Consider the following 72,089-nt stretch of genomic DNA (forward strand, 5'->3'; position numbering starts at 1 on the left):
ACTCAGTGTGTGTTAATTTTGAATTCAATGTGTGTTCAACATAATGTCAGTTCAACTCTATGTTAGTTCAGCTTCTAGAATCAAAGATGGATCATCATATCACTTTCATTTGACTAACAATTTCCCTTGACTCTTTTTCAAAATTTTTTCAATTTCATAAACATCGCTGATATATTTTGCTAATTCTTCTCCGTAAAAACTCCCTATTACTTTCTCCCCATTCTTCTCTTTCAACCTATAAGTTATAGGTTTCGTTTCTAATAGTTTAGAGATGATAAATAACTCACGTGTGAAATTAGGGAAATATCCTTTATTAAAATCCTTACGTTTTCTACTAATTCTGACACGATCTCCAATCTTGAATTTAGGCTTTCTCACAACAGTCTTTATCTCGGGGAATAGATTTGATTTACATAGACTATTTTACTGTTCTGCTCCATTGAAGCTTCACGGGGAGTCATTTTTGAAAAAATTTCTACCCACTTTTTTGTCTTGGCGTACGTGAAATATTTCGACATTTTTGTCTTGAGAGTCCGATTAAATCTCTCAACAACTTGAGCTTTTGTTTCATTTTCAGTTGCAAACCATTGAATTTCAAACTTTTTCAATAACTCTTGTGTTGGCTTGTTAATGAACTCTAGACCTCTGTCTGTTTGAATTTTTGAGGGTATTCATTCAGTAAAAAGCTTTTGGAAAGAGGTTTTAATCTCTTCACCAGTTTTTCTACGTATAGGAATTGCCCATGTATGTTTGCTAAAGATGTTAGTCACAACTAGGATGTAGTTTTTACCTTTATCTGTATAATTTTGCATGTCAACTAAATCTGCCTGCCATTGATCATCAATCTTTGTTACTTTAACTCTTCTTGTGGTAAAATTATATATTATTGGTTTATGTAGAGTGTAAGTTTCCTGTGACTACAACCAATTTGTGATTTGCTTTCAAGATAAATCACTCCTACGAACGAGTTCGTTTGTCCCCACATAGCCGGTTTTAGGATCGTAATATACTTGATTTAGAATTCTACCTGTCACTTCTGTGAGTGGACTTTACGTTTTTTGATACTCCAAGACCTGAGTGACTTTTTTCCAGCCATTATAGCATTAACTAACTTAGCATCAGTCATAACATATTCAGGCTCATTAGGTCTATCGCAATTTCAGCCGCTTTCTTCGCTAGGATATCATCGGACTTGTTTCTGTCTTTAGTTTTTGAATGCGCGCTGTAAAATTTCTCATGCTCTTTACAAGCTCTATCCAATTAATTAACTCCATTATAACCTTCATTCAGTCTTTTTTGCACCTTACTGCCAGGGCCAGAGAAGGAGTAGGTATGCTTTTCATTGAAAGAACCGTTGGGAATTTGCTCAGATTGAATGTCGAAGGGCAATTTTAAATGCATTTCTGGCAGTGGTAATTTCCTCAACATCGTGTTAAAAATGCCGCTCCCAGTTTTTTCATTACGAAGAAATGATTTCAGCTGGTTTAAGTATTCACTATTATCGGTTGATAGTAGCTCAGGATAGTTTATTAATGTTCTTTTATTGTAGACTATCATTTTTATTAGATTATTTTATAGAGACTACTATCAGCCTGCATTACAGTGGTTTAAAGCTAGTGTATTAATACCATCTGCTAATATATGTCTTTTGTCATCATCACCATTCAGAGCAATTTTATTAATTTCTTTCGTATACAATTCATGATTATCACTTTGGATATTATACATTATTATATATAGTCTCATTATTCGGTGCTCTCTTATATTCATCCATGGTTGTATTTCTTTCAATTACATTTTTCTTCATACCTTTAGTTTTTTTAGCTACAGAACAATTTATAAATAAATAAATAAATAGTGGTTTCAGCGTTTAGTGGGCCGTAGGCCTGTCGCCGATTCTTACATTGCAGAACATCCACAGCATTTTGCAGTCTCGAACTCGCAACTCACTGATACAATTCTGCTGTGCTTAACCGCCCGGCCTCCTTGCCGATTCTGACCAGAAACTGGCGCACAGAGCTGGGATCGAACCCGCGCCTCTCTGCGCCAATCTTGGTACTCTGCGCAGGTACTTTCAAAACATTGCTAAGTGCTCGTAGCGGCTTAAGTGCAGCGTAAGTCCGCTAAGTGCTCGTAACTTCAAATAATGGTACCTTCAAAACATTTTGCGGTACGTTACGAGCACGTAACTTTGCGCCGATTCAAAGGTCGCGCAAGTGGAGTGACGATCAACTTTTGAGTGAGTGAAGCGATTGGTAATCATTTAATTACTAGTATCTAGTCTCTAATAGTGTCTGGACTAGTGTATCATACTAGTGTCTAGACTTTAGTATCATTTTAAGGTAAATCCTCTAATTTTGATTTAGAAAAATATCCTTATTCGATATTAAGAAAATTTTATTAGTCATGCATTAAATGAATTTTTTCTTAGTATATGTCAACAGAAAACAAATCTGACGGGTGAAGCTAAAAAATGAACTTACTAAAATTCTATTCTCGTTGTTCATTCTATCATATTAATCACTAAATAACAGTTTGCTATCTTAAAACGGCATTTGTCATCAAAATATCAGATTAAAAGAGTCTAGAATTCTTTAAAAAGGGACAAAATGTTTAATTAACTGAACACAGAAGCATGGCGTCATGTGACTCATCACGTAAACAAAGGATGTAAGCGAGCGTGTGATTGGCTGACATGCAAACGTGGTTTGAAGGTACGGTCTTAGCTAAGTCGGTCGTACGAAAGTTTTTAGGTGTCAAAAAACGCTGATCGTACACTAGACGTATCTTTTTGAGCTTGAGTTCAAGAAGTTACGTCCACTTGGCAATGTTTGAAAGTACTTGCCCTGAACTGTAACCACTGGGCCACCCTGCACCTGCACTTTGTTCGAAAACAATACAGCTTTGCTCGAAGACCTACAAATTCTTTTATAGGAATGCTGCTAGTTTAATATTTCATTTTACCGATTACTTTTTTTCTGATTTGAATATAAGAAATGATCTTTAGGATAATTTGATGTATCAAATAAGTCTTGATTATCCTTCATATCTTCATATAAGTCATCGGTTTGAAATTGATAACAAAGTGAATCAGTATCGGTGAACAATAGCTTTGCTCTATCACCATATTTTCCCTGATGAAGTTGTAATGAAAGTCATACATCAATGTCCGGCTTATATCTAGTATGCTCATCCCTACATAAATAGGTTTATCAAACTTTAGCTTTTGTTTTTGCATATGACAGGCTATCAGGTTTTCCGAGAATATTTTGAATCCTTTCAAATAAGGTTTATTAACTAATCTTCTCAATTCTTGTTTAGTCTTAACCGAATTAACTTCGACTCGGTTTCTAATGTTCTCCATCGTTTTACCGAATACTGAATTATTAACTTTAAGAAATCTTGGTCAAAATCAGATGTCGCTTGCTGCTGCTTTTTCGTGTTCAGATCTATGTACGGCTTCATTCATGGACTCTCATAGTATTCTAATATTCTATGGATTTTATCTAGTTTCAATCCAAGTTTCTCATATAGCTTCAAATTACTGTTATGGATTACATATTTTTCGCGCTTACAAAGATGAGGTACTAACTTATGAGGTACTAACTATTCAGGAGCTAGAGGTAAATCATTATGATTGTCATGTAAGTCTTCTGGATAACTAAAGTCAACTTCGAGAATGTAGCCTTTATTATCTCTGAATGGTTCATTTTCTTTCAACCGTCTAAAGTTTTTTGTTGGTAGGTTCTGTGACATAGCCCAACCATATAAATTAATTGCGTCTATGTATGAAATATAATTACTCGGTTTTTGAGGATCATAACTTTCCGGAATATATTTATTATTTGCCTTAGCATATCTTTTAGAAATCATTGAAACACTACCTCTAATGCCTTTCTGACTGAATAGTATCATATCAGGACGTTCAGCAAGTCTAATTCTATCTCACTAATCTTTAAGACCGCGATTGATAACCGCTATGCCCTCAGGCAGGCTTGGCTGGATCCTTATGAGAATCTATCACTACGTATAGTCATTATAACTCCGCTCGTAAATGAAATATCAATCTGAATTTTGTCATGCTTATTCAGCTATTTATTTAAAATTTCTCTACAGTAACAAAAATTATGTAAATTTTGTCTAGCATTAGTTATGATAGAGGCAAAGGTTGTACATCGATCAATCAATGTTCATTATACTATGCGATTTACCTAATTTTGTGAGACACAAGGATGTATTATTTATTCTCTATTGATCGGTATTAAAGACATATCTGAATCAACCTCTATTGTGTAGATATTTTGTAACAAAATATTTTTTCATTACTGCTAAATCGGAGATTTCACATTTTCTTTGGAAGCCGCAGTTCTCATGAAGGAGTTGGGGAAAAAATGAGGGGAAACACACCTCGTAAATTACCCGCCTGTCACTCTTGTGAAGGGGAGCACAATGAGGGGCGAGTAATAATAGATGGCCAGTGGTCGGCCGAGACCAGTTAGTTCTAGCCGACCGCAAGCCATTCCTCGGCCACCTAGGAGACGGCCGCAGCCCTAAGATGGGTGCTGGCTCAGGTATCATATAACAAAGGCAACAAGCTCGAGCGTAGCAACTGGCCGATCTGAACACAGAACAAGGGTTCCACATCCTTGTCGCGAATTTCTCGCTCACGGACTTCGCCGCACTGTGACTACTGGCCTTAATAAAGCATCAAAAGATAGACCCGGAGCTGTGAAATAGTGGGCTGGATCTAATTTGTATGTTTTCAAACAGGTATTTCTAAAGTTCTCAGACATCTCACATAATAACAAGGTATCAACTTTGAGATAGAGATTATTATAATCTTCGAATGTTTTGCATTTGAATACATCCCAAACCTCTTTAGCATGTTCATATTCTTTATCAGATATATGTTTATTATTTAATTTGTTATAGAATTCATCCCTCGATGGTAAACTAATTGAATTCATTTTATCACAGGTATCCATGTAATCGTATGGATATATATGTCTTTGTCTTGTATTAATTTAAACTGCTCATTATTAGGGAAATGTTTTTTTTCAAATTTACATGCTCTGATAAATTTTTTGCATCCAACGATGAAGACATGAATCTGAAAGTGTCTAAGAATCTTATGTCACTTGTCATATCTCACACTCTCCCAGTTTTTTTATCTATATACATCTCGACTTTGATGGTCTGTGTGAAACTTATGTATTTTTGCTCCGTCTCTGGTATAGCATTAATTTTACTGGACACTTTACCTAGTCCTTTAATAAACAAATGTGAACCATAATTGGATAAGTTATGCATAAACACTGGGATAAAATTAAGATTTATAATTTTAAAATTGCACTTCAGATGCGCTGCACCTCTATAGTCTCCCGTTAGGTGGTTGTGGTCTCTAAGTCTAACCTTATAGTTTTCTTTAGTAAACTCTTCATGACAGACATAGCAAACTGTAGCATTTATTTGTTCATGACATTTTTCATTTGATAGGAACATCTTTTATGGATATAGATTTAATAATTCATATACTTGTTTTGTTTCTGCTTCTAGATATTCTACAAATTTTTCCGATGCATCTTCACCATTATATAACTCCAACTTTGAGTACCTATCATCCTCGCATTTAGTAAAGCAACAGAAATTATTAGGCTCATGCTTTTGAATATTCCGAGTATAATTCGACTTGGGGTCTGGCTGACATGAATCAATACCTACCAAGGTCGATTTAAAATTAGCGTAAATTACAAAGGGATTCTTGATAGTCTTTTGAAAGGCCTTGAATTTTAGTTTCTCATCACTAAAAACATTTGACGGGTGTGGGAACAGAACAATCAGTTTTATGTTTTTCATTTAGGCCTTCACGTGTAAATGCATGCAGGCAGTTTGGACATACATATTTAGTTTTATGACTCGCCCTATGAATTAATGGGCTTAAAGACTTCATCAGAACATAATGACTTCCATTCTTATTTGTTATTAGCAATAATGAAACCTTATCTCTATTTTTAGTTATTCGAAGTGGGCATAGCTCCAAACAATAATTCAAGCTAAATACATATATGGAAATATTATTCATCTTTTCAAATTTATCGATGTCGTTAATTTTCATAGGGAATTTGATATCTGCGAATTCCAACTCTTCAGCTTTCTTTTTTAATATTTTCGTTATTCTGCTACCATTTTTTCATTCCTGCAGAAATGGCGCGTGACCGTCCACTTAAAGCACATGTTATCTTGGTTTTTAATATTTATTAACTTATATTTCGGATGTCTCAATTTGTCAGGCAATTCAATATAGCTAGAATTTCTTAAAGGTTTGTATTCAACAATTTTAATTGTGAAGTTTAGCAACTTGTTAATATCCATCCAGAAGAGTTATTCGTAAATTCTTCGATTCTGTGTATCAGGTTATCACAAAGTTTTTTAATTGTATTTAAATTTATGTGAATCCTTGAAAGTTCTATAAACCTATTTGAATTGAACCACCCGGTATTATAGATTTTCTCACTACCTAATTTGAATTTGTAAAACTCAACTTGTAAATTCAACTGTAATTTAATGTTATCGAATTTTGACTGTCTAATTACTTGAATAACTTCAGATGTAATATTCTTGAGAAACAACTTTGGATCGATAGTTCTTATATCATGATAAATATGTTCTGCACATGTTTCATTCCCAGCCTTCTTAATTTCCCCTCGCATGTATTCAAATTTATTTTTAAAATGTACATTTGAGTTTTCATGTACTCCAATATCGTCCACTTCCAAATTGCAAAAATTACAATGAAAGATAGAACTGGCTATTATGACATCATTTAAACGTTTTCTATGAGCGTTTATTTGTTCATGCCTTTTCAAGTTTTGAACTTCGCGATTACATTTTACGCATTTTGTCTTTGTATGGAAGTATGCATTTGATATGATCGAATTGTTAATTATTTTACGATGCTTATGAGTTTCTATATGTTTGTTTAGATTTTTAACCACTGTGTTACTGACTTCACAGTGATTCATGCCGACAATATTTGGTTTCATTTTACTTAAAAAATGTATCCAAAGAGATTTCACATTAAATGTAAGTTTTTTTCGTATGATTAACATCAGATGATTTATCAACTCTCATTTTACTTGAAAAATAAAGATAAAAAAGGTTTTAGTACTTAAGGTGTGTTTTTTCGCATGTCATAAATTAGATGATTCGTTAGCTCTCATTTTATATAGAAAAATTATAAACACATTAGAAAAATTCTTTTATTCTAATACATTTATTTGTTCACAATGTATTACATTGAATTAATCAGAATTATTTTATTGATTCAACGAGGTAATGCATGCTCCGGCTTTGCGGAAGTTAAGGAGAGCATCTGTTCAGAATCGAAGATTTTGGCTTTTCCGGTTTTTGTGCTCATATTAAAGCTGACAGTGACGAATCCAACGGTGCCAAAATCATTTTATTACCCCAAAATCATCAGATAAGGGGGGGGGGTCAATTTGCAATTTTTGGTCTACGGAAAATTTACGAAAAATGCCCACCCTACCCACGAAAAATAAGAATTCCGAAAAAAGCTATGGCCAATCGATATATACAGCCTTTACGCATCGAATGATATGCGTCTCGATGTTGTAGCTTGAAAATCCTAGGAGGAGATAGATTTCTATAGTACCCTCTTTTTTGGCCATTTTCTAAGAATTTCACGTTTTTTTTATTTTTTCTTTCATGCTATGCACGCACCGCGCGCATAGTTAATCACCGACAGCATTGTTGTCGGTGGCGCACGGCGTGCGCCTCGTTAATCACCACCCCCCAGCTCCTCTCATGTCTCCGCCCACTGACGTAAGACCTGCAAAAACCTCATGAGGTGCTTGGGATCGAAACCTGGGGTAGCGACTACCAAGACGCGTCGCTAGCCACTCTGCTGTCGAGATCTTATGCACTAGATGTAAAATTTTACTTATGAATTCCCGAAATTCTTTGGTAATGAATTTTTTATATTACTCACGAAAGGAAACGCTCCATACGAAGACTTGCTATGATGGGAATGATTTTTCATCTTGTAAAAGATGGAATTTAAATCATTATGAATTAGTCAATATTATTCAGATAGATCCAATTCGATCTCTTTTTTATGATATCTCTAAGTAAATTACCCGGTGATGATAATTTTTGTTTCAAATATCATATGTATTTCATATCCATATTTTCACAAGATTTTCCCCACTTGTATGAAACTCATTTAACTGAGTGGACGTAATCGAGTTAGTAAGATCTCCTGAACAGGACTCACACTTTGCTTTCATGGTAAATGAAACGCGGTAATGAATCAGTGAGTTTCTGAAATGATTTTTGACAGTTGATGTAGAGCCAGCTGCCTGATTCTTCATCGAGAAGGCAGCAGCAGGTGTATAGTGACGGTGCAGCAGTCAGCGATGCATCACTGACTGGATTGGAAATCCCGTTAGTGATTGACCTTGACGTGCTCCGCACATCACTTGCTTACATAACACTGTTGACGGTCTCACTCCCACTGTTCGGCTAAATCAGGATTATTTTTTAATATGTTAGTTATCTGCTTTTGCTTCATGAATAGTTGATGCAGAGATATTGATACGAACAAGAGTTTCCGACATTTATAGTCTACCTTTCCTAACCATCGGAGGTGATTGCTGTGTGATTTATTTATATCAAACAGCTCGGATAAAACAGTTTTAAGGGATGTTTCAGTCCTTCTAAATATATGCTCATTCACAGTTTTTCACAGAATCGACCCAGAAAATATCCAAACACAATTTTAGTTCTCAAGAAGCCATTTTTTCTGATTTTACTGTACTCTTTGCTTTATATAAAAATTTGTATAGTTCACCATAATCATTGCACATATCATGAGGTTATTCAGGAGGGGGTATTTTATTCTCAATCTTGTTTTTCATTAACCATGAGTTCGTTTTTTCCGGCGTTTCTATACCTCTTCTTCTCACTCTTTTCCCTACATTGAAAAGATTTTCCCTGTACGGTTTAGCGGTTTGGCAATTGCATCTTTGATGATCAAATCTCGAATTTCTTCATATTTTTCTTTATTCGATAGAGCTTCATCTTTCACACACTCAATGAGCTTCAGTTCTTCCTTAGCTTTTTTCAACGTATTAATTTGTTGCGCTGATAGCGTGCTCATTATGTGCTTATTTGCTCTGCAGATTCTTCCGTACGCGATCAATAGGTAGGTATTGCCTTCTGAAATATCCTCACTCGACGGGAGTTCAGAGCTTAATGCATTACAGATCAACTACAGCGGTCGAGGACAAATATGTTCTAGAACACTCTCGATATTAGCAATGCATTTACCTCTGCTAGACCGGCCCTGGATCTGGAGCGAGTTTTTGTGGAGGTTAATTTGAGAGCGCCTTCAGCTACAAGCTGGTGAGCACAATGAAAAAAAAATGACTCAAGGTTTCCACGACGAAACGAATTCAAGGTTAGCTAGCTATCTTGGTGGGTTAAGTTAAATGACGAGCTGATTTAAATGATAAATGATTTGAGTGTTAATAACGAGTAAATTAATAGATTGGATACTAAATAGGTGGGTATTGAATATATTGAACATGCTGAGCAGACCGATGATTCATGTTGAGGGATCAGCTCAAGTCAGATTAGCCCATTTACCCAAAACGATTTTCCTCACTGTACATCAAGTCCTGCGTCATTAGTAAAGAATAGTTTCCAAACTTTACGGAGTTTTCGGTTGAAGAGTGCTCAATCGGGGTAAATGGTCGTTAACTCAAGATCCGGGGTTTAAATGGTCGTAAGACAGTGCTCAAATTTTTGAAGTCTAATTAAAATTGTGGGTAAATGACCAGGTTTTATTCGGGGGTAATTGGTTAATTTTGTTGGACAAGATTCGGGGTAAATGATCGGTAGACTGTTAAGCTGTTTATGTAAATTCCGGGGTAATTGGACAATTTTTGTGGTCGTAATAATATTGAAGGAGGTTTTATTCAGAGGTAATTGGTTAATTTTGTTGGGTAAGATTCTAAATAAGATTGTGGTAACCTATGATTTAAGCTGTTTTTGCCAAGTGTTACCATGAGCTCGGTTCAGTAACTACTATGATTGTGTATAATGACTACAATGAATTTATAGTATACCATAATCAATACCGATGATTTATCTTTCTTAAGCTGTGTTTCATAGCCGAACATACAGACACTTTGGCTAATTCGCAAATGTGTCTTAGTGTTTACTTCCCATTAATCATGGTGCACTTTATTTACTACGCTCGTACGTCATTCTAACTGCTGCCATTTATTTCTCATACAGAGCACGAACGTTTTGTCCGTGATGCTTTGAATATAATATAAAATGGAATCATCAAAAATTCATTGCACTTGAGTACAGGCCGAAAGTTTTGAATTTTTTTATTGCTGATTTGAATGAACTGTTTCTTCACGGCATTAACTGCGATGAAAAGGAAATATAGACACATTAGTCACGTACAAACTTGATCATTCTTTGTGCATAGAAGTCGCTTGATTTCTAGATGCATAAATTTATCGGCCGTGTCATAGACTCATTATTTGCTACAGTACATGCGAAATTACTTGATATAAATATTGTGAATACCTAATAGGGTTAGTATTTTGCATTAAAGGGTTAGTATTGTGTGTTATCGAGGCGCATTTGGGCTTACATCAAACGGCAACAAGATTTGATGTTGTTCGTTGCGACCGTCACGCTCGCCGGGGGGAGGCTCTGTTGGTGGGCGAGGGGCAGGAACCGTAAGAGGGGGGAGATGGGCAAAGGCAGGGAGGGTGGCCAGGAAAGCCGCTGCCTCCACATGGCTGTCCCACAGTGAGGAGACGCTGAGAGACGTGGGGAAGGCGGGGCAGGCGAAGAGGTGCTGAACGGACTGGAGGGGATACCCGCATTCCGGGCAAGCGGAGCTAGGGGAGCGCCCGAACCTGGCGGAATAGGACGTCAGGGAGCTGCAGTATCCCGAGCGGAGCTGGGATAGCGCCGAGCGGTAGAGGCGAGGGAGTGAGGCCTCCACTGATGCAATCGGCGGTGGCGGGGCTGCGAGGACGGCGTTTATGGCGTCAGTCGCCGTAACGCGGGAGGCGATCTCCCTGCGGAGGGACCGCTTGGCCTCTCCGTAGGCAACGGCAGGCATCATGCCATTACCCAAGAATGGTGTGACCATGTGACCGAACCTCGACTGGTTGGAGGCTTTCATGGGGCGGTCCCCCGGGGGGGGGGGGAAGAAACGATGCGGAATGAGGTATGGGAGGGCTGGAGGGCGCTGGCGAGGAACTGGGCAACTGCTGAACGTGAGGCAACAGGGTGCTGTAAGCGCGACGGTGACGTCCGAACGCTCTTACTTCAGCGCCAGCCAGACAACCGAACGTTAACCGTGCAGGGAAGTGAACTTGAGATTATAAGCACTTTATTGATACGAAGGCACTGATGAGAACACAAATAAGCTCAAAATAAGCACAATATAAACCTAAAGTGAACTCGGAACAAACCCAGCGGATGGCTCGTACCTAAGCTAACTAATCGTGATAATTGAGTTCGGTTCTGTAAACAAAGAATAACAAATAAACTTAAGATATGGCTATGATACTTAACTTGAATTATTCCTAACAAAATAATTACAATTCACAAATATTACAGCACAAATTTAGATCTCACAATATAACTATTCACAAATATCACGCACAAATTTACATGTCGCAAACAAAAATTCACCAACAGTGAAGCGCAAAGTGCTTCACGACTAACAGAATGAAAGTGACGCGTATCGAATGATCAGGGTGAACAGACTTTTTCTCTAAATAAAAATGCTAGTAAAGATCGAAATGCAAAAACATTATTGGAAAAAAACGGATACAAATTTAGCACCAAAAATATAATAAATAACTGTTTGAATGATCGCAAGAAAAATTATAAAAAAAATCGCGGTACAAAAATTAGAGACGCATGAGGCGCGGCTACAGTACCAGATGGGGGCCGCGTAGTTGAGGATTGGTGGCGCGTGATGGTTCGGTAGGTGGCAATAATGTCCTCCTTGGAGAAGCCCCAGTTGGTACTAGCTAGGGCTTTTAGGATGCGAAGAGAACCCGTCGCTTTCGTGGCGATGGTTCTTGCATGAGGGGAGAATGTGAAGTGCGTATCCCAGGTGACGCCCAGGATTTTAGGGCGTTTTATCCAGGGGGATGACGCCGTTGCAGATACTGGCAGCAGGGTGGGAGCGAGATTGGTGGGTGTCTGGGGCGAAGAGCGTGACCGAGGATTTACCAGTAGCCACGCCCAAGAGTGAGAGATCCCAAGATGTTGGGAGCACCAGGCGCTCAAGGATCTTGGCTGCAGGGCAGAGGAGGGAGATAGGGCGGTATGAGGAGCCCTGGTTTCCGGGTTTGCCCGATTTGAGAATTGGAACAACTATAGAATTTTTCCAAATGGATGGGATAGAGGCTGTGGAGACGGAGATGTTGAAAATATGGGCGAGGAACTGGAGGCCACGCGGGCCGAGGTGCTTGAGATGAAGAACCGTGAGGCCATCAGGACCTCGAGCGGATGAGTTGTTGGTGGCTGCGATGGCAAGCTTCACCATGTCGGGGTGAAAGGGGAGAAGTCCCTGTCGAGGGGATGTTGGGTTCGGATTCAACGATGAGGCGGCGGGTGGAGGGACTCTGAGAGTGAGAAGCGGCCGAAGTGAAAAGCTTGCAGAAGGCGGAGGAGATCTTGCGTTGGGAGGAGAGGGAAATCCGAACAAATTGGATTGGCTGATTGGGGGGAGGGCAGTTCCGCTTTCCGGCTAGGGAGCGGAGGAGATTCCAATGTTTGGATTGGTTGGTACGCCTGCTGCAAGACGCAAGATGTGTTTGCCAGGTGTTCCTGGCGTGGGCCTGTATGGAGATGCCGATTTCCAGGTTGAGTTCTGGGAGCCGGGATCGATTTGGTTGCTCGCCCTAATGTCATCCCGTTGCTCTATGAGCAACCGGGTGCTAGGGTTGACTGATGGGGAGAAGTCCTTCCTGAATCCGGCAGGGATATGCTGTCTGGCAGCGGTCGTCAAGACTTCCCTTAAGGTCGACTCTCCGCCACACGAGGTGGGGGGAGGAACCGTCTCGAGCGCCGCTTCGATGGCTGCCGTATATGCGGGCCAGTCAGCTTTTTTAAAGTTGACATAGGAGCGGGCGGCCCGGGGAGTCGGGGAATCAGCTGAGGAAGGAAGATGGATCAGGATGGGCAGGTGGTCCGAGTTTAGAGCGGCTTGAGGAGTCCAGGAGATACTGAGGAGTAGGTGACCGCTGATGATGGCGAGGTCCGGAGAGGAGAGCGGGCCATGGGAGGGGAGGCGGGTATGGGAGTCCTCATTGAGGTAGGCGAGGAAGGAACCAGCGATGAGGTCGTCGACTGCGGTTCCTCGCGCTACGGCTCTCTGGTCTTCCGTGTGGGAGAACCAAGAGGGATGGTGGGCGTTAAAATCGCCCATTATCGGGCAGTGACCCGGAATGGAGATAATGTCTGCGAGCTCCCGGGAGTATCCCGGGGGGCAGGAGGAGGCCGGTGGGATGTATACATTGATGATACAGAGAGGTGAGCCATAAGAGGAGTGGAGATTGCTATAGCCTCCATAGTGGTGTCGCCGCGTAGGAGGGGAGAGATGTCTCGTCCGATGTAGGGGACATCATGGCGGATCAAGATGAGGAGACCTCCGCCGTGACTTCCGGGGCGGTCCTTGCGCTCCAGCGCGTATCCGAGGTGGAGGACGCAAAGGTGGGAGGGGGCCAGCAAGGGGGGAGGCCGGGGGGGGGGGGGGGGATGGGGGAGGCCGGGGGTAGGGGTGTCTGACTGGGATGGGGTCAGACCGTCTGCACGTAGGGCAGATCAACAAGATTTAACCAGTACCACGCGCCCATAGTCAGTTGCTTGCATACTTCCGAGAAGTGGTAATACCTCACGCCAGTCAATGTGCTGAATCCTTCCCGTCCATTCGTGCAGCTTGTGACCTTGTGATGAGTTTAGGACGTCGTAGTCCACGGTCAAGCTGATGCTCCGCCTTCGTCGTCCTCCTTCTCCGAGTCGTCGCTAGGCAGGTCACCCCGCCCTGTATTCCCGGATGTAACGTTTGAGCAGCAAGATTGAAACGAACCAATATTTTCCGTGTCCACGTAAGTGGAACGTAGAGGTTCTGTGAGAACATTACTCTATGTCACCAATTTCATTGAATTCAAAAGGAGTTTGAGCGATGAATTTTTTACCCATTTTTGTTCACTAATTAGGGCGGATGTTGTGAGCAGCGCCACGCTGGCAATGAACGAGCAAAATCGCGGTGAATAAAACAGTTGCGTGCAGCAAACATGAGTGCAAATATGGTTTAAATAGAAAACTAACTTCATAATTGACCCACCGAAGACACAAAAAATATTTTCTCATTTACACAACCGAACTGAGGCAGGATCAAATATTAGATCTTAATCCCAACATTTGGAATTCGGAAAAATATTACTTCAATCGAAATTATCATGACCTTCAGGAGCAGAATGCGCCCTTTAAAAGCATACGGTATCATTTAACAATTTTTTGTAAGAGTCAAACATTTACAGGAAAGACATTCTATTCAGGCGCAGATAATTTGCCAATCTTTATTAATCTACCAACCCAGAGGCATTTAAGAAACTCGATCTATCTTTAAGTGCATGTGTTTCGATTGTTGCTGCTCTACTCACCATCTTAGAAGTTAGTGCCAGCAAATCTAACTTAATCTTTGAAGCGAGTGCAAGTGTAGTATTTCGCAATGAAGTCAAGATCGATTTCTGATGACAACTCAAGTTACCTCATGGTTTCCTGTGGTGGTAACAGGTTACCATGACCTGCCATGGTAACCTGTTAATTGAATTGCCACGCATTATTTATTAGTAAATTAATTTGAATTGCCACGTCTATAATTTACTCATATCTACTCCTCTTTAATTGCAACTTCATCATCAATTGAACGAAACACCTACTCGTTCACTCAAACAGAACTTTGTGAGCCTTTAAATCATTAGTTAGCTTAAATCACAAGTTACCAAAAATGCAAATGCAACGAAAACTCCAGGTAAAGATTTTTTCATTTTCTTCGCCTTCAAATACATAGTTCGTTATGAAAGTGAAGTGCAGGTACCGAAACAGGAAAGACCATGCTTGAGAAGCCATTAATACTATGTAAGTACTTTGTGAGATGAAAAACAAAAGTTTAGTTTTCACTCATAGAACACAGAGCTTTCTTCAATATTCCACAAGTATTGTCACAGAGTCCCCAGCTGCTCCCTTCCCCGTAGCCACAATAAGCTTCCCGTTCATTCGGTTGTCCTGAGTTCCAGTCTGCAGCCACGACCAAGCCGCGTCCGTTGCTGAGCCACATCCACGAGTTGTCCAGCATCCGAACAGCCCCCACCCAAAAATAACCTATGGAGAGGTTAAAGAAAGGTTTCATTAGTTACACATATAAGGGTTTTCAGATAAAACAAGTTCGTATGTTTTTCGGTGGAGTATTTCTGAATGTGCATACTTATACTAAAAATATCGTTTTACTATTACTATTATTTCGGACCATATCCCAAATACGAGGGCAGCCATGATTCTATAGAACGTGATGCCAAAGTTAACTGCTGCTTGAACGGAACGAAATGGACGCAAATATTTTTTTGTCTTCAGAAGCTGAAAACCGCCTTTTCCTATTTTAGAATTAATTTCACTACTCTTCATTGAGCAGTGGTTCTCAATGCTGAGTAACTAACGCTTTAGTTACCTTCTGAAAATACTCATAATTTAAGGATAACTTGGTGAGTGTTTTTGCGAATTTCAAGACCACTTTGGGCTCCGCTAGTTGATTGGTTATCAGGTCACTGACCAGAGACGAAGCCAGTGAAGTTCATGTATTTCTGGGGGTCGGTGGGCGTGTAGAGTTTCCCGCCAACATCAAGGCAATATTGGTGCGCGGCGCACCACGTCATCGTTCGGCTGCTTGCTAGGAGGCAACCCTCAGTGGTGCACTGCACCTCTTGAGGTCGGGACGCACTTTTGTTGGGCGAGTTGCCTGGCGGTGGGTACGAGAGGAAGGGAAGATACGTTCGGTCCTTAGTGAATTTTTTATAAACAAATAACTGAATCCACTAGTGATCTGAGGAGGCAGAGACTAGTAGATTTGCACTATGAAATTGAACTCAGGTTGCAGGACTCGCATAGGATAGAAGAACAAGCTGCCGAGTGCCGAGGAACGAGTAGTGGAGGTAATCAGAGAAAACCCGAAGTACGTTTTCAAATACGCCCACTCTAAGGCTAAAATAAAGACGCCAGTGGGCCCGCTGAAGGATAACGATGTCCTTGTCGGAGATGACCAGGGTGTGTGTGAGTTACTGGGATCGCAGTTTAAATCAGTCTTGAGTAACCCCCCGCTACTCAAGGGAGGAGAATGAAATCGAAGGTCTCCAGGCACTGCCAGGAAGAAGGGGGTTGGAGAACATTGAGTTTGGGCCAGATGAAATGGAAATAATTATCAAAGAACTGGCGACGTTCTCAGCACCAGGACCGGATGGAATTCCGGCAGTGCTGTTGAAGAAGTGTGTCGAAGCACTGAAGGTTCCGCTCACAATGCTCTGGAAAGCCTCGATGGTGGAGGGAATTATTCCTGAGGGCCTAAAAGTAAGACTGATAACGCCAATCCACAAAGGAGGTGCGAGGGACAGACCCCAAAATTACAGACCTGTGACCTAGACCTCACATGTGATCAAGGTTTTTGAGAAGGTAGTGGTCAGGAGGCTTCTCCGGTATATGGAAGAGGCTGACCTGTGTAATAACGGACAAAATGGTTTCCGGCGTAATCGTTCCTGTTTGTCGCAGTTACTGGAGCACCATCACCGTCTAGTGGCCCAGTTGGAAGAGGGAGCTGGCGTGGACGTGGTATACCTGGACTTTACTAATGCTTTTGACAAAGCTGACCATGGGGTGCTCTTTAGGTAGCTGAGGCTGTTGGGGGTAGGAGGAAGCCTATTGAGGTGGATACACAAGTTCCTTACAGATAGAGTACAAGCTGTCGCAATTGGAAACTCGAAATCGAGAGAAGCGAAGGTGAAATGCGGAGTTCCGCAGGGCTCAGTGCTTGGACCGATACTCTTCCTCATCCACATTGCCGATATTGACTCAGAACTCACCCACGCATCTACAGCGTCATTTGCGGACGATACAAGAGTGCTGATGTAGCTCACAGATGACCTAGACTGCGAGAGGTTACAGGATGATCTATCGTCAATCTACGATTGGGCCCTAGTGAACAATATGCAGTTCAACGGTACCAAGTTCGAAGTAATGAGATAAGTCCGCACAGAGATCGGGATGCCACATCGCTACTTAGCATCAGATGGCACCGAAATTGAGGAAAAGCAACTAGTTCGAGATCTCGGAGTGTTGATGAGTGCTGAAGCCACGTTCGATGCCCATATCGAGGAAATAGTCGCGCGCAGCCGGCAACGGATGGGGTGGATATGGCGGACATTTCGAACGAGAGAAGCAGCACCAATGATTACACTCTTCAGAGCCCTCGTGCTCCCCAATCTTGAGTATTGCTGCCAACTTTGGTCGCCACTCAAGGCGGGTGCGGTGCGGAAACTAGAGGCAGTGCAGCGGACCTTCACATACAGGATCAGCAGCATGAGGGAGCTGAACCTGAACTACTGGGGCAGGCTGAAACACCTGGGACTGTACTCACTGGAGAGAAGAAGAGAAAGGTATATCATACTGTACACTTGGAAGATGATAACCGGACTGGCTCCCAACTTCGAGAGTGAGACCTTCAGAATAGTAACACGTTACCACGAAAGGAGGGACACTGAATTATCAGAAACACTGATAATTCAGTCGCAAATGATAATAGTCGCAAATACCAAAGAAAATTTGAAGACATGACTGCGACCAAAGCCCCCACAGCTCACCGTCAGCCCAGCCCCATGAGGCGTGCAGCTCAGCGACACGTTGCACGGCACCGCCGCCCTGAGCGCGTCGCCGAGGCCACCAGGAGGGCTAGCGCACAGGATTGTAACTGTGGGTAATGAAGTGAAAATTAATAAAACCGGTAGCATTAATATCATCCTTTAATAATTTGAAATATTAACATGAAGAAAATTAAATTGTTTTCTCCATAACGTGACAAGATCTCTTTTAATGAAAGTATTCAGGTAACGCACGGAACGAGTAGCAGGCCCAGTCGCCGGAAGCCGGTCCTCGGAGGTGGTCGTAGGGTCCGTCTGCGACGACGCAGCGGCCGTCGGAGTAGCAGGCGAGGCCGCGGCTTGCATGGCGCAGGACTTGTTCCGCCTGCAGGACGCAGATGAGAGCTGACTGTGCCTTTCCTTCATACGAGTTGTCCTCCATCAGGAATTGCGTCCTGTTGAGGTCTATGAGGCTCCACTTGGTGGCCGATGAGACGTACACGCCGAGGCAGGCAATGAGGCAGTAACCAAACATCGTCCGTGATGAATAGATATGAAACTAATTAACGACAAAGTTATTGAACATAACAAACATAATAATGAATGTATCACCATGAAGTTAATCGCAAAATCAAAAATTTCGAGTGCAATGGTGACTACTTTAAATAATTTCTTAAAATCCATATAAACTTTCTCGCAATTTAGTCTTTGCACTTTTGAATCTTGGGTTAAGATAAGAATAGGGGAATATTCGAATGAGTGATTAAATAAGTAACTTGTTGAATATGTGCGAACTTCAGTCCAGGTTATGCTCGTTCAAAATATACATGAAAAAAGTGTTCAAAATTAGATAGATAGGTAGAAATAATTGCTATGAGATTGTTTGCAATCAGGAAATGATCACATATAGTAAGAGATATGAAGACTCTCTGGCAATTGGTCTCAAGTTTAACTTTGCAACGCTTCTAGTTTCTAATACAAGAATAACCTCGCAATCTGTTCGCAGTTTGCAATAACAACTCACAACAAATTTTAGTAAGAGGAACTATATGACTGTTTGATTTTGTTTCTTATTAGAGCTTGTTCCCGCCTGGCCACCTCGCTTCCCCTTAAGCGTTCAACTTCAACTGAGTTCAGGTCATCTAAATACAATAGACGACGAAATAGCAATTCTTCACAGCCTAATATGTTTATGGATTATGGATTAATAGTTGTCAACCTGTTAAATTGGTGAACAAAATCTAATTTTATCCTCATTGTTCGGCTAGAAACCCTCTGGTGTTGTTAATCGCCTCATTGCCTCGAACGCGCCTATTTGTCTCGCTCGAAATTATACGCACCATAGCATCAGTAAATAAATCGACTATGCATGTACATCGTAGTTAATACTTGTTCTTCACGGCATTAACTGCGATGAAAATGAAGTATAGACACATTAGTCACGCATAAGTTGATCATTCTTTGTGCATATAAGTCGCATGATTTATAGATGCATAAATTTATAGGTCAGTACATACAGTATACGCGAAATAACTCAATATTATGTATATAACTCAATGTCTTCATATTATGTATAACAGGGTGAGTATTTTGCATAGAAGTGTTATTATTGTGTATTAGCGATACACATATGGGCTTACATCATACAGCATCAACCACTACCAGGCGCCTAAAGTCAGTCGCTTGCACACTTCCGAGTAGTGGTAATACAGGGTATCCCTAAAAAACGATACCCAACTTTGAATGCCTGTAACTCAAAAAGTAATAGAGTTAAAAAATTTTGGAAGGTCAGGATTTGTTTCCTGTATTTTTTTATTACCACGTTTTTCTTGACTTCGTTTCGTGTCTGTCTGTCATCAAAAATTCAAACCTTAATTTAGAGCTCTTCTGAAAATACTATAGAAACTATAAATTTGGCATGCATGCTTATGCTGCCTAACAATTCAAGATTTGATCATCAGAAATGCTAATTAAAAAATATTTTTTAACAGTTTTTTACCACGTTTTTTTTAGTTTCGTTCCGTGTCTGTCTGTCATCAGAAATTCAAACCTTAATTTAGAGCACTTCTAAACATCCTAGTAAGTTGAAATTTGGCATGCATGTTTATGCTGCCTAACAATTCAAGATTTGATCATCAGAAATAATAATAAAAAAAAATAAAAATAAAATTTAAAAAAGTAAAAAAAACACTAAAAATTCACAGTTTGGAATTGAGTTTTTTCTCGAACATCCAGACTTGCCAACCCTGGAAATTGATTTGAATTGCTAAAATTGCTAACTAAAAAGTAAAAAATAAATAAATATAAAAATATTTTCAAAAACCACGTTTTTCTGGTTTCTACAAAACTAAAAATAGTGAAATAAAACAAATTAAAAAAAACTTTCAAAAACCACGCTTTCTTAACGGACAAAAAGAAAAACATTTACTCTTACATAACATTACATAACATTCTACATAACTTAAATATTATGTAAGAGTAAATGTTTTACTTTTTTGTCCGTTAAGAAAACGTGGTTCTTAAAAGTTTTTTTTTTATTTGTTTTATTCTATTTCTCCACAAAAATCAGACAGATCGATGTGGCCATAAGCGTTTGATAGAACTTTCAGTGACATGTGCTATAAAATCGTGTATGCGCAAAGTTTTATTAAGATCATTTTGCATAATCATTACGTTGTCTTGACATGTTTTCTTTTCGCTGTTTGATTTTTAGCGCATTTTCTCATTTATGAAAAAATGCACTATTGTGCTCGCCATGTCCGTCTGTCCGTTCGTCCGTCGGTCCGTCTGTCTGTCCGTCCGTGACTTCATGTTTTCGTCGACGAGAAAATGCGCTCTCTGTCACTCACTGCAGTGAGTACTGAGTTACATTTTTGTATCTTTGGTGAGACAAAACATGGCAATCTTTGGTGAGAGGCAATCTTTGGTTTTGAAATTCTCTCTCACCAAAGATTGCCATGATTATCTCTCACCAAAGATTGCCATGATTGTGTCTCACCAAAGACTGTCGTGATTGCCTCTCACCAAAGATTGACATGATTGCCTCTCACCAAAGATTGCCATGATTGTCTCTCACCAAAGATTGTCATGATTGTGTCTCACCAAAGACTGTCGTGATTGCCTCTCACCAAAGATTGACATGATTGCCTCTCACCAAAGATTGTCATGATTGTGTCTCACCAAAGATTGTCATGATTGCCTCTCACCAAAGATTGACATGATTGCCTCTCACCAAAGATTGCCATGATTGGCTCTCACCAAAGATTGACATGATTGCCTCTCACCAAAGATTGCCATATTTTTGTCTCACCAAAGATACAAAAAATGAAACTCAGTACTCACTGCAGTGAGTGACAGTGAGCGCATTTTCTCGTCGACGAAAACATGAAGTCACGGACGGACAGACAGACGGACGGATGGACAGACGGACATGGCGAGCACAAAAGTGCATTTTTTTCATAAATGAGAAAATGCGCTAAAAATGAAACAGCGAAAAGAAAACATCTCATGACAACGTAATGAATATGCAAAATGATCTTACTAAAACTTTGCGCAAGCACGATTTTAGCACATGTCACTGAAAGTTCTATCAAACGCTCATGGCTACATCGATCTGTCTGATTTTTGGTGAAAAGATGAAAAAAACATAGGGAACAAATCCTGACCTTCCAAAAATTTTTAACTCTTTTACTTTTCGAGTTATTGCCATTCAAAGTTGAGTATCGTTTTTTTGGGACACCCTGTATATCAGGCCAGTCAATGTGCTGAATGCTTCCGTCCAGTCGTGGCAGCTTCAGCAAGACTGAAAACGAACCAAAAATATTCCGTGCCCACGTAAGTGGAACCGAAAGGTTCTGTGAGAACATTACTCTTCGTCACCAATTTCACTAGATTAAATATTAGTTAAAGCGATGAATTTTTGCACCATTTTTGTTCACTAATTAGGGCGGATGTTGTGAGCAGCGCCACGCTGTCAATGAAGGAGCAAAATCGCAGTGAATAAAAGATTTGAGTGCAGCAAACATGAGTGCAAATTCGGTTTAAATAGAAATTAAACTTCATAATTGACCCACTGAAGACAATAAAAAAATATTTTTTACTCGTTTGCACAAGCGGATTGTGGCAGAATCAAATATCAGATCTTAATCCTAACATTTGGAATTCGCAACCATATAACATCAATCGGAGTTGTCATGACCTTCAGAGGTAAAATACTCTTTTTATAACAGTATACGGCATCATTGGACTATTTTTTACAAAAGCCAAACATTTACAGCAAAAACATTCCACAAAGGCGCAGTTAATTTGCCAATCTTCATTAATCTACCAGGTCGGATCGAGGTATGTAAGAATATTGATCTTCCCCTGAGTGCATGTGTTTCGATAGTGGATATTCTGTATTCACCATCTTAGAAGTTGATGCCAGCAAATTTTAATGAATCTTTGAAGCGAGTGCAAGGGCAGTATTTTGCAATGAAGTCGAGATCGATTTGTGATGTAGATACCACGACCTGCCATGGTAACCTGATAGTGCATTGTCACGTTGAGTCTCAATAATATTATTCACTCGTATCTAGTCCTCCTTGCGTGTAATTTTGACATCAATTTAACGAAACAAGAACACGTCCTAGTAAAACAGAACTTTGTGAGTCTTTATATCATTAGTTAGCTTAAAGAGCAAGTTGACCAAAAAATGTAAATGCAATGAAAACGCCAAGTACAGTTTTTTTTTTATTTTCTCTACCTTCAAGTCCTTCGTACATATAGTTCGTTATGAAAGTGAAGTGCAGGCACCGAAACAGGAAAGATCATGCTTGAGAAACCATTAATACTATGTAAGTACTTCGTGAAATGAAAACCAACGGTTTAGTTTTCACTCATAGAACACAGAGCTTTCTTCAATATTCCACAAGTATTGTCCCAGAGTCCCCAGCTGCTCCCTTCCCCGTAGCCACAATTAGCTTCCCGTTCATTCGGTTGTCCTGGGTTCCAGTCTGCAGCCACGACCAAGCCGCGTCCGTTGCTGAGCCACATCCACGAGTTGTCCGGCATTCGAACAGCACCCACCCAAAAATAACCTATGGAGAGGTTAAAGAAAGGTTAAATTAGTTACACATATAAGGCTTTTCAGATTAAACAAGTTTGTATGTTTTTCGGCGGAGTATTTCTGAATGTGCATACTTATACTATAAATATTTGGTTTATTGAATATTAATAAATATATATAATCTTAACAAATCGCAATGCCTCGACCATTATTATTTGACATTTAGAAACAGCTATTCAATAAAAAAATTTGCTATCTGGAGCTAACCTTAGTAGGATGGGGGCTAAGAATAGACACATATAGCCCTAGCCCTAACCTAACGAGGTTGGCGCAAAATTCATGTCACCGAATTACATTCATTTTTTTGGTGTCCCATCACTGTTAATAAACTAAGTAGATTCGATCTTGTGTGGCGCGATTTTAGTCGCGCAAGTGGCATGCAGTTGCGGAATTTAACCAAAAACGTCTCGCTATTGACAGACTTATAGATATATAAGTAATTAATTCTTTCCCAGCAATAATTAGAATGCTTTCTCCAATTTTACTCGCGGTCCGCCGGTGATTTCCTGTACGTAGTTGAATATCAATTCATGTAACATGTGAGGCATTTCAGAATAAAATAATCTCCATTTTGTAATCAGTTGGATTAATGAGGAAAAGGATTAAAGACTGAATCTGTCTAACCTGTGCTTTTTCAAGTGTATCACTATCCTCGACATAACGGGAGCGTTTTTTAAACAAGGCGGAAAGATTGCCATTAGCATTGCCACCGCTTTTCATATTGTCTAAACCTGTGCCGCATGTAGTCCGAACAGAATAACCTTCATGATCATTTCTTCTAATATTATGTGGCAATTATTCTCAAATTGTCCGTCCATACCGGTCTCATAGTTTTATTATTATTTTACTATTACTATTATTTCGGACCATATCCCAAATACGAGGGCAGCCATGATTCTATAGAACGTGATGCCAAAGCTAACTGCTGCTTGATCGGAACGAAATGGACGCAAATATTTGTTTATCTTCAGACGCTGAAAACCGCCTTTTCCTATTTTAGAATTAATTTCACTACTCTTCATAGAGCAGTGGCTCTCAATGCTGAGTAACTAACGCTTTAGTTACCTTCTGAAAATACTCATAATTTAAGGATAACTTGTTGAGTGTTTTTGCGAATTTCAAGACCACTTTGGGCTCCGCTAGTTGATTGGTTATCAGGTCACTGACCAGAGACGAAGCCAGCGAAGTTCATGTATTTCTGGGGGTCGGTGGGCGTGTAGAGTTTCCCGCCAACGTCAAGGCAATATTGGTGCGCGGCGCACCACGTCATCGTTCGGCTGCTTGCTAGGAGGCAACCCTCAGTGGTGCACTGCACCTCTTGAGGTCGGGACGCACTTTTGTTGGGCGAGTTGCCTGGCGGTGGGTACGAGAGGAAGGGAAGATAAGTTCAGTCCTTAGTGAATTTTTTATGAACAAATAGCTGAATCCACTAGTGATCTGAGGAGGCAGAGACTAGTAGATTTGCAGTATGAAATTGAACTTAGGTTGCAGGACTCGCATAGGATAGAAGAACAAGCTGCCGAGGAACGAGTAGTGGAGGTAATCAGAGAAAACCCGAAGTACGTTTTCAAATACGCCCACTCCAAGACTAAAATAAAGACGCCAGTGGGCCCGCTGAAGGATAACGATGTCCTTGTCGGAGATGACCAGGGTATGTGTGAGTTACTAGGATCGCAGTTTAAATCAGTCTTGAGTAACCCCCGCTACTCAAAGAAGGAGAATGAAATCGAAGGTCTCCAGGCACTGTGCAGGAAGAATTAAGGGGGTTGGAGAACATTGAGTTTGGGCCAGAAGAAATGGAAATAATTATCAAAGAACTGGCGACGTTCTCAGCACCAGGACCGGATGGAATTCCGGCAGTGCTGTTGAAGAAGTGTGTCAGAGCACTGCAGGTTCCGCTCACAATGCTCTGGAAAGCCTCGATGGAGGAGGGAATTATTCCTGAGGGCCTAAAAGTAGGACTGATAACGCCAATCCACAAAGGAGGTGCGAGGGACAGGCCCCAAAATTACAGACCTGTGACCTAGACCTCACATGTGATCAAGGTTTTTGAGAAGGTAGTGGTCAGGAGGCTTGTCCGGTATATGGAAGAGGCTGACCTGCGTAATAACGGACAAAATGGTTTCCGGCGTAATCGTTCCTGTTTGTCGCAGTTACTGGAGCACCATCACCGTCTAGTGGCCCAGTTGGAAGAGGGGGCTGGCGTAGACGTGGTATACCTGGACTTTACTAAAGCTTTTGACAAAGTTGACCATGGGGTGCTCTTTAGGTAGCTGAGGCTGTTGGGGGTAGGAGGAAGCCTACTGAGGTGGATACACAAGTTCCTTACAGATAGAGCCCAAGCTGTCGCAATTGGAAACTCGAAATCGAGAGAAGCGAAGGTGAAACGCGGAGTTCCGCAGGGCTCAGTGCTTGGACCGATCCTCTTCCTCATCCACATTGCCGATATAGACTCGGAACTCACCCACGCATCTACATCGTCATTTGCGGACGATACAAGAGTGCTGATGAAGATCACAGATGACCTAGACTACGAGAGGTTACAGGATGATCTATCGTCAATCTACGATTGGGCCCTAGTGAACAATATGCAGCTCAACGGTACCAAGTTCGAAGTAATGAGATAAGTCCGCACAGAGATCGGGATGCCACATCGCTACTTAGCATCAGATGGCACAGAAATTTAGGAAAAGCAACTAGTTCGAGATCTCGGAGTGTTGATGAGTACTGAAGCCACGTTCGATGCCCATATCGAAGAAATAGTCGCGCGCAGCCGGCAACGGATGGGGTGGATATGGCAGACATTTCGAACGAGAGAAGCAGCACCAATGATTACACTCTTGAGAGCCCTCGTGCTCACTAATCTTGAGTATTGCTGCCAACTTTGGTCGCCACTCTAGGCGGGTGCGGTGCGGAAACTAGAGGCAGTGCAGCGGACCTTCACATACAGGATCAGCAGCATGAGGGAGCTGAACCTGAACTACTGGGGCAGGCTGAAACACCTGGGACTGTACTCACTGAAGAGAAGAAGAGAAAGTTATATCATACTGTACACTTGGAAGATGATAACCGGACTGGCTCCCAACTTCGAGAGTGAGACCTTCAGAATAGTAACACGTTACCACGAAAGGAGGAAAAGACTGTGCAAGGTTCCCCGTTTTATAACCGAGCCGCGGCCAGAGTACAGACTCTCCGTTAGGGATCACTGTCCGTGGTAGGACCGAGGCTCTTTAATGCACTGCCAAAAGGGTCGAGAGGAGGGGAGTTCACCCTTGCAACATTCAAAAGACGACTGGACAAGTGGTAGAGAATGATCCCCGGATTGTCCAGTAACCCATAAGCAAGTGACAAGCAACGGCATCTTGCATCAGCTGACCCAAAGGAGGGGCAAATAGACGGAACACGTCGCGCGTTACATCCGGCACCCGAGGGCGGGGTGACCTGCCTAGCGACGACTCGGAGACGGAGGACGACGAAGGCGGCGCTTCAGCGTGACGGTGGACTACGAAGTCCTAAACTCATCACAAGGTCCCAAGGTCACAATTGCGTGAGCGTGTTGGAATTTATAGGCAACAGAAAGTTGAGTGCGAAAATATTTGCCACGATGAAGATCGAGTTTCCCCTAGTTCTAATATGTAAAAATAGATAAATGAGGTATGAATAACCCGTAATTAATTTATTTACAGTTACATTCTATACTGAAATGTGTTGTCTTGAAACACTTATAATTCAGTCGCAAATGATAATAATCGCAAATACCAAAGAAAATTTGAAGACATGACTGCGACCAAAGCCCCCACAGCTCACCGTCAGCCCAGCCCTGAGGCGTGCACCTCAGCGACACGTTGCACGGCACCGCCGCCCTGAGCGCGTCGCCGAGGCCACCAAGGGGACTAGCGCACAGGACTGCAACTGTGGGTAATGAAGTGAGAATTAATAAAACCGGTAGCATTAATATCATCCTTTAATTATTTGAAATATTTACTCGAAGAAATTCAATTGTTTTCTCCATAACATGACAAGATTTTTTAATGAAATTTTTCATGTAACGCACGGAACGAGTAGCAGGCCCAGTCGCCTGAAGGCGGTCCTCGGAGGTGGTCGAAGGATCCGTTGGCGACGACGCAGCGGCCGTCGGAGTAGCAGGCGAGGCCTTGGCTTGCATGGCGCAGGACTTGTTCCGCCTGCAGGACGCAGACGAGAGCTGACTGTGCCTTTCCTTCATATGAGTTGTCCTCCATCAGGAATTGCGTCGTGTTGATGTCTGAGGCTATACTTGGTAGCCGATGAGACGTACACGCCGAGGCAGGCAATGAGGCAGCAACCAAACATCGTCCGTCCGATGCTAGGGTGGGAGCCGGTGGCCAACCTCGTGCAGGTCACAAGCATTGTGGCATCGCCGTTCAATTCCTGGTGATGAAACAAGAATGAAAATAATTAGCGGCAAAGGTAATGAACATAACAAAATAACACATGAATATATTACCAATAATTTAATCGCAACATAAAAATTTCGAGTGCGAAAAGTGACTATTTCAATCAATTTCTTAAATACATATAAACTTTCTCGCAATTTAGTCCTTGAACTTTTGAATCTTGGGTAAAGATAAGAATACGGGAATATTCGAATGAGTGATTAAATAAGTAACTTTTAAATATGTGCGAACTTCAGTCCAGGTTATTTTTGTTCAAAATAAACATGAAGAAAGTGTTCAAAATTGAAGAGGTAGGAAGAAATAATTGCTATGAGATTGTTTGCAATCAGGAAATGATCACTCATATAGTAAGAGATATGAAGACTTTCTGGCAATTGGTCTCAAGTTTAACTTTGCAACGCTTCTAGTTTCTAATGCAAGAATAACATCGCAATCTGTTCGTAGTCTGCAATAACAACTCACCACGAATTTTAGTAAGAGGAACTATCTTTGACTATTTGATTTTATTTCTTATTAGAGCTTGTTCCCGCCTGGCCACCTCGCTTCCCCTTAAGCGTTCAACTTCAACTGAGTGCAGGTCATCTGAATACAATAGACGAAGAAATAGTAATTCTTCACGGAATAATTTTATTTATGGATTATGGAATAAAAGTTTTTAATCCGTTACAAATTGGAGACCGAAATCCAATTCTATCCTCATTGCTCGGCTAGAAACCCTCTGATGTTGTTAATGTATTGCGACTTTTCAAACGCTATACTCAGTACAGTACCTCGCTTGAAATTATACGTCCCATGTCAGCAGCCAATAATTCGACTATGCATACACATCGTAATTAATACTTGAAGCATTTCAAGGAATAGATCGGTCATAGGGTGAAATTTTCGTTTATATTTATTTCTCTCAAGACATATTGATAGGAAACAACTTGTTCATGCTACAACTAATTATTGACTTTAGTGACACCAACTGCGTTATAAATCGCGCTGATGAATCAGATGTATTGAACAATTCATTTTATTTGTTTGCATCACGATCAGCGAGGACAAGCGATTTCAATGATTGAAATTATTTGTCGGGTTGACACTTTCCAAATGCATTTTCTGTTTACAATTGAATGTTCTAGTTATACCCCCAGTGATTAAGTGGTTATGATGTATTCTAGGATATTGTCTTACCAAGAAAATATTCGCTTTTGCATCCAATTGTTAGGGCTATTATAAAAGTAGGAATTGGGCCGCAGAATGTAAAGGCACTCGTTAGTTAAATCCCACTTAGCCCCTTAATTGTCTGCTGGCGGTAACAATCGTTAACCGGTGCAGCCCGTTAATTTTCCCTTGTTACCGATGTGATGTGAGCACGGGAAATTATTGCAAGCTTTCTACCTCTGTTAGTGTGCGACCAAACACTTGTAAGTGGCCCGCCGAAGAACCTGTTTGCAATTAACGATCCACAAGTATTTTAATCTGGCATCTATTTATAATAAATTTAAGCGCATACTTTTTAATTGTATATAATAAGGTAGTTTGAACTCTCTTTAATGAGTCGAAAATCGTTGACGCATTGAACTGTTGGACAATAATTTTACCCATGCACTGAGTTCTGAGTAACGACCGTTCAACGGTGTTCGCGTTAGCATTCAAACCCTGTTGCGCATCAAAATAATTATCTCATATAAGAGCCTCCAAAAATGAACATGTCGCACCATTCATGGATACATAATGGCACTGGGTTGTTATAGAATACAGCATTCAATTGGTGGCCGTTGTTACCTCCAGAATTTTGACCCTAAACTCAATTATGACGCACGGATTATGCTTTCCCGCACCTAATAACTTATAAAAATAGAAAAATGATTATACAAATGAATTAAACCCGCTTTATCGTTTTTAAGAATAATTTTTGTCTCTAATAGCATTATTAGTTCAATATTATGAGGCCAATTGAGCGTTAATAAGATACCTCACAGTCACAGAGCTGTATCAACCTCTGTACTCCGAAGGGTCCTTCGTAGAGGTCAAAAATTATGTGTCTCACAGTACGTGGATCTCAAGTAGAATTGACCCGTGAAAGAGGCAAACTCTGCCCGCCATATCGTCGTTGAACACTCATAAAAATAACGGGTCATTTTGTCCTAATGGTGAAACACTTTTTTCCCCATAGCACCAGCAGCGGGCGGCCGCAGCACTAATGAGCTGTTTAGCTGGGTCAGGATGATCCATACAATGACAAGAAGCGCATACCTAATCGGTCATAGTTATTACAATTTCTGTGAGTGTAGATTGTGTGTCAGCCAAGAGAGGTCGCCTGCCGAAGACCACCACTGCCCTGGATGTAATGCACCATCATGATTCCTGCCTTCCGGAACGTAGCCTTCAACACTTCCAGCCGTCCGTATCTAGGCCGTGGGTCGAACCAGCCCTCGGTCGAACGGCCACTTGTCGAAGGACGATAAATTGTGGAACAGAACTATGCTATCGGAAACCTAACCTCAGATGCGGTGAACGTAAAATTACGTAATTTAACGATGCCAGGAAGTCAGATTCGATCCGCGGCCTGGTGGTGCACGGCAGGTTCTATGCGAGGCCGGAGGAAGACAAAGCAGAGTGGTTCACGGCTGATTGGTGGATGTCCGGAGAAATCCCAGGCGTTCGATTCAGGGCTTATTGGTGCACAAAATTGGTGGCGCACGGCTGCGCTCCCACCCAAGAGCAGTTGAACGTACCACGCAGTTAGGGTAATGGTTATTCTTAAGCACGGAACCCAACGCGCGTGTCTGATACCATCAACGTGTGATGTGTTGAGGAGTCTCGTTATGCGCAGCCTATCGTTGGGCGTGGGTTCTATAAGCCTAAAGAAATTTATATTATGGCTATCAGGTGTGTTTATTAATATTCAGCAGGTCAAAATAAATGACAACAAAAATATTTAATTAACTTGTATTTAAATTACCTTGTCATTAAATTCTATTGTCATCAATTTACTAATTAAACCATGTCCCGTGAAAAAATACCTGAATAAATTAACAACAGTTTCATGATTGTAATTATTTAAGTAAATTTTTTGCTGTTGTTAGAGCAGCAGAAAGCCAACTAATGCTTTATTTTGCTAACAGGTTAATTATGCATAATAAGGCTAAAATAAAAACGATCACAACCGATATAAATGTTAATCGATGTTCATGCCATTCAAGAAGATATCCTAAGACATGTGCGAAGTAAAACCAACCACGAAGTGCTAGAACAAAATCCAAATTCAGGTTAGTTGTTACTATTGCACTTGTGCTTTAGGAGTTTTTATGCATATATCCAAATGTTTGATTGCAAAGTATGTCATTTGTCTTCAAAACTTCTAAGAGTTATGTCAAATGGGAGGACCTGACGTATATCGGTAACAGGTCCTCACTGTAAAACTTTAAGAAGTCATTAATCAGATCTATCATTGGTATCATGATAGGTCACAAAACGTAACACCAAATAACCTCAGAATCAAAACACGTAATTTTGTTTGCAAACACGTAACGCTAAGCTAGGCGACTTTCTAAGTCAAGCAAAGAGAGAACATCCGGACGAAAAACATCTTGTGGACGCGAGAAACTCTATATAGTTTCCTACGCCCGAATTTGAATCATATGTCAAACTATTTCATTAAAATCACATTAACCGCCTTGAATATTTTCTTCATTTAAAACCACCAAAATATAAAAAGCCAGTACATTTTTTCAAGCCAAAACGCATTTACATCACGTTCGATAACATTTAATGGCAATAAGCCATAAATAAACTTGAGAGGTGATCCGCTATCTCAAATGCTTCTGCAATATATTCAATGCCAATTTATTATCTTAAATTTCGTTCCACTATCACACACGCCATAGTTAGTTATAATATTTTTAATGCCTCTGCGATTCAGTACTGGGATCAATCTGCTTCTAATCGAGCTAACATGATAATAAACACAATTGTGAATGATAACTACAAGGAATTTCTAGTTTAACCATAATCAATATTGATAATTTATCTTTCTGGAGCTGAGTTTCAGTGCCGAACATACCTACACTCTGGTTAATTCGCAAATGTACCTTAGGGTTTACTTCTTATTAATCTTGGTACCTACTCTTTATTTAGGTCTCATACGTCATTCTAATTGCTGCCAATTATTTCTCATACAGAGCACAAATGTTTTGTCCGTGATGCTTTGAATATAACGTAGATTGGAATCATACATCATTCATTTCACTTAATTACAGCCCGAAGGTATTGAAGTAGTATTATTGTTGATTTGAGGGAACTGTTCTTCACGGCATTAATTGCGATGAAAATGAAGTATAGACACGTTAGCCACGCGTAAAGTTGATCATTCGTTGTGCTTAGAAGTCGCATGATTTATAGATGCATAAATTCATCGTTCGTGTCCTCATTATTTGCTACAACACATGCAAAATAAGCGAGTATCAATATTAATATTGTATATAATAGGGTTAGTATTTGAATAAAAGTGTTAGTATTGTGTATTATCGACACACATATGGGCTTACATCATACGGCAACAAGATTCAACCACTAACAGGCGCCTGAAGTCAGTCGCTTCCATATTTCCGAGAAGTGGTAATATCTCACGCCAGTCAATGTGCTGAATGCTTCCCGTCCCGTACTTCGTGGCAGCTGCAGCAAGATTGAAAACGAACCAAAAATATTCCGTGCCCACGTAAGTGGAACCGAGGGAATCTTTGAAATCTTTACTCTACGTCATCAAATTCATGGGATTGAGAAGGAGTTAGAGCGATGAATTTTTGCCCCATTTTTGTTCACTAATTAGCGAGGATGTTGTGAGCAGCGCCACGCTGGCAATGAACGAGCAAAATCGCAGCGAATGAAACAGTTGAGTGCAGGGAACATGAGTGCAAATACGGTTTAAATAGAAATCCAACTTCATAATTGACCCACCGAAGGCACAAACATGGTATACGTTTAAAAATTTCCTTTAAAAGACAACACTTCTAACGAGGCCAGTGTCTTCGATGTAACACATGTACAATGATTTTTTTTTTACAACATTTCTCTTTAACTTCACTTCTTGTTGTTTGTTTGTTGGTCTGTCTGCTACAAATCTTATAATCGATATATATCACACTTCTACGTTTCCTATCGATCTGAAATTATGCACACTTGCGTAAAGTTGGAGACAATACGTGAATCAATTCACAGAATAAATAATTTTAAAAATGTTGAAAAATAATTTTTTTAATACTAAAGAAATTGGAAAAATAAATTTGTCTGCTACAAATCTTACAATCAATATTTCAATATTTAACACACTTCTACCTGTCCAATCGATCTGAAATTTTGCACACCTCCGTAACGTCAGACAAAATGCACGAATAAATTGACAGAATAAATATTTTTGAAACTTTAAATTTCTTTATATGAAAACCATTCATAAATTAATTTTCTTCAATATTTGGAAATAAAATTTGAAATTCATTGTACATATGTAACATCGGAGACACTACATTCTTTAGAAGTGTTGACTTTAAATAGTAATTTTTAAACGCATAATTTTTTTATTATATTTTATAATAGTTGAAAGATATTATTTTTAAATTTTTACAATGTATACAAAATTTAATTTTAAAATTATTTATTCTTTCAATTGATTCAAGCACTTCAATTGATTCAATAAAGTCTCCGACTTTATGCTAGTGTGCAAAATTTCAGATAGATTGGACAGGTAGAAGTGTGTTAAATATCGATTATAAGATTTATAGAAGGCAAGGAGACATAAAACAATAATATGCGCCTAAAATTACTTTTTAATGACAACACTTCTAAAGATTCCCGTGTCTCCGATGTTACACAGGTAAAATGAATTTCCAATTTTATTTCCGTATATTAACAACAAATAAATTTTTTTAATACTAAACAAAATTAAATGTTCAAAATTGTTCATTCTGTCAATTGATTCATGCATTGTTTCCGAAGTTACGCAAGTGTGCAAAATTTCAGATCGATTAGACCAGTGGTTCCCAAAGTGGGCGATATCGCCCCCCTAGGGGCGGTGAAAAGATTTTGGGGGGCGGTAATAAAGAAGAGGGTGTTTGGGGGGCGATAGGGGGGCGGTAGTCCGAAGTCAATTTTAGAAGTGCGAACTCTTTCTTGTTTGACGATTTGTGCACAACACGTGCAGCACCTGACTCCCAGCGATGGTTTTTTCACCCAGATCTGTTTTAAACCTCTCCTGGGTTTGCGTCTCGGACAAATTAACGGCCGGACTCGTGGCCGGTCTCACGGCCAATTTCAATGATTCACGGCCATTCAATGATCGAGGAATGTCTCTCAAAATAATGAACTTAACTCGATGAAACTTTAACTTGGTACTCGTATCCATTAGGACCTAACGATAAAGTTTTGCTCGTGAAAATTGTTTGAATTTTGCCATCGTTCGTTTTTGCCATAGTTATATGGCAATACGGGCCGAAATTCACAGTAATTTCTTCCAAACTAATTACACACGCAAATAATTTCTTCCAAACTACTGAACAGATTCGAACGAAATTTTGAATTTACAGTCCTAACTACCGAACGGTAATGTTTAGCTCGTGAAAAATCTTTCGATTGTGCCTTCGCTCGCGAGTTTTTTTTCATTTCACCTTCATTCGTGATTTAAACAGCAATACGTGCTTAAATTCGCATTATTCAAGAAATTTTTTCCAAACTGCTGAACAGATTTGAACGAAACTTAGTATTTAAATACCTAACCTCAGCAACGGTGATGTTTACAATTTTTTCGTTTTGCCTTCGTTTGCGAGTTATATGGCCACGTTTTTCTTAGCTCGCTTTCGTGTCTGTGATGATCAAATCTTGCAATCGATATTTCACCAACTTTCCCATTAGCTAGCGCTCTGAAACTTTTAGGGAAGCTCAGCTCCCGATAACAATACAATAATCAATAATTTGTTGCATGTTTCCAGGTGTATAAACTCTAAAGGAACTCACGAGCAGGGGTTGGAACGTTTAATGCACGTCATCCTCGAGAGGATATTCGTGTTTAGACTGCGTATATCGATGATACGCTTCGTATCATCGATACGTACATCAAGTCAAGTAAATTGGCTCGCAACAACGTGTTTCATGTGTAGCAACGGACTAAAAATGAGTACACTTATCAAATGTTCAATGAACCATCATATTCATCATATCAAGTAATCACCAAACAATTAAATACATATGGTGATGTTTACAATTTTTTCGTTTTGCCTTCGTTTGCGAGTTATACGGCTATACGTATAATCCTCTTGGTTAAACCGGCCGGTAGAAAAGCCGGTCGTTCCTCCTATAATAATAAATAAATAATAATAGCGGTTTCAGCGTTATTAGGCCGTAGGCCTGTCGCCGATTCTTAACATCGCAGAACATTCACAGCATTTTGCGGTCTCGAACTCGCAACTCACTGCTACAATTCTGCTATGCTTAACCGCCCGGCCTCCTTGCCGATTCTGACCAGAAACTGGCGCACAGAGCTGGGATCAAACCCGCGCCTCTCTGCGCCAATCTGGTACTCTGAACTTTAACCACTGGGTCACCCTGCCTGAATAACTCGCGAACGAAAGGAAAATAGAAAAATTATCACGAGCAAAACATCACCGTTGAGAGCTTAGGTAATTACATACTAAGTTTCGTTAAAATCTGTTTAGCAGTTTAGAAGATACCCGGCGATACGGGCCGAATACAAAGAAGTGTGAAATCAAGAATGACGGTGAAATGAAAAAAAAATCGCAAACGAAGGTAAAATCGAAAAAATTTTGTAAGCTAAAAAATCACCGTTAGGTAGTAAGGAATATATATTCAAAATTTCGTTCAAATCTATTCAATAGTTTGTAAGAAATTCTTTGATCACTGCATATTTCGGCCTGTTTGGTAATATACGCGTAACTCACGAATGAAGGTGAAATGTAAAAAAAAATACGAGCTAAACATCACCGTTAGGTTCTGATGAATACGTGTTCCAAGTTTCATTGATCTGCGTTAATTATTTTGGGAGATATTACTTGATAATTGAATTTGGAGATTGGTCGTGAGACGGCCACGGGTCCGGCCGTAAATTCGCCTGATCAAGACGTCCTAGGTTTCTAGTGCTGAAACAGTTAAAACAGCTGAAAAACTTATTGGTTCACTAAATGGGGTTCTATTTGTGAAATACACAGCTGTGTTTAACCTTTATCTTTAAAAATTGCGGCGTACTAAATTTCATGAAAGAGGCCTATGTCTGTGGGGGGCGCTAGAAATTCACCAGGGTGCCAAAGGGGGCGCCAGCCTGAAAAAGTTTGGGAACCACTGGATTAGACTGTTAGAAGTGTTAAATATTGATTTGTAGCAGACAAACAAACAACCAGCACGAAGTGAAGTTGTAAAGAGAGAAGTGTTGTAAAAAGTAAAGTTAAAGGGAAGTGTTGTAAAAGTATCATTTCCTCATTTACACATTCGGATTGAAGCAGAATCAAATATTAGATCTTAATGCCAACATTTAGAATTCGGAAGCGTATAACATCAATCGGAGTTGCCATGACCTTTAGAGGCAGAATGCTCACTTTATAAGCATACGGTATACCGTATTCATTCGTACGGTATACCATTGGACTGTATTTTGGAGAAGCAAAACATTTACAGCAAAGACATTGTATAAAAACGCCGGTAATTTGCCAATCTTCACTAATCTACCAGGCCGGAGGTATATAAAATATTGATCTTCTCTTGAGTGCATGTGTTTCGATAGTGGCTACTCTATTCAATATCTTAGAAATTAGTGCCAGCAAATCTAGCTTAATCTTCGAAGCGAGTGCAATAGCAGTATTTAGCAATGAAGTCAAGATCGATTTGTGATGTGGCTACCATGACATGCCATGGTAACCTGTTAGTTGCATTGCAACCCTGAGCCTCTATAATTCACTCACATCTACTCCTAATACATGCAATTTTGACATCAATGGAACGAAACAAGCACTCGTCCTACTAAAACAGAACTTTGCGAGACTTTATATCATTAGTTAGCTTAAATCACAAGTTATCCAAAAAATTCATTTACAATGAAAACCCCAGTAAAGTTTTTTCATTGTTATTGCCTTTAAATACATAGTTCGTTATGAAAGTGAAGTGCAGGCACCGAGACAGGAAATATCATTCTCGAGAAACCAATATTTAATACTATGTAAGTACTTCGTGAAATGAAAACCAAGAGTTTAGTTTTCACTCATCGAACACAGAGCTTTCTTCAACAATCCGTAAGTGGCGTCCCAGAGTCCCCAGAGGCTCGTATCCATGTAGCCACAATAAGCTTGCTGTTCATTCGGTTGTCCTGGGTTCCAGTCTGCAGCCACGACCAATCCGCGTCCGTTGCTGAGCCACATCCACGAGTTGTCCGGCATCCGAACAGCACCCACCCAAATCGTTCCTATGGAGAGGGTAAAGAAATATTTCAATAATCACACATATATGGGATTTTATATTACATAAGTTTGTATGTTTTTAGGTTGGGTATTCGTGAAAGAATACCCCACCGTCCGTCCATACCGGTCTCATAAATAGTTGATTGTTATTTTATTAGCACTATTATTTCGGAGGATATCCTAAACACGATGGCAGCCATGATTTTGTAGAACTTGATGCCACAGCTAACTGCTGCTTCAACAGAACGAAATGGGCGCTAATATATTTTTATCTGCAGACGCCGAAAACCAGCATTTTCTATTTGAGAATTACTTTTCTTCACATGGCAGCGGCGCCCAATGCTGAGTAACTAACCCTTTAGGTAACTTTTAAAGTACCCATAATTTAAGGATAACTTGGTGAGTGTTTATGCGAAGTTCAAGACCACTTTGGGTTCCGCTAGTTGATTGGTTATCAGCTAGGTCACTGACCAGAGACGATGCCAGTGAAGTTCATGTATTTCTGGGGGTCGGTGGGCGCGTAGAGTTTCCCGCCAACGTCAAGGCAATATTGGTACGCGGCGCACCACGTCATCGCGAAGGTGCTTGCTAGGAAGCAACCGTCACTGGTGTACTTCACTCCTTGAGGTCGGGGCGCACTTTTGTTGGGAGAGTTGCCTGGCGGAGGGTATGTGAGGGAAGGGAGGGAAAGTTCAATACATGGTGAATTTTGCTCAAACGTGTTTAGAAACTGTATGAATTGGAGAGTCGAGACCGAAATTAATTCAATAAAATTTTCCATGAACAGTAATGGATTGGTTTTAGTCATTGAATACACAGTAGAGACGTTAGGAATGCATTAGCTATGAATAACCAGAAATTGCCTCATTTTTAGGCACATCTTGAATTTGAATAATTTTTTCAACGCTGTCGATATTAAATAGCGATTTAGGCACAGATAATTGAACTGGCTTTTTATTAATCGAAACCCAAGCAAATATTTAGGCAAGACCGCCACCAAGTACCATTATTATACGTAACCGCCACTCACCGTCAGCCCAGCCCTGAGGCATGCAGCTCAGCGACACGTTGCAGGGCACCCCCGCGGTGAGCGTGTCGTTGAGGCCACCAGGAGGACTGACGCACCCGCTCCCGAGGCCTGCGACCAGGGTTGCGGGGAGGAAATTAATAAATTTGGTTATATTAATGGTACATGTTTATGCTTGGAAACATTAAGAAGGGCAAAATTTGAAAGTTTCCTCATCGACTAGACAAAAAGACTATATACAATAAAAAATACAATATTCGACATCGGCGGATAGAAGATATTTTTATAAATGCTATATTCATTTAGCGCACCGAACGAGAAGCACGTCGAGCTGTCCGAGGTCGGTCCTCGGAGGTGGTCGTAGGGTCCGTCTGCGACGACGCAGCGGCCGTCGGAGTAGCAGGCGAGGCCGCGGCTTGCGTTGCGCAGGACTTGTTCCGCCTGCAGGACGCAGACGAGAGCTGACTGTGCCCTCATCACAGCTGAGTGGTTATTTATCAAGAACTGCGTCATGTTGATGTCAATGAGGCTCCACTTGGTAGCACATGAGGCGTACACGCCGAGGCAGGCAATGAGGCAGCATCGAAACGTCGTCCGCCTGATCCCAGGGCGGGAGCGGGAGACGGTGGCAAACCTTACAGGAGTCACTGCCACTGCCGGCATCGCTGTTTTTGCTCGGCAAGGATGACAACAACAAGTAGTCTAGGAGGAAGGTGTTATTACTGTTATATGAAGGTTAATATTTTGTAAATAATAATGCACTTTTACACAATCAAACATTAAGGAAAAAAGATAATGCTAGGCAAGTACCATAATTACTCACTAATACAATTGCGGTCGTTTCCATGAGTCTTGTAGAATGAGGTTAGTTGATTTAGGCTAAATTACTTAAAATAACACTTCCTTACTGTCAGTCATTACGTCTCCCATCTTTTGCTCAAAACTCCACGCAGAAATAGTTTCCTTGGTCTATACCTTCAAAAAAAGTTAAGAGATCGTAAGTTCATCCGCCAATCATTGACGGTCTTTCAAGTGTAATCCACCAATTGTAGACAAGAAATAAGTGCGTAAGTACTTACGCTCACTTAGCGTGTTTTGAAAGTATAGGCCAAGTGTCTATTTCCGACATACGGGAATAGTTTCCGTAGCGTGTCAATACGATAAATTTTACGCTATAATGTCACTCGTTTGCTTGAATCGCAAATTCACTAAAAACTTAAAAGCAAAGAAAACTCCACAAAAATTCATAGTATCTTTAAAGAAAACGTTTCGGAGTCCAGCTCCATCGTCAGCTCGAAAATTCTAGAACACAGATAAATCAGTGATTATTATAGTCAAGAATACAACGAAAAACCTAAGCTGTAAAACCTACCTACTTGCAATTTCAAGCGGGTAAGAGCTAAAAGCTAAATTCAAACTAGGCCTCTGTTTAAAATATTCAATGATTCTAAATGCGCAAATCAGAAACACCGGAACCGGAAGCTAAAACTGCCTGAATTCTTCGTTTAATGATGTAAATGACCTCGGTATAGGTTTGAAACGTAATTTTTTTTAATATCTTTTGGAATTATCTGTTTTAAACTCTTTTTTCATATTTGCTAACAAGATTTACCGGCTGATTGACGGTTCCGCTCGGCCCAGCCTTTGCGAATATTTTTATGTGTTTTCACGAGGTTTCCTGGCTGTCCAATTGCCCTCTTGATTTTAAGCCAATATTCTACAACAGATACGTTGATGACACTTTTTTACTTTTTAAGCATCCTTCTCACGTTAAACTCTTTTTCAATTACCTAAATTCGCAACAAAAATCCACCAAATTTACTGGAATTTAACAATAGACTGTCCCTCGATTGCAATATCACTAAATCTAATGACCGTTTTCAAACTTCTGTATTCCGAAAATCGACTTTCACAGGTCTCAGTATCAGCATTTTTAGCTTTTGCTCGTTTCGATTTAAGATTAATGGGATTCAAACACTTATACATCGGGGCTTTCGTATTTGTTCTACTTACAATATTCTGCACGCTGAATTCGAATTTTTACGCAATATCTTTTCGCTTAATGGATTTCCGACTAATCTGGTGTTTACCCAAATAAAGAAATTCATGTCCAAGCGGTACCATGAGGTTGCTCCCGAGCGCGACAATAGGGATGTTGTTTATTGTTCTCTTCCATATTTCGGCCCTGCATCCGAAACTATTTCAATGGAGCTAAAACTTTTGTTTTCTAAGTATTTCGAAAATGTTAATCTTCGTGTCATATTGGTCAACCATTTTAAAATCGGTTCTTTTTTTAGGTACAAAGATACTCTTCATGGCATATGCGAACGTCCCTAGTTTATAAATATAGTTGTGCACGATGTGCATCTGCGTACGTCGGGATGACGTCTCGCAATCTTTATTCCAGGGTCGCAGAACAGGGTCGCCTGCCGATGACCACCACTGCCCTGGATGTAATGGACCATCATGATTCCTGCCTTCCGGAACGTAGCCTTCAACACTTCAAGCCGTCCGTAACTAGGCCGTGGGTCGAACCAGCCCTCGGTCGAACGGCCACTTGTCGAAGGACGATAAATTTTGGAACAGTACTATGCTATCTGAAACCTAACCTCAGATGCGGTGAACGTAAAATTACGTAAGTTAACGATGCCCGGAAGTCAGATTCGATCCGCGGCCTGGTGGTGCACGGCAGGTTCTATGCGAGGCCGAAGGAAGACAAAGCCGAGTGGTTCACGGCTGATTAGTGGATATCCGGAGAGATCCAAGGCGTTCGATTCAGGGCTTATTGCTGTACAAAATTGGTAGTGCACGGCTGCGCTCCCGCAGAACATAGGGGGCAGGAGTTGTAGAACTGGTAACTTACTGTCGCGCACCCCTCATTCGGCTGTGCGGGTTGACGCCGAGCAGTACGATGTTTCAGTTTCTGACAGTGACTTCAAAGTTTTAGCTTCCAGTTCCGGTGTTTCTGATTTGCGCATTTTAGAATCATTGTATATTTTTAAAGAGAGGCCTAGTTTGAATTTAGCTTTTAGCTCTTATCCGCTTTGAATTGTAAATATATAGGTTTTACAGCTTAGGTTTTTCGTTGTATTCTTGACTATACTAATCACTGATTTATCTGTGTTCTAGAATTTTCGAGCTGACGATGGAGCTGAAAGTTTTTAGTAAATTTTACGTTTTAATTTAAACACAAAACTTTAACCCTCTACCGCCGTATGTCACTAAGGCAACTTTTAACATAGAAAACAGACGTAAGTAACGTGTATAATAGTCTCATCAAGACACTTAGGATTAACATAACATAGTGATGTCGGCGCTGAAGTGTAGGCCTGATGTGAACATATACTTTTCCATAGCTTTATCTAGTCTGTTCGTGAACGCGTTCATACTTGGAGCGCCAACGATGTCATCGGGGAGGCTGTTCCACAAGTCGGTGATTCGAAGCGAGAAGAAATTTTGTCGCGTGAAGAAGTTGCAGCGCAGTTTTTTTAGCTTATAGCCGTGGCCCCTGGTGTTGGTTCTTGTTTCAAATTCTAGTAATTCAGGGACCTTGTATAGACCATGAGAATACTTGTATACTTCAATGAGGTCCAGACGCAGACGTCGATAACTGAGGCTTGGAAGCTTCACAATCTTCAATCTTCCTTCATAGGACTTGCCCTTCAAGCCTGGAACTATCCTTGTTGCACGTCTCTGAACATTCTCTATTAAATTTCTGTCCTTTTCAAATCTCGGTGACCACACAACGTTTCCAAACTCTAGACTCGGGCGTACGACGGCAACAAACAACTACTTCATCGTTTCTGCATCTAGGAACTCGTATGAGCGTCTGATTAGTCCAAGAAGTTTGTTGGATGTGTTAGATTGCGTTTCAACATGCTTAGAAAATTTCAGCTCCTTGTCGACAGCGTGGCGAACGGACGTTCGGTGTCGCGCGCGGTCCGCCGGTTACATTTAATTTTGTCGGTTCAACTGTGTTATTGCATTCTGTACTGAAGTGTTCAAGTGAATAGTCTGGAATTAATTAAAGTAAGTAAAAAATTGAGTGCAGGTAACAATTTATTGAAAAACTGAGTACAGCCATTAAAAATAGAGTGCGGGTAACGATTGATTGAGAAATGATTGAGTACGATTTAACTCTGTTGACTCATACTATACTGAAGTGCTCCAATGAATAGTCTGGAATTAAGTAAAGTCAGTAAAAAGTGAGTGAGTTACCAATTGATTGTGAAATATGGCAGCCAAAGTCTGTGTTAGTAAACCTGCCGGAGAATGTCTGGAATGCAACAAATGCAATTTTGGACAATTGGCACTAAGATGTAACACATGCAGACAATTTTGTCACTTCGAATGTTCACTACTTCCAGAATACCAACTTGCAAGATATTTAAAAACGAGAACATCATTCATGTGTAGAAAATGCGTTATAAACGAGGGGTGGGCGAGAGAAGCCATGGAGAGTGTGCAAACGGTTCAAGCGTCCGAGAGAAGAAGGCCTATCATGAATGGGTCTCTCTGTTCGACTAAGACGCGGCTACCCTCAACTCCCCTCACTCCCTCACCTTCCCTTACTCCCCTCACTCCCTCCCCCCCATCCCTCACTGCTGCCCGACATGCGCCGCCTACCCGAACCTTGACCGTAGCGTTGCCCCTCCCCTCTCCTCTTTAAATGCCTCGAACAAGATGCATTTAACTGTTAAGAAACGCGTTTGCTGGAGATATCTTCAGGGCAAGTGCGATGGGGAGAATGAAGAAATGAACTGTAACTATTCTCACCCTAAGATCTGTCAAAAATTTGCAATATTTGGAAGCAAAAACCAACGCGGATGCAAAAAGGGAGAGACAGTCAATATTACCATCCGTTCTTGTGCTGGAATACTATCAAAAATGTAGTTTGCAAACGAGATTCCTGTCGGTTTCACTACCTTAAACTCAACCTGCACTTGAGTGGTAATGCCGAAGAGAGACGTGACCCTGATAGTTCCTCCTCGGAACACAGGATAGATTATACTGCCAAACCCAAAACATCAGAAAGGAATTACATGGTTTAAAAAAATCAGTTCTGGGAAGGGCGAATCTATCGAAATCAAAGGTACAGAGCAGTTCCAAAAATTTCCGCTCCGGCCAACACAACCTACCGGAGTGAAAAAGAACAAACAGGACTCGATATCAAGCGCAGCCATTTTTTAGGCCTACAGAGGCAAGTAGATCAGATTCAACAACAAATGCAGCAGCTGTTGACATTGCACGAACAACAGCAGAAATCACAGCAACAGCTGCAGAGCCAGAGACCCCTGGCAGTGCACTGTTACAGCAACTAAGGACGCAAGGAAGGGAAGAGTCTAGCATCATGGTAGCTAATATAGAGGGGATCTTCCCAAGAAGAAAACGCCACAAGATCGGCGTACTTAAAGAAATTGCCGAGACAGAAGGAATAATCATGCTTGCCTTAACCGAGTCACACCTAAGGGAAGATATCAAAGATGGAGAAATCGAGATGAAAGGCTTTCAACATTACCGAGCAGATCGAAAAGAAGGGAGAAGAAAAGGAGGCGTTATAGTCTACCTCAGAAACTTCCTCGCGGCAAAAACAGTTCCCCTGCATTTGGGCTCCAATTGATATGTGGAACATGTTATACTATACATTCCCCATCTCCATCTGTGCATAGCTATCGTATACCGACCACCTGACTGCCCGCCTGAAAAATTCAATGAAACTCTCGATAGAATAGAAACAGAGGTTGCCAACTTAGGTGAACCTTCCCCAAATATTGTGGTTGCGGGAGATTTTAACCTACCACACATACGATGGCCACACTTGGACTGTGCAGAACGGCGCAGAAATCAATCCAGAAACCAGGCAACACAACTACTTCGATTCGCTAGGGAGCACTTGCTAAGCCCTGTCTCTTATACACATCTAGATGTGTATAAGAGACAGGTATAACACTTAATATTGAAAAACAATGATTGGTGGTGGCTTTTGCCCAACGGAGCCTCGTGGCGAAGCTCATCTATCATTGATTCCTCACTAGTAAACACAAGATCTAGAATATTTGGGGTCTGTTTACCCCTAAAATGGGTGTGCTTGGTGATGTTCTGGATTAAAATTGAGTCTCGCACAGACTCCAAGAACAAGGATGCTGGGTGATTCCCATCTCTTGGGGAAGATTCATCTGCCCAGTCTATTTCTGGATGCTTAAACTCACCAACGATCAACGTATGCGACCTGCTGAATAACTTCGGTAAAAGGCTGTTAAGTACTTTATTGTTATTAGAGGAGCTGTTAGGTGATCTGTAAATGACCCCTATGAGAAGGCTATCTTTGCCTTTTAGAGAACTTGCTGGGCCTCATAAGAGGTTCTAACCAACAGAGCTACACCTCTACTGCACGGCTCCTCATTTAAGTTATGAAAACAATCAAAACCTGGCAGCTGAAATTCAACAGGTACAATTTTCCCCCGTGATTTTAGGGGAGTGTTTCTGTAATACAAATAATGTCTATACTCATTTGCGATCACAGTTAACAGTTCACTTTTCTTGTTCAAAACGGAATCTGAGGTCGTGTAAAAACATTTTAAAACTTTTTGTGCACTTTCACTTTGATGTATGCGGTTACTTCCTACATTATTTACAGGCCTTGATCAACGGACATCATTCCTACTAATTACTTGTCCTTCATCTCCTCTGACTGCCCGTGAGCAGCCGGTGTTGTCTTGGCAGCTTGGAAGTGATTGACCTGATTTTCCGTGCCTTTCCGCCTGATTCTCTCCTGCCACTTCTTGCGAAAAACCGCCCTTTCCAAGGGGGTGAAATCTTTCTTTACAAAAACTGACTTGTAATCAGCGGATTCTCCAAGCTTTCTCGCTGTTTCAGCACGCTCCAGACCTGAGCAGAATCCTTTACAGTCACCAGCAGAGGTCTGACGGTGTTGCCAGCAGCATCCTTTGAGCGTAGCCTCTTGCAAGATAAAACATCAATCGATGTGTTGAGTACCTTGCTGCAACAGTCTACAACAAAGGCCGAGTCATCCATCACTCGGTCCTTCGCATCAGATGCGTTACCTTCAGGAATCCCAAACCAGACCAGCTTGGCCTTCCTACGTTTTCTATCAAGCAATTCACGTGAGCTTTCACTAGCGACTTCAGATAAATCAGCTGTCTTGTTCTTTACTTCCATTTCTTCCGTATTTTTCAACTGAGCCTTCACTTCATTCAGCTCATTGCATAGCGAGCTCAGTTTATCACTCAGCGAGCGCACCATCTCACTCAAGGAGTTTACTACATCGTTCAACAATTTCGACTCATTGCAGTGCTCTTCCACCGACTCCTCTCTTTTTCGAGCACCAAGAGTTAGTTTTTCGCAATCACAGCAAAGCCAATGAAGCAATTTAGATTTCTGGAGAAATGTGTACTCCTTAGAGCTCAACTGCGAACAGCTGATACAAATGAGATCTTCACATCGTTCACAGGTGACCGTCTGGACTTCGCTCAAAGAGATCTCTTTGCAGTATTTGCAAACTTTCATCTCTAGCTGGGCTGATTCGGTTTTATTTTGTATTCTAGAGGCCGTAGACGGCTTTTCTCTAGACGGCTTTTCGACTATCTTTTTTATTTTCTGTCCAGCCATCATTAAATTATTATTTTATTTAATTATTATTTTCTGTCCAGTCATTATTAAATTATTAAATATAAAACAGAAGTTAATAATAAATTTAATAGCCGCAACAAGTCGCAGTTCAAAAATATCATGCCAAATATTATTATACCGTATCATGATCGTTAGTGCAACTTTCTGAGTGCACAATTACGTCAGCGTTCTACCATAACAGAGAGAAGAGACTGAAGCCATACCTAATCGCGCAAATTTCAATTAAATGCGAAAGGGACGAGCTCAAATACAGTAGCCTGACTTAACTGAGACAACTTACGATTTACTTAAAATTTCATCCCCTCATTCAGCATGACTAAAGAGAGGGGCTTATCTTAAAAATTTATATCAACTCTCAAAAATACCATTGGAATTCATGCAATAGGTCAGGGCTCATTCGTTTGCAGTGCCTTGAACACTCCAAGTTATACCTGAAGAATATATTTCATTGACTACGGCAAGTTTCATCAAGTATATGTATTAGTCACTTCATTTGCTCTCTTATCTTGTGAGTGAAATACTTTATTAATCAATGGAATTTGCGCGAATAGGGACACGGGTTTCTGCTGCGACCACATTACCATGGACCAGTCATTTGGCAAATCACTGGATTAATTATATTAAAGCTGCCAATCCCGTCCTTTTACATAAAAGATGTCTCCGTCCCACGAGCTGCCGACACGTGAACTGTCAACTCAGCGTCTAGGACGTTTTGATGAACACACCATTAATGCAAACATAGAGTCTATAGTGCATAATAAAAACAATCTTTATGCTGATCCCTCTCTGGCACTGCTACCGCAGAAGGTGCTCCTTCAAACCTCGCCAAATCGCTTCTGCTTCAGTGTGTAAGTTGCTTCTGGACGATGCTTCGGTTATTTCAATACAATAACGCCCAAACACTCCAAATTGGCAGCCTTTTGCGGCACAATAATTATTACCTGAAATGTAGTTAATTCGACATTCACGGAAATATTCTCAATGCTTGGCCAAAACGCCGGGTACGCTGATATATAATCTCCGACAACATTTGATATGTCCGACAAAATCTCGTTTAATATAAGTGCTCCACAACGGCTGTAAATAACGTGGCGATTTATGCATCGTGCTTCACTGGAAGGGCATCATAAACCTCTGAAGTGATGGATGGAAGATTTATATGAATTCGGGGCGCTTCTTCTACGTCCAATATGCCATTACGAGCAATAATTTGTTAAAACATAACCAATTTTTTATCTTTATGGTACAATCTGCATGAACAATGGTACTAATAGAAGGTAAGTTCAAATTTCAACACGTTGACTCCGAATTGGTCCAAATGCGTACCAAAAAATGTATATCGCCACGACGTAGAGGACATAATTCAGGGTTGCCAGATGCCTAAAAAACGGCCAAGCCTGCAAACCAAAAAAAGGCCAAAAATACCTATAACTCAATATATACGAGTATATTGTAGGTTCCGGTGTTAAAATTCCAATTCTTTTTTCCTTTTTGCAGTTTTTTTAATTTAACTAGGAAGTACCCCGATCATAAATTTTAGCGGGCCAACGCAATTGAAAAAAAACTAAATCGCGGAATTTGTCCGAAAAAAAAGATCGTCTGGCAAACCTGTTTCAAATTAGTACAAAAAATGAAATAATAGTGCAAGATGAAGCAATAGAATTCAACATGTTAATAATAAATCAAGCATTGTGGCCTGTTCATTTTGGCCCGTCCGTTAGGTTGATGAAAACAAACTACCACTATTTTACCATCTTTGGTGTACATTATCACAAATGAATTATCCACAGCATAAAAGGTACATGCCACGGGCGTTTTATAATGGTATGTGGTTCCCTGAAATATTATTATTAACCATGGTGCGGAAGAATGAACAAAATCCAAATGTCAAGTCCATGTCAAGTTGTTTGTTGCTGTCGTGCGCCCGAACCTGGAGTTTGGAAACGTCGTGTGGTCACCGAAATTTGAAAAGGACAAAAATTTAGTAGAGAGTGTTCAAAGACGCGCAACAAGGATAGTTCCGGGCTTGAAAGGCAAGTCCTATGAGGAAAGATTAAAGATTATGAAGCTCAGGCAATAAGTCCAGCAGCTATCTCAATCAATCGTCAGCTATAGAAAGATTGGGTTCCAAAGGCCGGATCCCTTGTGAATCAAGTCACGGAAAGTTCAAGAATCGGCAACAGGCCATGGGCCTATTTCTTCAACGCCGACCCTTCTATTCTATTCTATAAGAACTGCATAGATTGCGTCGCGCAATGCAAATGCGCTCGTTGGACAACTCCCCGGACCATCGTCTACTGACAGCAACCCGTTACCAAGCCGTTAGGTAGGAGTAGAGTTGACTAAGATATACGTAGACAAAGATATAATCGTGATAAAACGATATATAACTGACGGTAGCCCTCGTTACCAGACATTTAAATGAGAATCAAGTTGACCTCGATTCATGTATGCTTAGGCAACCGCGTGACCGTGGATCACGGTTCCATAACCGGCACATTAGCGTGACCGTGGACGACGACGTCCTAAACTTGTCCTAAGGTCTTAAGGCAAAACTTTAACCTCGCGTATAGTGATAGTAACTTTCGTTACCCAGGACTTGAGGTACGATCATAGCATTGACGACGGTTACTGTATCTGTAGACAAATGGCTAACTCGTTGCAATCGCGGTATGAAATACGTTGCTTCGATCGGAGAAGAAAATTGGAGAAGAAAAAATTGGACACTTGATGGAATAAGAGTTTTGCTTGATTAAACAGTTATGTATCAACCTGACCTACGGTGGTCACTGAGCTCCAGTGTTGGACAGTGTACCTATACAATAAGACAACGCAGCTACAGCTGTGATGCATTTCTTACAGTCAATTGAATATAATGGATAACAGTCTCGCTTTAGGGGTAATACTCAAAATACTGAGTTAATCCATCACCAGATTCATGCATCTCTTCATGCGAGAATTTATCTGTCAGGGTGATCTGAGCAACGATCATCGAGTCGTCTGAGCAACGTTTCCAAACACTCGAGTACAAGCGCTGAAAATATAATGTTGGGGATTTCTCAGTAATATTGATAAATTAACGAATGAATGTTTAGAGACAGATGCCAAAATAAAAGTCTCACAACCAAAGTCTCAAAATAAAAGTCCCTTTTGCAACGCAAATAATAAGTGTAGCGAAATATTCTAGAAATTAATGATAATCTATAATTGATAATTATATAAATACGACGCTTTATTATAATTTAACCTCGTTCAGAAGAACGACAGGCACGAAATGCTGCTTGGTAATCCTAAGTTGAGCAGAAAAATTTTAAAACAAGGAACTAATAATAGCTAATTATATTAATGTCCGCTACCATAAACATAAAAAAAGCCTTTGTATAATCAATAGATTTTCCCAAAACTCTACTCTCTCTCAAGTTGCGAATGACGACAAAAACGACGATTATCAACGATCAAAAAATGAAGATTCAAGTACCACGAATTAATGATTAAATTATATTCTTATTCACTGCAGAAAGAAAAAAAAATTATTTCTTTCAGGTATCAGGTTAAAATAATGTTCACGGAGCTCACATGCAAGAATAAAAAGCTCATAAGAGCGCGCTGCAGAGAGCGGTGGAAATTCTAACTATCAAGCATGGATCACTTCAGGGGCTCTACAAAGAAGCACTTCGACAAATTAATAGGTTATATTGTACAAATAGTGATACAAATTATTCACCTTGCACTAATACTCCTTTTTCTGGGCCAAATTAATTGGATCAGGATGAGCCATAAAAATGGTAACTTTTGCACCAATAATATTTTGACAAAGTTACTCAAGTCTCTGAGTGATTGCTCCAAAACCCCACAAAACCAAGTTCTTCAGACGTTGCAATTCTTTTTATTTTGAAGGAAGAAACGACGTGTAAATTATGCGTCATTGCATCTTTATTTTCTGCGCATCGTCATGTCTTCCCTCATCTACTTATTAATTTTCAACCCACGCTGTTACAGCCGTAATTCTAATAGTTTAATCTACAGTTGAATTAGACAACAACACGTTCAACAAAGTAAAATTTGTTTTACCTCCAGAATCTTAATTGACACTAAACCTATTTATGACGCACGTATTAGGCTTTCCCGCACCTAATAACTAATAAAAATAGAAAAACGTATTATATAAATGAATTAAACACGTTTTATCGTTGTTGGGAAAATTTTTGGTCTCTTATACCATTGTTAGTTCAATATTATGAGGCCAATTGAGCGTTAATAAGATACTTTGTAGTCCCGGAGCTGTATCAATCTTTGTACTCCTATATAAGGGTCCCTCGTAGAGGTCAAAAATTATGTTTCTCACAGTACGTGGATCTCAAGTAGAAATGACCCGTGAAAGAAACAAACTCTGCCCGCCATATCGTCATCGAACACTCAGAAAAAATAATTGGGTCAAATTGTCCTACAATAGTGAAACACTTTCTTCCCCATAGTACAAGCTGCGAGCGGCCGCAGCACTTAATGAGCTGTCTAGCTGGGGCAGGATGATCCATACAAGGGCCAAAAGTGCATACCTAATCGGTCAAAGTTTTTTTCAATTTCTGTGAGTGTAGATTGTGTGTCACCCAAGAGCAGTTGAACGCACCACGCAGTTAGGGTAATTGTTATTCTTAAGCACGGACGCATAAAACGTATTTATAAACGTATAAAACGTATTCATAAACGTATAAAACGTATTTATAACCTATAAAACGTATTTATAAACGTATAAAACGTATTCATAAACGTATAAAACGTATTTACGAACGTATAAAACGTATTTACAAACTTATAAAACGTATTTACAAACTTATAAAACGTATTTATAAACGTATAAAACGTTTTCATAAACGTATAAAACGTATTTATAAAAGTCTAAAACGTATTTACAAACGTATAAAACGCATTTACAAACGTATAAAACGTATTTATAAACGTATTTACAAACGTATAAAACGTATTTATAAGCGTATAAAACGTATTTACAAACGTATAAAACGTATTTATAACACGTAACTAGCGTGTCTGATACCATCAACTTAATGGTGTCTTGAGGAGTCTCGTTATGCGCAGCCTATCGTTGGGCGTGGGTTCTATAAGTCTAAAGAAATTTATATTACGGCTATCAGGCGTGCGTATTAATATTCAGCGGGTAAAATGAATGAATACAAAAATTGATATACTTGCATTTACATTAACTTGAAAGTAAGGCTGCTGTCATCAATCTACTAATTAAACCATGACCAGTGAAAAAACTAATTAAATAAATTAACAACAGTTTGCTTGTGTTTACGAGGAGCAGAAAGTTAACTAATGCCTTATTTTGCTCACGGGGTTATAATGCAGAATGCTTATATAAACCAATTACCAGCGAAATAAATGTTGATCTATGTAATGATCTTTCGTGCCGAGGTTAAATAATGATCTCGAGTTAACACAATTGTTTTAATATTAATGAAAAGTGAACACTTAAATTAAGAACATTGAACAAAGTTAATGTGAACATATGGGCATCTTTATAGGGTACAGAACGATCTTCTTTCATATGCTAGGGCACAGCACAGTAGATGTTCGTCACAACACAGTAACAGATTATATATGCACAACACTGAATCTTCTTGATAGCCTCTTAATTGTGATCTTTTATCCGGGTTGACTTCTCCCTACATGAACAAAATCGAATTTACAATCAGTCCGTTAATTTCCCTACTAGATATATCGCATATTATCAACAAACAGATAATATTTACATATTGATGAATGTCGACAGTTGGATATCTCCACAACTCTAGAATATCACACATACCTCTGCAGTTGTCTGACTTCACAAACTAGTTCTTGCTTTTCTCCCACAACAAGTCTACTCTGAAGTCGTACGCTGCTACGGGATCGTCAACACCTTAACTTATTCAAAGTTCCACAAATCGGTTACTATTGTTCTTATTCTCCCTCTGTTTCCCGAAGTACTTCCGAATATTCAGCTAAGATCCCTACAATCGACGTTCATTGAATGCCATCCAAGAAGATATCCTAGAAGTAAAGTAAAACGAAGTAAAAACAACCGCGAAGTGCTTGAAACCGAAGTAAAAACAACCACAAAGTGCTTGAAAAAATCAAAATTCAGGTTATTTGTTACTACTGCACTGCTGCTTCAGGAGTTTTTATGCATATATCCAAATGTTTCATTGCAAATTATTCTATTTGTGTTCAAAACTTCAACGGGTTTGGTCAAACGGGAGGACCTGATGTGTATCGGTAACAGGTCCTCACTGTACAACTCTAAGAAGTCATTAATCAGATCTATCATTGGTATCTAGTGGTATCATGATAGGTCACAAAACGTAACTCAAAATAACCTCAGTATCTTAACACGTGATGGCGTTTAAGAACGCTAAGGCGACTTTCTAAGTCAAGCAAAGAAAAAACATTAAGACGAAAAACATCTCCTGGACGAGAGAAACTATATAATTTCTCAAGCCCGAATTTTGAAGTAAATGTCAAACCAATAAAGGGAGTGACAATAAAACAAAATTTTTAGTTGTCTCCCATGTAGCACAGAGCACGGTACAGCGCGACACAATCGCTGTCAGAGAGTCCTTTATAGTCCGTAACAATGTAGCCACAATGAGCAGATGGATCGTTCGGCTGTCCCGGCATCCAGTCGGCCGCCATAACCCGCCCGTTGTTGAACCACATCCACGCATTGTCTTGCATTCGAACAGCACCCACCCAAAATTTTCCTGTATGAGAGAATGTGATAAATTCCAGATGTTGGTACGAGTGTTTAGATTTAGCAAGTTAAGAGACTTACTATGTCCGAGGTAAAGTTCATACAGATATAGTATGATAATCGTTCAAGGTGACTGACGGATTATGAGATAGATGATAATAATATAAAACGTTAGACGAGACATAGAAAGTTAATAAAATTTTACAACTATGTAAAAAGAAAAACATGCCTAGTCATACTCACAGGCATTCACTCATGCACCGTAACAGATTGGTCAGAAATTGATTTTATGTTTTCCCAATTCATTTGCAAGTTTGAAAACGATTTAAAATTATATACGAGCGGTGAACAGGTCTACTGAAAACCCAGCATGGCGAATGGCGATCACTGACCAGAGACGATGCCAGTGAAGTTCATGTATTTCCGGGGGTCGGTGGGCGTGTAGAGTTTCCCGCCAACGCCAAGGCAATATTGGTGCGCGGCGCACCACGTCATCATTAGGCTATTTACTAGGAAGCAACCATCACTGGTGCACTTCACTCCTTGAGGACGGGACGCACTTTTGTTGGGCGAGTTGCCTGGCGGAGGATATGTGTGGAAAGGGAGGGAAAGTGCAGTACTTAGTGGATTGCGTGAGAGCGTTTAGAATTTATAGGCATTTAAAAGTTGAGCGCGAAAATGTTTATCACGCTGAGGAATAAATCTACCATGATTTTAATATGTAACAATAGATAAATGAGCCATGAATGACCAGCAATAAACTCATTTTCAGAAACAGCTCACCGTCAGCCCAGCCCTGAGGCGTGCACCTCAGCGACACGTTGCACGGCACCGCCGCCCTGAGCGCGTCGCCGAGGCCACCTGGAGGACTAGCGCAAAGGACTGCAACTGTGGGTTACGAAGTGAGAATTACTAAATTCGGTAGCATTAACATCATCCTTTAATAATGTGAAATATTTACACGAAGAAAATTCAATTGTTTTCTCCATAGCGTGTCTAGAAAATCTTGTTTAATGAGAATATTCATGTAACGCACGGAATGAGTAGCAGGCCCAGTCGCCTGAAGGCGGTCCTCGGAGGTGGTCGTAGGATCCGTTGGCGACGACGCAGCGGCCGTCGGAGTAGCAGGCGAGGCCGCGGCTTGCATAGCGCAGGACTTGTTCCGCCTGCAGGACGCAGACGAGAGCTGACTGTGCCTTTCCTTCATATGAGTTGTCCTCCATCAGGAATTGCGTCGTGTTGATGTCTATGAGGCTCCACTTGGTAGCCGATGAGGCGTACACGCCGAGGCAGGCAATGAGGCAGCAACCAAACATCGTCCGTCCGATGCCAGGGCGGGAGCCGGTGGCCAACCTCGTGGAGGTCACAATCATTGTGGCATCGCCGTTCATTTCCTCGTGATGAATAGGAATGAAAATAATTAGCGGCAAAGGTAATGAACATAAAAAACATAACACATGAATGTATTACCAACAATTTACTTGCAACATAAAATATAGTGGAATAGTGACTACTTCAACCAATTTCCTAAAATATATATAAACATTCTTGCAATTTAGTCCTTGAACTTTTGAATCTTGGGTTAAGATAAGAGTACGGGAATATTCGAATGAGTGATTAAATAAGTAACTTGTTAAATATGTGCGAACTTCAGTCCAGGTTACTCCTGTTCAAAATAAACATGAAGAAAGTGTTCAAAATTAGAGAGATGGGAAGAAATAATTGCTATGAGATTGTTTGCAATCAGGAAATGATTGCACAGATAGTAAAAGATATGAAGACTCTCTGACAATTGGTCTCAAGTTTAACTTTGCAACGCTTCTAGTTTCTAATACAAGAATAACCTCACAATCTGTTCGTAGTCTGCAATAACAACTCACAACGAATTCAAATAAGGGGAACTATATATGACTGTTTGATTTTATTTCTTATTAGAGCTTCTTCCCGCCTGGCCACCTCGCTTCCCATTGGGCGTTCAACTTCAACTGAGTGCAGGTCAGCTGAATACAATAGACGACGAAATAGTAATTTTTCACAGCCTAATATATTTATGGATTATGGATTATTAGTTTTTAATCCGTTAAAAATTGGAGACCAAAACTAATTCTATCCTCATTTCTCGGCTAGAAACCCTCTGGCGCTGTTAATGTAGTGCGACTTTTCAAACGCTCCTCATCACCTCGCTTGAAATTATAAGTGCCATATCAGAACAATAATTCGACTATGCATACACATCGTAGTTAATACTTGAAGCATTCCAAGGAATAGATCGGTCAAAGGGTGAAATTTTCGTTTATATTTATTTTTCTCAAGACGTATTGATAGGCAACAACTTGTTCATGCCACAACTAATTATTAACTTTAGCAACACCAACTGTGTGATAAAACGCGATGATGAATCAAACGTATTGAACCATTAATTTTATTTGTTTGCATCACGATCAGTGAGGACAAGCGATTTCAATGATTGAAATTGTTTGTCGGGTTGACACTTTCCAAATGCATTTTCTGTTTATAATTGAATGTTCTAGTTATACCCCCAGTGATTAAGTCGTTATGATGTATTCTAGGATATTGTCTTAACAAGAAAATATTCGTTTTTAATGTTGCTGAAAAACACGAAGCATTCAATAGTTAATGTCGTGGGAGAACATGCAACATCCAATTTTTGGGGCTAATAAAAGTAGGAATTTGGCCGCAGAATGTAATCGCATTCGTTAGTAAAATCTCACTTAGCCCTTTGACTGCTGACAGCAACAATCGTTAGAAACCTTTAGGTAGAAACAACATCAACGACGGGTAAGTTATCCGTAGACTAAGGTATAAATAACGTTTGCAGTATAGTCGGCTGGTGCTACGTAGAAGCATTCAAATTGTGCGAGGTCTTATAAGTTTCAAAACATTTCTTCAGCGGTTTTTTTTCGAGTGACCAGACTTTCATATTAAATTTAAACAGTCAGTAATGAATAAAAGCAATATAATGTTCGTAATAATTTAATCAATTTTAACTTTGCATGATATCATTCATCTCTAATTTTATTTGGAAGTCGTTTTACCGGTAAAATAAAATTATTGTATTAAAATCACAATATCCGCCTCAAAACAGAAATATTAGGAAGATTCTTTTCATTAATAACCAACGAAATATAAAATGCCAGTATATTTTTTTCAAGCCAAAACACGTCCACATCACGTTCGATAACATTCTATCGTAATAAGCCATAATTAAACTTGAAAGCTGATTATATTCGACGCTAATTCATTATCTTGACTTTCGTTCCGCTAGCTATTTATCCCGCTTATATTACCTCTGCGATTCCGTGCTAGGATCAATCTGCTTCTAATTGAGCTACGATGATAATAAACATGATTATGATCGATAACTACAATGAATTTATAGTTTACCTATAATCAATATTGATAATTTATCTTTCTTAAGCTTTATTTCAGTGCCGAACACCTCGACACTTTGGTTAATTCGCAAATGTGCATTAGGGGTTACTTCCTATTTAACCGGTTCACAACGTAATAGGTTCAAATGAATCATTGTGGTCAATTTTTGGGCCCGGTTTTACACCTTGTGGTTTTAAAAACAGTAGAAAAGCATCACTTCGATGAACCTCAAGGTTGGGTTAAGTCAGCAAAGTTCTTTTTTTTATAAAAAAAAAACTTGGCAGAACACAACCTGTGAAGACTCTCGCTTTAAAATCGTCGTTTTACGTGGTTTTACCGACTGGGCCCACGATCTGGTATGTTTTCTGGTATGGTTCCGGTCTGGTATATACCAGAAATGAATGGGTTTAGTATGCACCTTATGGTATTCATGCCCCCTTATGGTCGTTAAATTCTTCACAAAATGCAGCCAAGTGGTTGCCCAGTCGGCTGAGCCACATAGCTCAGTTGATCGATCCATGGATCCAACCGGGCCAACCCATTAGGTTCAATACCAACGCCAGTCCGCTTACACTTCATTAAGAGTGCTCGTACGTCATTTTAATTGCTGCCAATAATTGTTTCTCATACAGAGCACAAATGTTTCGCCCGTGATGCTTCGAGCATACTATAGATTGGAATCATATAACATTCATTTCACTTATGCAGCTCGAGTGTATTGAAGTATTATTATTATTGATTTAAGGGAACTGTTCCTCACGGCATTAACTGCGATGAAGATGAAGTATAGACACATTAGTCACGCACAAGTTTGATCATTATTTGAGCATAGAAGTCGCATAATTTATAGATGCATAAATTTATCTGTCGTGTCATAGGCTCATTATTTGCTACAGCACACGTGAAATAACTCAATGTCAATATTGTGTGTAATAGAGTTAGTATTTTGTTATAAAAGTGTTAGTATTGTGTATGATCGACACACATTTGGGCTTACATCATGCGGTAACAAGATTCAACCACTACCATGGGCGCCTCAAGTCAGTCGCTTCCATACTTCCGAGAAGTGGTAATATCTCGCGCCAGTCAATGTGCTGAATGCTTCTCGTCCCGTCGTGGCAGCTGCAGCAATTGAACATTAACCAAAAATGTTCCTCGCCCACGCAAGTGCATGAAAGCGAGAGGTTCTGTGAGAACATTACTCTTCGTCACACATTTTATTGGATTCAAATGGAGTTCGAGCGATGAATTTTGGTCCCAATTTTATTCTCTAATTAGGTCGGATGTTGAGAGCAGCGCAACGCTGGCAATGAACGAACAAGATCGCAGTGATTGCAACATTTGAGGGCAGCAAACACGAGTGCAAATACGGTTGAAAATAGAAAAAACTTCATATTTGACCCACCGAAGACAAAGAAATATAATTTTCTCATTTACACAAGCGGATCTTAGAAGGTGGTCCAGCAAATCTAACTTAATCTTCGAAGCCAGTGCGAGTGCAGTATTCCGCAATGAAGTCAAGATCGATTTGTGATTTAGCTACCATGACTTGCCATGGTAACCTGTTAGCTGCATTGCCACGCTGAACTGTCTATAATTCATTCCTGTCTACTTCTCCTTACATGCAATTTTTACATCAATTGAACGAAACACCAACTTGTCTTACTGACACAGAACTTTATGAGTCTTTATACCTTTAGTTAGCTTAAGTCACAAGTTGACCAAAAAATGCAAATGCAATGAAAACCCCAAGTGAAGTTTCCTATAATTTTCTTTGCCTTCATATATAGTTCGTTATGACAGTGAAGTGCAGGCAACGAAATAGGAAAGACCATTCTTGAGAAGCCAATAATACTACGTAAGTACTTCGTGAAATGAAACCAACAGTTTAGTTTTCACTCATAGAACACAGAGCTTGTTTCGTCGATCCGCAAGCCTCGTCACTGAGTCCCCAGACCCAGCCGAACGTAGTCATAGTGCCACAATTAGGTCGCGGATTATTCGGTTGTCCTGGGTACCAGTCTGCAGCCACGACCAAACCGCGTCCGTTGCTGAGCCACATCCACGAGTTGTCCGGCATTCGAACAGCACCCACCCAAAAATAACCTATGGAGAGGGTAAAGAACGGTTTCATTAGTTACACATATATGGAACTTCAGATTAAAGAGGTTTGTATGTTTTTTAAGTGGGGTATTCGTGAATGTGTATACGTATAATATAAATATTTGCCATATTAAATATCAATATATATATTTACTCTTAATATTTTGCAATAGTTGCAATAGACTGTGATTAGTTGACTTTTTAAAACAGCTATTAACACGTTAAGTGTGGCACGACTCACCGGTGGGTTGCAATGTCTTTTTTCTGGACAAATTCCGCAATTTACTTTTTTTTCATTTTGTTGTGGACAAAATTTATGATAGCAGTACTACCGCATTAAATTTTAAAATGTGCGAAAAAAAAACGAAATTTGAATTATTTTCCCGGAACCTACACATTTACTGGTATATTTTGAATTATAGTCCTTTTTATCCGCTGACTTGGCCGTTTATAGGCCATCTGCCAGAGCTGCTGGGTCATGCCGCACTCAACGTGTTAAATAAAAATAACGTTGCTATGTGACGTCACCTCAGTAAGATTAAGGTTAAGGATGTAAAAAAAGTTTTTTTATAGACACCTATAGCCCTATCCCAAACCTATAATGAGTTTGGCTCAAAAAGCGTGTCGCAGAATTATATACGTTCCTTTTTTCGATTTCCCACTACTGTTTTTAAACTAATTAGATGCGATCTGGTGCCACGCTATTTTCGTCGCACAATTGATATGCCGTCGCGGAATTGCACCAAAAACGTCTCTTTTTTGACAGGCTTGTGGATATACAGGGTCCTTCCAAAAAAAGTCCCTGATTTCAGTAGGCTTTTGCAAAAATCATACGACACATACAAAACAATTAATTTTATTTGTAAATAGCTTATTTGATGCCATTTTACATCATATAGTACACTTTACTTGGTTTTGAAAATTATGTTCGATAAATGATGTCCCCCATTGTTAAGACATTCACGAAGTCTTTCCCCGAAGTTGCCCATGGTTCATCGTGTAACTTCCCTTGGAATGGCTGCCACGGGCACCCGACCTTATCACCTTGCGACTTCTTTCTGTGGGTCTACCTAAAGGCTGAAGTGTACAAATATCGTCCCCGAAATCTGCAGGAACTAAAACATGCCATTAGGCAGGAAGTGGCAGCCATTACAAGGGAAGTTACACGAAGAACTATGGGCAACTTCAGGAAAAGACTTCGTGAATGTCTTAACAATGGGGACATCATTTATCGAACATAATTTTCAAAACCAAGTAAAGTGTGCTAAATGATATAAAATGGCATCAAATAAGCTATTCACCAAGAAAATTAATTGTTTTGGATTTGTCGTATGATTTTTGCAAAAGCCTTTTGAAACCAGGGACTTTTTTGTAAGGACCCTGTATAAGTAATTAATTCTTTCCCAGCAACTTAGGAATGCTCTCAACAACTTTACTCGAGGTTCGCCGTTGATTTCCTGGACGTTGTTGGATATCAGTTCATGTAACATGTGAGTCATATCAAAGTTAAATAATCTTCATTTTATACTAAGTTGGATTAAAAAGGAAAGGAAAGAAAGGAAAGAATTTATTTATTTATTAAAGGAAAGAATTTAAGGCTGAATCTGTCTTAACTGTTATTTTCCAACTGTATCACTGTCCTCGATATAACGGGAACGTTTTGTAAACAAAGTGGAAAGATTGCCATTAGCGTGGCTAGCGCTTTCATATTGTCTAAACCTGTGCCGCATGTGATCCGAACAGAATAACCTTCATAATCATTTCTTCTAATATTATGTTGCAATTATTCTCAAATTGTCCGTCTATACCGGTCTCATGAACAGTTGTATCAGTATTTTATTGTTATTATTTCGGAGGATATTCTAAATACGAGGGCAGCCATTGATTCAGTAGAACGCTATGTCAAAGCTAACTACTGCTTCGACGGAACGAAATGGACTCTAATATTTTTTGTCTTCAGACGTCAAAAACCACCATTTTCTATTTTAGAATTGCACTTACTACTCTTCAAAGGGCAGTGGTTCCCGATGCTGCATCGGTAACTAACTTTTTAGGTAACTTTTAAAATAACCCATAATTCATGGATAACTTAGTGAGCTTTTTTGCGAAGTTCAAGACCACTTTGGGCTCTGCAATATATATAGCGGTTTAGAAAATAGCGGTTTCAGCGTTTAGTAGGCCGTAGGCCTGTCGCCGATTTTTAACATCGCAGAACATCCACAGCTTGTTGCGATCTAGGACTCGCAACTCACTGCTACAATTCTGCTGTGCTTAACCGCCCGGCCTCCTCACCGATTCTGACCAGAAACTTGCGCACAGAGCTGGGATCGAACCCGCGCCTCTGCGCCAATCTTGGTACTCTGAACTGTAACCACTGGGCCACCCTGCACGTTGATTTGTTATCAGGTCACTGACCAGAGACGATGCCAGTGAAGTTCGTGTATTTCTGGGGGTCGGTGGGCGAGTAGAGTTTCCCGCCAACGTCAAGGCAATATTGGTGCGCGGCGCACCACGTCATCGCGGAGGTGCTTGCTAGGAAGCAACCATCACTGGTGCACTGCATTCCTTGAGGTTGGGACGCACTTTTGTCGGGAGAGTTGCCTGGCGGAGGGTATGTGAGGGAAGGGAGGTAAAGTTCAATACATGGTGAATTTTGCGTAAACGTGTTTAGAAACTGTATGAATTGGAGAGTCGAGACCGAAATTAATTCAATAAAATTTTTCATGAACAGTAATGGATTGGTTTTAGTTATTGAATATACAGTAGAGACGTTAGGAATGCATTAGCTATGAATAACCAGAAATTGCCTCATTTATAGGCACATCTTGAATTTGAATAATTTTTTCAACGCTCTCGATAATAAATAGCGATTTTGACACAGATGATTGAAGTGATATTTTATTAATCGAAACCCAAGCAAATATTAAGGCCTGACCGCCACCAAGTACCATTATTATACGTAACCGCTACTCACCGTCAGCCCAGCCCTGAGGCGTGCAGCTCAGCGACACGTTGCAGGGCACCGCCGCGGTGAGCGTGTCGTTGAGGCCACCAGGAGGACTGACGCACCAGCTCCCGAGGCCTGTGACCAGGGTTGTGGGGAGGAAATTAACACATTTGGTTATATTAATGGTACTTATTCATGTTTGGAAACATTAACAAGGGCAAAATTTGAAAGTTTCCTCATCAACTAGACAGAAAAATCCTGATAAAAACGATATTCGGCATCAATAGATCAAAGATATTTCTATAAATGCTATATTCAGTTAGCGCACCGAACGAGAAGCAAGTCGAGCTGTTCGAGGTCGGTCCTCGGAGGTGGTCGTAGGGTCCGTCTGCGACGACACAGCGGCCGTCGGAGTAGCAGGCGAGACCGCGGCTGGCGTTGCGCAGGACTTGTTCCGCCTGCAGGACGCAGACGAGAGCTGACTGTGCCATCATCACAGCTGAGTGGTTATTTATCAAGAACTGCGTCATGTTGATGTCTATGAGGCTCCACTTGGTAGCACATGAGTTGTACACGCCGAGGCAGGCCATGAGGCAGCATCGAAACATCGTCCGCCCGATCCCAGGGCGGGAGCGGGAGACGGTGGCAAACCTTACATGAGTCGCTGTCACTGCCGGCATCGCTGTTTTTTGCTCGGCAAGGATGACGACAACAAATACTCGAGGAGGATGGCGTTATTACTGTAATACGAAGGTTAATGTTTTATAAAAATAATGCACTTTTACACAATCAAACAATAAGGAAATAAGATAATGCTAAGCAAGTACCATAATTTCTCACCAATACAATTGAGATCGTTTTCATGAGTCTTGTAAAACAAGATTAGTTGATTCAGGCAAAAGTTATTAAAGGAACTCTTCCTTACTTTCAGTCATTTTCATTCCCATCATTTGCTCAGAAACGCCACACAGAAATAGTTTCCGTGTGTCTATTTTCCACACACGGAAATAGTTTTCGTAGCGTGTCAATGCTGATATATTTTGCGTTTCAATTTAAACACAAAGCTTTAACCCTCTACCGCCGCATGTCACTCTCCGGAAACAGAACTTTCAACTTATTTCATTATATCACAAATAAACGTTAGCTATTGTGTCAGGTTGTATTCCAATGATGTCATTAGTCTCTCTTTCGTCACCTTCTGTGATGTCACTATTCGCGGGTCTCCGCGTACATAAGCTCTTCGAGCAGACCTTCGGTCAGTCGTAGGCAAGCCTAGCCATCATGTAGTCATAACCAATATAGCGTCCACTGGACGTCGCCTGACTCCGGCGTTCTCCTGATCGTCGATAGTAACCAATATACTAAACTACCTTGTGTAACTTACCACCCAGCTTCATCTTGTGACCTATCTAGTTCTTAATATACTCTAAGATAACCGCCTCTCAGTCATCCTGCCTCTATTCGGACCTAACCTAGCTAAGAACCCTTGGACCCTCAACTCAAGCAATCCCCAGAAGATGTTCCGGTGATTAACCAACGATAGAACATTGATATAATTAAATAGAACTTATAAATAAATCATCGGGCCAGTCAAAGATAAATTTGACAATTGAGTGTAGCAACCTCAGGACGTTTCACGTTTGTACGCAACAGAGAACATTTTAAAGTTGTCGTAAGTGGCGGCAACCATCAGTGCAAGACATTTCCTGTGTAATGGTCTAGTCAGTGCACTAGAACGTATCCTTTTTGGGTAGGCTTGCACGACAATATAGCTCCGGACAATATTGCTTCCCCCCAGACACCCCTTGTCTTTCCCTCGCCAGCTGCAGCTCAGCTGTTCCTCCAGCCGAAATTTTTTAGGGAACGTTACTATACTCAACTCAACTCAGTTTTGTATGTTTCTCCGTCCTTTTCTGTATTTCTCTCCGTCCTTTTCTTCGTTCAAGAGCTCTAGTTCGTGCATTTAATAATGGCTGGACAGAAAATAAAAAATATAGTCGAAAAGCCTTCTACGGGCTCTAGAGAAAAGCCCTCTACGGCCACTAGAATAAAAAATAAAACCAAATCAGCCCAGCTAGAGATGAAAGTTTGCAAGTACTGCAAAGAGATCTCTCTGAGTGAAGTCCAGACGGTCACCTGTGAACGATGCGAAGATCTCATTTGTATCAGCTGTTCGAAGTTGAACTCTAAGGAGTACTCATTTCTCCAGAAATCTAAATTGCTTCACTGGTTTTGCCGTGATTGCGAAAAACCAACTCTTGGTGCTCGAAAAAGAGGAGTCGATGGAAGAGCACGACAATGAGTCGAAATTGTTGAATGATGTACTAAACTCCTTGAGTGAGATGGTGCGCTTGCTGAGTGACAAACTGAGCTCGCTATGCAATGAGCTGACTGAAGTGAAGGCTCAGTTGTAAAATACGGAAGAAATGGAAGTAAAGTATTCCACCCCCTTAGAAAGGGCGGTTTTTCGCAAGAAGTGGCAGGAGAGAATCAGGCGGAAAGGCACGGAAAATCAGGTCAATCACTTCCAAGCTGCCAAGACAACACCGGCTGCTCACGGACAGTCAGAGGAGATGGAGGACAAGTAATTAGTAAGAATGATGTGCGTAGATCAAGGCCTGTAAATAATGTAGGAAGTAACCGCATACATCAAAGTGAAAGAGCACAAAAAGCTTTAAAATTTTTTTACACGAACTCGGATTCCGTTTTGAACTAAAAAGTGAACTGTTAACTGTGATCACAAACGAGTGTATAGACATTATTTGTATTACAGAAACAATCACGGGGTGAAAATCACGGGGTGAAAATTGTACCTGGTGAATTTCAGCTGCCAGGTTTTGATTGTTTTCATAGCTTAAATGAAGAGCAGTGCTGCAGAGGTGTAGCTCTGTGGGTTAGAACCTCTTATGGGGCCCAGCAAGTTAAGTTATCTGCAGAGCATCAATCAGCTAGAGAATCAGTGTTGTACGAACTTACTCTAAAAGGCAAAGATAGCCTCCTCATAGGGGTCATTTACAGATCACCTAACAGCTCCTCTGATAACAATAAAGTACTAAACAGCCTTTTACCGCGCATGTCATTCAGCAGGTCGCATACGTTGATCGTTGGTGACTTTAACCATCCAGAAATAGACTGGGCAGATGTATCTTCTACAAGAGATGAGAATCACCCAGCATCCTTGTTCTTGGAGTCTGTGCGATACTCATTTTTAATCCAGAACATCACCAAGCCAACCCATTTTAGGGGTAAACAGACCCCAAATATTCTCGATCATGTGTTTACTAGTGAAGAATCAATGATAGATTAGCTTCGCCACGAGGCTCCGTTGGGTAAAAGCCACCACCATGCAATTATTGTTTTTCAATATTAAGTGTTGTGCAGAAAAGACGCTTCGGAAGCGTGAACGTTTGAACTTTGCTAAGAGCGACTATGATAAACTTCGTGAAACGGTGAATGCGGCGAATATTTCGGACTGTATCAAGGACATGAGTGTAGCCGATTCGTGGTCGTTTCTCAAAGACACGGTTATGTCTGCAGTTGATGCCTGTGTACCCAAGATTACGCATGGAGGAGTCAAAAAGTCCTAGTGGATGAACAGTGCAGTTAAGACTCAGCTACAGAGCAAGAAAGAAGCATACAAGCGTTATTTACGAACCCGCAGCGAGTCTGATTATAACCTGTATGCCAGAGCTCGAAATCAAGCTTAAAAAGTTTGTCGCACTGTAGTGAAAAACTTCGAAAAAAATATTGCTAAAAATTCAAAAAAAGAATCCGAAAGCCTTCTTTGTGTACGCTAGTTCGAAGTGTAAGTCAAAGACGGTATATCTGATTTGTAAGTAGACCAACGAAAGATTTCCTCTGATGAGGGCAAGGCTAACGTTCTAAATCAGTTCTTCAGCAGTGTGTTCACAGATGAGGACTTGAACAGTATTCCAGATATTGAGGAGCGCCCAGTCGGCTCGAAGTTAACATGTTTTGAAATTCACGAAGAAGAGGTTCTAAAGCGCCTGGTAGCTCTAAATCCCAACAAGTCATGTGGACCAGACTGCTTCCATCCCAGATTGCCCAAAGAATTAGCAACCGTTCTGGCCGGCCCATTGGCAGCATTCTTTCAAAAAACCTTGAACGAAGGAACTTTGCCGTCCGACTGGAAAGAATCTCAAGTAACACCATTGTTCAAAAAGGTGACAAAAGCAGCCCCGGCAACTATCACCCTGTCAGTCAGACAAGTGTTGTTTGTAAGCTAATGGAATCTGTTGTGAGGGATAGGATTATCGATCACCTGACTGCTCACCATCTCATATCAGATTGTCAGCATGGTTTTATCGTCGGTAGATCCTGCACCACTAACTTATTATCTAAGTTGAACGATTGGACTCGCCTGCTGGACGAAAGGGAGCCAGTGGATGCTTTGTAACTCGATTTTGCCAAAGCATTTGACAGTGTTCCGCATAAGCGGCTGTCGCGTAAGTGAAGTTTTTCGGAATTGAGGGAAACGTACTAGTGACGTGCAAATTAGAGATTTTCTAGTAGGTAGATGACAAAGTGTCAGTATTAACGGAACCGTGTCAGACTGGGTATCAGTGCACAGTGGCGTGCCACAAGGAAGCGTTCTTGGGCCTATTTTGTTCGTTGCTTTTATAAACGATTTGCCAGAAGCAGTCTCCAGCGTGTGCTGGAGACTGCCGACGACACAAAAGTTTACGCCGACGACACAAAAGTTTATAATACAGTGAAAGATGCTTCGAATAAAGCGCAATTACAAGATGATCATGACAGTTTAGTTAACTGGGCTGATACGTGGCAGCTGCGGTTTAATGCTGACAAGTGTACAGTACTTCACCTCAGGAAGAACAATGAACAGCAAGATTACAGTATGAGAAGACATGGTTGCAACGAGAGAGTAATGATTGAAAAGTCTAGTGTGGAAAAAGATCTCGGAGTTTATGTCGACAAGGAGCTGAAATTTTCTTAGCATGTTGAAACGCAAGCTAACACATCCAACAAACTTCTTGGACTAATCAGACGCTCATACGAGTTCCTAGATGCAGAAGCGATGAAGCAGTTGTTTGTTGCTGTCGTGCACCCGAATCTAGAGTTTGGAAACGTTGTGTGGTCACCGAGATTTGAAAAGGACAGAAATTTACTAGAGAATGTTCAAAGACGTGCAACAAGGATAATTCCAGGCTTGAGGGGCAAGTCCTATGTAGAAAGATTGAAGATTATGAAGCTTCCAAGCCTCAGTTATCGACGTCTGCGTGGGGACCTCATTGAAATATACAAGTATACTCATGGTTTATACAAGGTCCCCAAAGGATTACTAGAATATGAAACAAGAACCAACACCAGGGGCCACGGCTATAAACTAAAAAAACTGCGCTGCAACTTCTCCACGCGACAAAATTTCTTCTCGCTTCGAATCACCGACATGTGGAACAGCCTCCCCAATGACATCGTTGCAAGTATGAACGCGTTCAAGAACAGACTAGATAAAGCTATGGAAAAATATATGTTCAGATTTGAAATACCTAGCCAGCACCATATCGAACCCAATGGAAGTCTGGTAGCTACTTGAAACTATCGTCAGTCATGAAAATATCCGGTCAAATGAAACGATATTAGATCTTCTGTGAACAAGGCACGAAAAGGAAAAGAATCGGCGACAGGCCACATCAGGCCTACACTTCAGCGCCGAGATCAATATGTTATGTTATGTTATGCCAGGCGGTAGAGGATTAAGGAAGGCATTCTATCTTAACTCTGAACTGCACTGCCACAAGGAAGGATCACAGGAACACCAAAACGAGTTTCTTCAAATGACAATGAAAGTTTGGCAGTTGACGCTCGTCGTCTGAAGGCTATCGAAATGCACGCGTCCGACGAAGGCCACTTCTTAACTATACAACTTACAAGTCTTCATTTCTGGGACCACGGTACATGCAAGCACCTACGATTTTTTTATTCAACATTACGATGATTAGAGCGCAATATGAAAAGCACGCCTACGAAAATACTTGAGACGAGTGCAGGGGGTACATGAGCAGCAACAGTTTGCAAAATAATCGACTACAGAGACTGCCGAGAATTCTAACATCAAAATAACGCCGAATATAACACAATATCCATGAGTATTTCAGTCCTAATAAGGGAATTGGAATTAATGAGAACGACACGCTCGTCGTATTATATCAATTGGTGAACCTCTTGACCTGCTCTTGGTTTACCAAGCGTTCTCTAGGTAAAGTAGGCTTTTGAGGAATACAGTTAACTGAGGCAACTTTTTACATAGAAAACAGACGTGAGGAACGTGTGTAATAGTCCCATCAAAATACTGAGTTGAAACAAGAGTTAATAATTAGTGTAATAGCCGCAACAAATCTCAGTTCTGAAAAATGTGTAAGTTAGGAACGCGACCAAAGCCGCATCATGCATTAGCGTTAGAAAAAACTATTCAGAGTTTACTAATATCCCACCTAATCAGTAAGGGGCAGTAAGATACGTAAATGCGCAACTACGTCAGCGTTCTACCGGATCAGAGACAAGAGATGAAGCCATACAAAATAGCACAGAGTCAATTGAATGCGAAAGGGACGAGCTCTAACAGCCTGACTTGTCTGCACTCTGTTCACTAATCTTAAAAATCTATATCAATTCTTGAAAACCCCATTAGACTTCATGCAATAGTTAATTACAAGTCAGTGTTCATTCGTTTGCAGCACTTTGAACACTCCAAGATTTACTTGAGGATATCTTTCATTGACTACAGCAAGTTTCATCAAGTATAAGTATTAGTCACTTCATTTGCTCACTTGTCTTGTAAGTAAAATACTTTCTTGTTAACTCAGCGTCTGGGACGTTAGGATGAACACACAAGTAATGCAAACTTGGGGTCTATAGTGCAGAGCAAATACAACCTCTATACTGATCCCTCTCTGGCACTGTTGCCGCAGAAGGTGCTCTTTCTAACCTCGCTATATCGCTTCTACTTCAGTGTGTAACTTGCACCTGCTCGATGCTTAGTTTATGTGAATACATTAACGCCCAACCACGCCAAATCGGCAACCTTTCACAGCACAATGATTATTACCAGATATGCAGTTTATTCGACATTCACGGAAATATTCTTAATGCTTCGCCAAAATGCTGGATACGTAGATAAACTCCGGCAACATTTGCAATGTCCGGCGATATCTCGTTTTATAAAAGTGCTCCAGAACGGCTGCGAATAACTCGTCGATTTATACATCGTGCTTATCTGGAAGGGCATCATAAACCTGTGAACTGGTGGATGGAAGTTGCATGTAAATGACTTCTGGGCGCTTCTTCTTCATCCAATATGCCATGGCGGGCGATAATTTGTTCGAAACACAACCAATTGTTTATTTTTATGATACAATTTACGTAAACAAAGCTGCTGATAAAATGTACGTTCTAATATTAATAATAAATCAAACATTCTGGCCCGCGTGGCAAAACTTTAACCTCGCGAATACTGATAGTAACTCTCGTTACCAGCTGTACTGGTAGCGTTGACGACGGTTACTGTATCTGTAGACAAAAGGCTAACTCGTGCATTCGTTTTATAAAACACGTTACTTCGAGCGGAGAATAAAAAATTTGACTCTTGATGGAATAAGATTTTTGCTTGATTAAACAGTTATGCATTAATCTGACCTACGGTGGTTACTGAGCGGCCAGTGTTGTACAGTGTGCCTATACAATGAGACAAACAGCCACAGCTGTGATACATTTTTTACAGTCAATTGAATAGAATGAATAACAGTCTCGCTTTGGGGATAATACTCAAAATACTGAGTTAATCCATCATCAGATTCATGCATCTCTTCATGCGAGAATTTATCTGTCAGGGTGATCTGAGCAACGATCATCGAGTCGTCTGAGTAACGTTTCCAAACACTCGAGTACAAGGGGTGGAAATAAAACGTTCATATTGCTCTGAAATATTGATTAAATTACGAATGAATGTTTAGAAATAGATGCCAAAATAAGAAACTTTCAACTAGAGGTTGAGATTTACCTTTTTCAACGCAAATAGTAAGTGTAGCAAAATATTCCAGACATGAACGAAATTCTAATTGCTCATTATAAAATTACGACGCTATTAATTGTAATTTAACCTCGTTCAAAAGAACGGCAGGCTCGATATGCTGTTTAGAAATCCTAATATGGGCAGAACAATTTTAAACAATGAACTAATAATAGCGAATTAGATTAATGTCCGCTACCATACGCTTAAAAAAGCCTTTATATAATCAATAGATTTTCCCAAAACTCTTCCCTTCTCATTCAAGTAGTAAATGACGAAGATTATCAACGGTAAATAAATTAAAATTCAAGTCCTATAAATCGATATGTTCAAATAATATTCTTATTCACTGCAGAAGGAAGGAAATATTTTATTCCCTGCATGTATCAGGTTAAAATAATGTCCACGGAGCTCACAAGAATAAAAAATTCATAAGATCGCGCTGAAGAAAGCGGTGGAAATTCGAACAGTCAAGCATGGATCACGTTAGCGGCTCCGCAAAGAAGAACTTAGACAAATTAATGAATCATATTATCCAAATAATTACACTCTTAATTCACCTAGCACTAATTCGCCCTTTTGCTGGGCCAAACTTGACCAGGCTAAACCACAAAAAGGGTAAAATGTGCAACAATACTAATTGGACAAAGTCACTCAAATCTCTGAGTGAGTACTCAAAAAAAACGCAAAACCACACATAAATCCCAAATAAGTTTTCTGCTCATCGTCATTCTTTCCCTCATCCTCTTCCTAATTTTCAACCCCCGTTGTTACAGCCGTAATTAAAACACTTTAACCTACAGTTGAGTTGGACAACAACAAGTTCAACAATGTAAAAAAAATTCTAGAGATATGAAGTAGGAAGAATCTCATTGATGTTAGCGTTTACGGTTCTTGAATTAATTAAAAGTTTTTTATAATCAAACGGTCCAAAACTGGACATAGGAATGCAGCCCGTGGGGCTCATTTATGAAGGCCGTCATAAATCAGTGGCGCAGAGTTTCTGGTCTCATACATGAGAACTGAGGTCAGTGGCCGGGCCCTCCCTGGCACAAGGTTTATTTTTGCCTGATTCTGCACTCCGAGAAATGTGCGAGACATTTTCCAACTTAGGATGCTCTTTTTGCCCTTAAGTAGGTCATAATGACCCAGTTAGGCCGGACAAAATGGTTTATCATGAGCTCCATCCGCTACTTGCGGGTAGGAAAGTGCGTTATTATGACCCCTTTATTTTACTGAGTGCTTAATGGACAGAATTATTTTATTCGTTGGAAGAAGAGAGATCACGAGACTATAAATAGTAGGAAAAACCTGTAATTTAACACTAGAAAACATAGGCTACAGAGAATTCTTAACGGACCGCGTACTGAATGTAAATAATAAAATCGCAAAATTAACGTTCTGACTTGTGACTTAACTTAACCCGATTTTCTGAGTCAACTTACCTGTTCATCTGAGTCAACTTATACCTGCTCTTCTGAGTCAACTTACCTGCTCTTCTCGCCAACCTGTTGGCGCTATGACACGACAAAATGCTAACGCATCTCCATGCACTGCGCCTACAAAGATCATTTGCATTGGAAATTATGCTCCCGCATTAACTGAAGGAATCGCTGCCGCATTCATGAACATCAGACATGACTTCATCTATTGAAATAGTGGAACTTTAATGTTTCCTATCATTGATAAAATTATTTGAATTAAATTTAATTGAATTGAATTTAATTTTCCTCACAAATAAAAATAATTGTGTTTTCAATGCAAAAAAAAATTCAATAACAACATTATCGAATTACAGGAAAATTTTGAGCCTCAATGCACATATGGGACACGGATTCTCATTGTCCTTTATTAACTTGGCTTCATTTTCAAAATAATGTATCAATACAAATATTATGTTAACGATGAGTAAAATTTATGTATATCAAATGATTATGAACAGCTATCATGCACGCAGAGCGGCTCTGTCAGAGCTATTCAGTTAAATCTCTTTTATAACAGATCCTTAAACGCCTAATTCGCAAAGTGTTTTGGTCCATTCTGTCCTGTAATCCTATTTTCACCCGAATTCTTACAGGCTATAACATCCCGATCGTGATTTCCGGTCATTTTTATGCATTCACGCATTCAGTTAAAACGTTCCGTCTCCGTTCCGTATTGGTTAAACTCATTTTCATATCAATGATATAAACTTTAATAAAATTATAGGCTATAGTAATAGTTTCCATTCATCGTCCGTGCATTTAAATAGGTTGGATACTTGTAAGATGCTTTTAGAAAATGCTAAAATGTTTTCTGGGCGACAATACCAGATATATTCAGTGCATGTGCATGATGTGCCACACAAACGCTACATCAAGCAGGTTCTTGTGGGCAGCGATAGTGATCGTTCACTAATGTGATCTATTACTTTATTAATTCCAAAATTCTTAGTAATTTAATGCAAGTTAATATTCTGCTAGTTATTTTCCTACTTTCAATGAAAAACCTTTTCGCCATTCCTTCATAACATTCGCTCATATAAGCTCATTATTTAATGTGTACTTGCATACGGTATAAGTTTCATATAGTTAAGCAAAACCTCTAAGTCTATCCTGTGTTCTATTGTTCGATTGAAGGTTTGGTCCTTAGCCCTGATATGGAATAGTCCTTGTACAACACAGGAGCCTCTCATCTACTTAAGGCGTGTACATCGCAAGTAATATAATTCTTCCATTGTTGTCTGAACTGCACTCGTGTACACAATGACTGGCATAATTTATATCTTAATAGTCCACCCTTTCTTGAGTTGCGTTTCCATGTCCATCTGAAAGCAACTCACCAGGCAGCCTCCTTGGACTTACATTGTCAGTCTAAGGTGTTTCCTACGAAGCTGAACTTGAATGTTGCAAGTTGGTTGACAAACGCCGCATGTGCTCGTTGATTGTAACAGTGACATGACAGTTACAGTGACGCCAAAAGCAGCTGAGTTGAGCCATATCGAGTTAGAGTTACCGTACAAATTTAAGCTATGAAAATCGAGTAAGAGTTGGAATGGCATTGCTGTACAAATTCAAGCTATAACAAAATAATTTTTAGTTGATATTCATAATTATTTAATACTGATAAATAATTTAGTTAATATTTTAGTAAATTTTATTTAATATTCAAACTATAAGTTACAATGAGTGCTGCTTAATTCGCAAGACCCATAATGGAAAACCTATTTCGATC

At 40.3% G+C, this 72,089-nt stretch overlaps 3 protein-coding genes across 4 annotated transcripts; all 3 read right to left on the reverse strand.

Moving 5' to 3' along the window:
- Positions 1 to 22,768: 22,768 nt before the first annotated feature.
- Positions 22,769 to 51,706, reverse strand: LOC125178045. 2 transcript variants are annotated; one of them, XM_047880949.1, is made up of 5 exons: positions 51,463 to 51,706; positions 38,297 to 38,687; positions 37,989 to 38,096; positions 37,430 to 37,615; positions 22,769 to 23,053 (listed from the first exon to the last, which is right to left on the reverse strand). In XM_047880949.1, exons 2-5 carry the CDS (start codon positions 38,646 to 38,648, stop codon positions 22,842 to 22,844), a joined length of 858 nt encoding a protein of 285 aa, XP_047736905.1. In that variant the 5' UTR covers positions 38,649 to 38,687; positions 51,463 to 51,706; the 3' UTR covers positions 22,769 to 22,841. The 2 variants fall into 2 exon arrangements, with proteins under 2 accessions (XP_047736905.1, XP_047736904.1); XM_047880948.1 differs by lacking the exon at positions 22,769 to 23,053 and adding an exon at positions 35,900 to 36,963.
- Positions 51,707 to 52,040: 334 nt separating this feature from the next.
- On the reverse strand, positions 52,041 to 53,759 carry LOC125178042. The gene is made up of 4 exons (XM_047880939.1): positions 53,423 to 53,759; positions 53,170 to 53,274; positions 52,779 to 52,964; positions 52,041 to 52,396 (listed from the first exon to the last, which is right to left on the reverse strand). Exons 1-4 carry the CDS (start codon positions 53,757 to 53,759, stop codon positions 52,191 to 52,193), a joined length of 834 nt encoding a protein of 277 aa, XP_047736895.1. The 3' UTR covers positions 52,041 to 52,190.
- A 3,387-nt stretch (positions 53,760 to 57,146) lies between these two features.
- Positions 57,147 to 61,607, reverse strand: LOC108679460. The gene is made up of 4 exons (XM_018168080.2): positions 61,158 to 61,607; positions 60,857 to 60,964; positions 60,298 to 60,483; positions 57,147 to 57,885 (listed from the first exon to the last, which is right to left on the reverse strand). The coding sequence occupies exons 1-4, from the start codon at positions 61,507 to 61,509 to the stop codon at positions 57,668 to 57,670; spliced, it is 864 nt and encodes a 287-aa protein (XP_018023569.2). The 5' UTR covers positions 61,510 to 61,607; the 3' UTR covers positions 57,147 to 57,667.
- Positions 61,608 to 72,089: the final 10,482 nt, after the last annotated feature.

The sequence above is a fragment of the Hyalella azteca genome, unplaced genomic scaffold (assembly GCF_000764305.2).
Source record: "Hyalella azteca isolate HAZT.00-mixed unplaced genomic scaffold, Hazt_2.0.2 contig6661, whole genome shotgun sequence".
In the NCBI taxonomy this organism is placed as follows: domain Eukaryota; kingdom Metazoa; phylum Arthropoda; class Malacostraca; order Amphipoda; family Hyalellidae; genus Hyalella; species Hyalella azteca.

What these genes read in the sequence shown, in the direction of transcription:
- LOC125178042 (XM_047880939.1), bottom strand. Translation starts at nt 53,759, where the DNA reads ATGATTGTGACCTCCACGAGGTTGGCCACCGGCTCCCGCCCTGGCATC. An exon ending in CTGGGCCTGCTACTCATTCC is followed by an intron (nt 53,275 to 53,422) that starts GTGCGTTACATG and finishes CGTAACCCACAG; the next exon opens with TTGCAGTCCTTTGCGCTAGT. An exon ending in GCCTCAGGGCTGGGCTGACG is followed by an intron (nt 52,965 to 53,169) that starts GTGAGCTGTTTC and finishes ATCCTCCGCCAG; the next exon opens with GCAACTCGCCCAACAAAAGT.
- LOC125178045 (XM_047880949.1), bottom strand. Translation starts at nt 38,648, where the DNA reads ATGCCGGCAGTGGCAGTGACTCCTGTAAGGTTTGCCACCGTCTCCCGC. An exon ending in GCCTCAGGGCTGGGCTGACG is followed by an intron (nt 37,616 to 37,988) that starts GTGAGTGGCGGT and finishes ACCCTCCGCCAG; the next exon opens with GCAACTCTCCCAACAAAAGT. An exon ending in CTTCACTGGCATCGTCTCTG is followed by an intron (nt 23,054 to 37,429) that starts GTCAGTGACCTA and finishes ACCTCTCCATAG; the next exon opens with GTTATTTTTGGGTGGGTGCT.
- LOC108679460 (XM_018168080.2), bottom strand. Translation starts at nt 61,509, where the DNA reads ATGCCGGCAGTGACAGCGACTCATGTAAGGTTTGCCACCGTCTCCCGC. An exon ending in GCCTCAGGGCTGGGCTGACG is followed by an intron (nt 60,484 to 60,856) that starts GTGAGTAGCGGT and finishes ACCCTCCGCCAG; the next exon opens with GCAACTCTCCCGACAAAAGT. An exon ending in CTTCACTGGCATCGTCTCTG is followed by an intron (nt 57,886 to 60,297) that starts GTCAGTGACCTG and finishes CCCTCTCCATAG; the next exon opens with GTTATTTTTGGGTGGGTGCT.